Source organism: Aethalodelphis obliquidens, unplaced genomic scaffold (genome assembly GCF_003676395.1).
Source record: "Aethalodelphis obliquidens isolate GAN/ISIS:26980383/991018 unplaced genomic scaffold, ASM367639v1 scaffold52, whole genome shotgun sequence".
NCBI lineage: Eukaryota > Metazoa > Chordata > Mammalia > Artiodactyla > Delphinidae > Aethalodelphis > Aethalodelphis obliquidens.
The window spans coordinates 1,364,940-1,437,028 of record NW_020837996.1 but is presented as its reverse complement, the minus strand read 5'-3'; positions in this window follow the sequence as shown (position 1 = coordinate 1,437,028).

Below are 72,089 nucleotides of genomic sequence, written 5' to 3'. Positions count from 1 at the left end.
ACCCAAAAGTCCAGAATCAGCATTGCTTCAGACGTGGCTTTATCTAGGTGTCCAAATGACAACTCCACAATATTTCTTCACTTCGTGGTCCTGCTTCCTCAGTATGAGCTCAATTTTCCAACAGGTTCTCTCCATGTGGTGGTCAAATCACCATGAGCGATTCCAGGCTCACCTCTTCTCAGTTTCAACTCCAGCCAGAAAGAACCTACCTGTTTCTTTCCTGAGGAAATGTCCCAGAAATAATAGCTCTGATTGGCTCTGACTGGATCGTGTGCCCATCTCTGAACCAATCACTGTGGCCGAGGGGGAGAGCCATGCTCTGACTGGCCGGTCCTCTGCCGGGGTTAACTGCCACCCCTGGAGCTGAAGGAGAATCAGTTTCCTCTATCACACCTGAGACTGGGGGAAGGGGTGGTTCCCTGAGGAACCCTGGGAAAAACTGGGGTGCATTTAGTGGAAGGAAGGGAAAGGGACGCTGAGTAAAAACAACAGGCGTCCTCCCTCCGTAGATCATTCTTTACATTATTCCTGGAAGCACACCCAGGGGTCTTTCAGCTATCTCCTGATGGACAACAAACCACCCCAAAACTTAGTGGCTTAAAATACAGTGATCTATAACTTCTCATGAGTCTGTGGGGCCTTTGGGCAGTCCCAGACTGCTGGTCCCACAGTCCCAGAGTCTGGGAGTCTGGACTCTGGGACTGTGGGTCCCAGAGTCCCACAGTCTCTGCTGGTCTCACCCGGGGTTGCTCACGGGACTGTATTAGCTGTCTCCTCTTATCCTCAGCGTCATCCACCTGCCCTCTCCCCCCCACCCACGCACTCTCCCATCCTTCAGCAGCTACCTTCAGCCACTTCACCTCAGGTGATCTTCCCCCAGCAGGGAGGACAAGGCTGTCACTTGTACCACATGGATGGCATTGGTCCAAGTAGGTCACAAGGACAGTCCAGAGCGAGGAGGAGAGGAAACAGCTTCCACCTCTTGAAAAAAAGGAGCAGCAGAGAATCTATTTTTAATCCACAAAAATGAAAATGAGATTGGCCTGGGGAGGCGGTGTCTAGATTTGCCTTAACAGCTGAAAGTCTGTGGAGATTTCCTGTGCCACTTTCCGGGCCAGGTCCACAACCCTGCTCCTCAGTTTCAGTCTTTTTCTTTGGAGATTTGGGGTGTGGCTGTGACATCTTGAGGGGGCTGAGGCGCTGCGTCTGGCACAGGTGAACAAACCACAGAAGCAAAGCATTTGGCCCCCAGACTCTGAGCACTTGAAGGGGAGGACAGTGGTCACCTTTCACCCCAGTGCTGGGCCCAGGAAGCTGGGACATAGGCAAGCAGCAAAGCCTTTGGGACATGCAGACCCAAGTCCCCATTCTACCTTTCTCACTTGTACGGGTGAAAGCTCCCTGCTCACAGCTATTTCTCCAGCACCCAGTATAGCACCTGACACATAGTAGGTGTTCAATAAACGTTTGCTGGATCAATGAGTAAACCTCTCTGAGCCTTATTTTCTTCATCTGCAAAATTGTGGTAACAATAGTAACAGTAACAGCTAGTGCATTCAGGGTGGTAATGTCAAAACCCGACTCTTCTTCGCAGCCCATGAGGCTCTGCATGATCTGGACGTCATGTACTCTGCAGCCTCATTCCATACCAAGTCCCGTGGCTCTCTGCACTCCAGCCACCTAAGCCCTATTCCAAGTTCTCAGAGTCACCTGTCTCCTTACCTCAGGACCTTTGCATATACTATCCTCTGTGCCAGATGTACTTCTCTCTCCCTCCTAACTTAGTTAACTGCTAGCTATTTCTCAGATTCCAGCCCCCTTAGCACTTCCTGGGATACGCCTCTCCTGACCCTCTGGACCAGGCTGGATCCTCTGGCATGCTTTCGGAGCACTGTGTGCCTTTTCTTTTCAGCTCTTCTCAGAGGTGTTATTAATCAGGGTTCTCCAGAGAACAGAACTAGCAGAAACAGAATACACACACATACGTGCACACACACACACACACACACACACACACACACACACACACACCACGTTGGAAAATATTGCATTAAAACATTACTTATCTCAAGAGAGATTGAGAGAGAGATACATTATAAGGAATTGCCCCACACAGTTATGGAGGCTGAGAAGTCCTATAATCTGTCATCTGCAAGCTGGAGACACAGGAAAGCCAGTGCTATAATTCCAGTCTGAATCCTGAGTCCTGAGAACCAATGGTGTAAGTCCCAGTCAGAGGACAAGAGAAGATTGCTGTCCCCACTCAGCAGTCAGGCAGAGAGAGCAAATTCTCCTTCCTCTGACTTTGTGTTTTATTTAGACCCTCAACTGATTGGATGAGGCCCACCCTCAAGAGGGAGGGCAATCTGCTTTATTCAGTCTACTGATTCAAATGCTAATACCATCCAGAAGCAACCACACAGACACACCTAGAAATAATGGTTAACCAAATATCTGGGCTCCCTGTGGCCAGGTCAAGTGGGCACATAATATTAACCATCACAGAGGTGGGAGCTACAGTTTACTTATTACTCTTTGGTTACTGTCAGGCTCCCCAGACTGTCCTCAGTTTTGCAAGACTAGCGATGAGGCTGGTTTGTTCCATAGTGTAAATTCAGAGCTTAGCCCAGCACCTGGCATGTAGTAGGTATATGGTACGCATTGGGACTGGGTGAATCAAGGGGTGGGTCCATTGATGATTGCCCGGCGTGGTGCTATGCGCCAGGAGGGCATTCAAGGACTGTCAGTCCTCTCAGTCAGTATTAGTAACTGTTTATTTAAATGAATGAATGAATGAATGAGCTAGTGAATGGCTGGAACTAATCTATTACACTCATTTGTGGGAGAAGACAGAATCAGAAATGAAATTACAAAGCAATGAGCAAATGTCAAAACAACTTAAGCAAATCACTGCAACAGTTCCCCAGCTGTTCTTCTCATTGTTCTTAAAATAAAGGAATTTCTGCTGGTGAGGGTTGGGGATAAATTTAAAAAGCCACATAAATGAAGAGCAGTGACCCCAAGAGCTGGCCTCCCAGGAAGACAGGCCAGAACCATCAGTGATGGTTGTCCATCGGGGCTGTATGGGCTGTCCATGCCTCCAGTGCCACAAAAAGCAGACAGAGCTCCCCTCAAGCCATCCCTGTCCCACGGAGCCAAAAACGCACCAACGCCATGTCTATAGTTGACTTCGGTTCCCAGCACCTTCCTGTGCATTCTTGGGGATGCACTTTTGAAACTCAACCCAGATGCTGCAAAAGGACCAGAGGGTGGGTGCTCCCCCACATACCTTCCCCAATGTCACAGCTACAGACCAGCAGGCCTCTGCGGGGCCCGCACACACAGTCGAAGCCACCAATGGGCCAGGCTGGGACTTGAACCCTGCTCCAGTATGTCAGAGTTGGAAAGGAACCTACGATACGCCCCCTTTAAGCAGACTGGAAAACTGAGGCCCAAAGAGGGAAACTGGATGCCCAATTTAAGTCACCAATTTAAGTCAGCCGTGTCATGCCAAGTCACAGTGGAGTCTAAGGCAAAAGGAGACATCTGTAAAACCTATGCTGCTTGTATTGTAAAATTTAAAATTTGGTGTTTTGTTCATCATGATTTTTGCATTAACTTTGATATTGGAAAACATTGCGTCATAACATGACTTATCTTGATTACTGAGTTTTTTGGACATCCCTTTAAATTCCTCTCCAGAGGCAAGTGCGTCACCCCAGCGAGGGAGTCAGGGTAGAGAGTCAGGGTAGCATCTTGGACCCGTATTCCCTGTGGGGAAGCACACCACCCTGTCTCAGACGGGCAGCTCAGACTTCTGGGAGGAACTGGCTTTGTGGGTGGGTCCACCTGCACCCCAATCCCACCTCTAGCATCACCCCCAAACCCTACTTGGGTGACCATGGGCTGGCCACTGAACTTCTCTGAGCTTCAGTTTTCTCTTTCTAAAAGATTGGCAGTCCCTCATTTAGACCCAATTGATTTTTTTCAAGGGTCTACCATGTGCCTGGCTCTGTGCCCGGCCCTGGGCATGCGCAGAGGCCAGCTGAATATCAGAGACAAAACACATAAATTGCTTAGGGCAGAGCCTGAGGATGGGGGCCTGAGACAATATTATCATCTCCTCTTCCGAGTCGGTAGCTATTTAATGCTTAGTATCCCATAGGCCAGCCCTGAACGCTCTCAGCCTCTGTGGCCAGTGGCTCTAGTCCGGGTAGGCTGCTCCTGTTCTACTCAGGATGCTCCAGAAATCTGACCTCTGCCTCTTCCATCCTCCCCTCCCTTCTAACCACATTCCCCGGCTCCTGGGTGTGAGATAAGGCTGCCGTCTCCTGCCCCTTTCTCTTCTGTCTGGCCCAGCCAAGCTAGCATATATGATCTTCGTTTTCTATATTTCTAGCAATGGGGGTGGGGGACACGGCAGGGGGATGGGGGACTGGCCCAGAGCTTCTGGGCCTGTGGAAGACACTGGCCACAGGGGGTGTTTAGCTTTCTGCCCCACTGGTTGTAATTCTGGAAGCACCCGAGCTGCCTGGGATCAGGTCCCTCTGGCTGTGATGACAGGCCTTCAGCAGGCACTGTAATTGCAGTTAAAACCACCCATTTTCCTCCTGGCAAGCTCTAGTTAAAGAGGTGCTAGCAGGCAGCCTGCTTGTCTGCAGTGAGGCTGATCAAAGGGCTGAAGGCATCTGTTTTGTCTCTGTTTTCTTTCACCACCCCCTGTCCTTTGAAAAAAAAAATAGTTAAAAAGTAATTTATGAAAATGAATACCCGTCCTTCTCCGGAGGCTAAAAGGCAGCCACATATTAGAGATATTCAATGTGCGTTGCGTGTTTTTTACACTTCGGTCAGTTTTATAATGAGAAAATTGGAGCTAGAGAGCGCTCCTGATATGTCCGCTCCCATTAAAACCTCTCTGCAGTGTTTTTTATAATATCAGGCCTGACTTTTTACACCCTGAGGATTTCCTGAAGAAGATTAAACTCTCCCACCTCCAGCCTGTGATGGGCGATTGTGTCCTGACTGGTCTACAACCCCGCAGGCTTCCCCACCCAAGTCTCCCAGTCTTCCTGGAGCCCAGTGCAGAGGTTGTCCTGGGTGAGGCTGTCCGGGACTCCAGCCTCTGCCTGCTCTCAGGCCCCACAGCTTTGGAACTTTCTCTTCACCTGACGGCACAAAAAAAGGTTTTTCATTTAGAAATACATACACCCCACCCTTGCACATTGCTTTCCTCTCTGGTTTACAAAGACGATAAAGGCATACGTGAGAATGAAATATCCTGAGCAGATAGGGGACGAAAAACCTGCCTGGGACTCTCAGGAAATGGGACACATTTAAGGAAACCTTAAGAGAATAATTTACCAAAACAAAACAAAAACAACACATGTGATGTCTCAAAGCCACGTCGAAGTTGAGGGAAGTCTCAACAGCCACGCGCCACGCTACGTGAAGGTCTGTGGCTTTGGGGGGAAGCTGTAGCCCGATTTGTCATTCACGCGGTCATTTACACGTTAAAGCATCCCCACGTAGGTCCAGGAGCTGGGAACACAGAGAGGTCCTGGTCTGCCGGGCACCATGTTTGAAGGGCTCCCAAGGTACCTCAGAAGCTCCCTGTCTTGAATTTCTTTCCCATCCCCATGTGCCAAGACGCTTCCAAGCCTCCCAGAGGTGCCCGATAAGGACCAGTTATGCCCTGTTGGGTTTCTAGCCTGCCACCTTTAAGGATTCATTCCCCACCCTCCTTGCTACCCTCTTTCTTGGTTTCAGAGTCCCTCTGGAACTCAGAATAAAAGAATCTGCACATGTGTGCAGAGCATTCATAGTTTTCAGAGTATTGTCATAGCCCACGTTGCAACAGAATTCCCACCGTGATCCCTTGAAATAGGCATTACTGTTCCCATTTTACAGATGGGGATAATCAGGGCTCTGAGGGAGGAAGAGGCCTCCCCAGGACACAGGGCTAGTAAATTGCAGGGCTCACGTCTGAATAACTCAAAGTCTCCCCACCACAACCAGCTTCACAAGGTCGCCAATGAAACACCCCAGGCCTCGACACCCAGCAGACTCTGGCTGGACACCGAGTCTGACCTTGGACAAGTCACTTTCCTGCCCATCTCAGGGTTTGGAGGGGCCGCGGTAATCAGGAGCCTGGTAACGTGAAGGTACCCCTGCCCTCTCCTTGATGAGGTTTGGCTCAGGGGCAAAGCTTATCCGTTCTTGGGTCCTCCAGGCCCTGCCTGGGCCCTGTGATGTTCCCTTCCCTCCCCTGGGTCTGAATCCTGCCTTGGAAAATAGAACAAATTGTTCAGGCCTGTGGGCATAGAGATGCCCAGACTCTGATCCCATCCTGACTTCATGCTTGCTCCCTCCCAGCAGGCCTGGCGGCTCATTAGTATAATTCAGCGGCCTATTTGTACAGGCCATGTGAACATTCTTGCTGGTTCCCAAACACCCAGAGGAAAGGAAGACTGCAGTCCCCACCATTCAGTAATTCCGTTACACATGCCAGAAGGCCACTCCGTGGTACGGGCAAGCTGATGGAAGTATTTTCTTCAAATGGGCTTTCATTCTCTTCCAGAATGAACTCCCTGGTGTGTCAGCTTTCTATTTCACTAGGTTGTGGGCCTCTGCCTAGGAAAGTTCCGCTGGACTGAATGGAGACATCCTCCCTGCCTGACACGCAGCCCTGACCTGGGTGGATTCCGGGCCACGTTCCCCGCCCCTTCTCAGCATCTCGGCAAAGACTTGCAGGTTGGTGAGATGTTCAAGGACAATTCCTAGCCATGGGGCAGTCTTCTCTGTAATGGGAGGAAGAAACTGAACACCTACCATGTGTTGAGCACTGCACTAAGCCCTTTGCAGAGTGATGGTTACATAATGATAGGCAATGCCTATGGACCAGATCTTGAGGCAAATATTTTCCATGCATTATATCTCATTCAAGGTTCAGAATTACCTGAGATCTATACTATTGCTGCCCACAATGTTTTAGGTGAAGATACAGAGAGAATAAATTTCCTGGGATCCCAGTTAACAAGCAATGAGGCAGACATGCACACCCAGCTACGTATGACTCAAAATCCTAACCAACTTTTCAATATCAACTAATGTGATCTTCATAACAACCCGTGAGGATCAAGTTGCTAATTCCATTTGATAAATGAGAAGATTAGGCAAAAAATTGTATGTAACTTGGCATCTCTCCTGAGGTCATATGTCTGCTGAGTGGGAAGGATGGGATTTGAACTCAGGAAGCCTAACTTGAAAGTGATGTATTCAAGGACTAGGCTCTAAAGCCCCACCAGATCCTTGAACATCATTCCCTTGAGGCTAAATGCCCTTTGCCTGATCTAAGCAGCAAGCTTCTATTCATCCCTCAAGACCCAGTCCAAATGTCCCCTCCTCAAGAAAGACTTCCCAAATTATTCCAAGTATATTAGTGCTTCCTTCCCCGTGCACTTAGATAACAAAGTCTGTATCCCCAATTGTCACTTTTTGTTTGTATCTGTATCTCTCACTAAATAGTAGCTCCTTAATTATGGAGTCCAAATCTCATTTGTCTGCATATCCTTCAACTTGGCACAATGTAGACAGCTAAGTAGTAGTGGAGGGTAGACAGCAGCTCATTTATTTCAGCCATCTTGGGATCTTCAAATATATCACTGGGTGTTTTGTACCCATATAACATATTTAATAAATATAGATCAGTGTTTCCAAATTGAGTGTGAACATTAGAGTCACATGGGAAATTTTTAAAAATACAGATCCTCCCGCTCAACTTTTCCATTCACAGGAAGCCTACCAGATAACACACTGTCATGGCTAATATTGTGTCTGTCCAGGACCCAATCATCCACCCTCTTAGGGAGGAGTGTCACCTAAGCTGACGCAATCGAAGTTATTCCCTGGGAATTTTCTCCTGGAATCATGTGGAAGAAGAGTTTTCTTTGTTCTTCCAGTCATAGAGCTGGAAAATTGTGAATCTATGATGGGCAGCAACTGTGTTTCCCAGCACATGTGGAAGGCCCGTCTCCTGCAGGAGGGGGGATGGGGAGAGAAAGAGAAAAAGAAAGAGAGAGAAAGAGAAAAAGAGAGAGAGAGAGAGAACATCCAGCCATCCCAAGGTTCACTGAACCCATGCACTTTTTGAAGTTTGATGAAATGAGACAAATTCCCCTCTTACTCTTAGGCTACTTTTTGAGAGGTTCTGTCACTTGCAAATGCTAGTGATATGTACATATACATTATGGGATATGTATACATTTTAATGAATTAGAGTGTTAAACAGTACTTTTATATAAAAAGATAAATAAATAAATATGAAATGCTGCTCAAAACCTGACCCAGTGGCATAAGATCATATAGTACTTAGCTCACGCCTTCCCCTCCATGAATACGTTCTCTCACCTGACATGGTCTATGTATGTGCCCAAAACTAATGGAAAGAATGTGGGGTGACATCAGATTTTCTCAGCTGCCACGATCAAGTGGAATCCAGTTTTCTGAAGACAACGTTCTTGAGAGGTGATGGAATCCTACTTCTTCAAACAGAAAACTAAAGGGTAAAGTGAGGACCATGAACACAAAAGCAGATGGATGGAGAAAATCATCTATGAGGTTGGATATACAAAGACATTTTTTATTGTTATTTATGGGGATTTAAGGGATCTTTGAGGGCAGTGTTGACCTTCCCTGCTCTTAACTTACTTGCTGACTTCACACCCAATAAGATCAACCTCCGCACTAACTAATAAGTTGTTTCCTAATATTGTTTGGCCAGTAAAACTAGTCACTGGTGACCTTTCAGGAAATACTGTGAGCTACCTCTTGGCCCATATACTCTCCTTCAGCACAATCTCCTGCCCACGTTTCTCCATAAACTTGTGTTCACTTGTCTATTACAGTGAAAGCAGGTACATCGCTCGTTAAGCCATCAGCTAAGCACCTGCTACATGGCAGGCCTGTACTGGCTTCCATGGCCCCAACATAGATCAGAAGTGGCTCCTGACCTCCAGGAGCTCATAACCTCTAGTGAGACACAGACAAGGAAATATTACAGGGTATCATGTGCTTTGACAGAGAGATCTATAAAGGGTGATCCAAGCACAGCTGAAGGGTCCACTACCATTAGCAGCAGGTCAGGAGGGTTCCTAAAACACAACAACTTTGATCCAGGCTTTGACGTATATGTATGAGTTTACCAAGCAGAGAGAGAAGAAGAGCGTCCTAAGGTTGCATTCAAATATTTTCCAATTCAAGTTCAAGAATTATGTCCCCAAATGTGTACCTCACTGTAAAGGGTCTTTTTTTTTCCTTGCAAAACATTGTGGAAGAGGGAAGAGTTTATATCTCACTTGGACATTTGTCTGGGGCCTTTTCCTAACCTGCACAACTGCCTCCTGAGGGAAGGAGAATCTGGTAAAATATCTTATGTCTAAAAGCCACAAAAATATACAGAGCAGGAGCTAAGTTTGACATATAAATATATTAAATAAATGCATTCACAGCTCAATTTCCTCCCCCTCTGACTGCCAGTAATTTATTCAGACAGCTTCAGCTGAAACCATTTCTCACTTGATATAATAATCTGGAAAGGTGTGTTCAAATTTTCTTCATTCTGCAGGGGCTTTGTCCTTTTCTTGCCAAGAAAGTACTACATCCCTGGGCCTCTGGCCTCTCTGAGCTGAGGTAGGTGGGGAATGGACTCAATCCTCTCTGGCAGGAGAATCAAATGATTTTTGTGCTTTGAAATGTTTTCTTTCAATTCAGATTTGATAGATGTGTCCAGTGCTAAGTAACGCTTTCATCGTCATTTACAATGACCCAGGGAAATGGGCCGTGTGATCCACCCTCTTTTATAGGTGTGGAGTCTGAAGTCCAGAAAGTGAGGAAGAAAGAAGAGAAGGAAGAAGGGCAAAGAGAAAGGAAGACTTAATAAGCCCTTACTTTCGAAGGTACTTTTCAAATGCGAGATCTAATTTAAGTCCTCCCAACAATCATAAGAAGGAGGAATTATGGGCTCATTTCACAGCTGAGAAAATGAGACTCTGAGAGGTGAAATAACCCTTAGAAATCATCAAGGCCTCCATGTGACCCCAGGTCACCCCAAGGCCTTCTTACCTGAAATCGAATGCCAAGGCCTTTTGACACCATCACGCTGCCTCTGAAAGGCTGTGCTGGGGACCTACTAAGTGCCTGTCAGTTGGAGGGGTATGAACAAAGGGGAGATATGGATCCTACCCTCCTGGCTGAGAGGCTCGGCAAAATCCTGGAGAGGTGTCCTTCCCCGTGCACCCGAAGAGGCCACTCTCCAGCCTGTCAAAGGGTAGGAGATCTTATAAGCAAAAGAAGCCTCTGGCAGGAAGGCAAAGCCTGCTCAACTTTTCCATTCACAGGACAAAGTGTTCAGCTGGGGCCTCAGAAGCACTTAACCCCCGGGTCAAGTGAACTTGCTGAGTTTCAAAGGCAAATCAGGCTGAAAATGTGCCCACTTTGATAAAGAGGTTTAAGGCAAGGCGTTGGAATACCATCCTTCCCCTTCCCCTCTTGCGCTCCAAAAGGCCAGCTTCTAACAATCTCCATCCAGTGCGTAATCCACTTGTTACCTAATCCACCCCCAGAAAAGGCATCTTTTGGTTACAGAACCAATTAGGATTTGTCACTCAGGGTAACAGAGGCCCCATAAACCATAATGCAGGCCCCTGCTTCTTCATCTATTCAGCCAATGTGCCCTAAATCCTCCTATGTGTAGCCCTGGCCAAGCACTTTCTGGTCCAGGTACACCATTCATTCCTCACCATAACCAAGGAAATGAAGATTGGTTCCTTCATAAGGCAGACCAGGAACCAAGCTGAGAACGATGGTCAAGGTTTGCTGGTAACCTGGTAAAGGGCAGAGACAGAGTTAGACTTCATGCCTCTCTATTGCCAAAGCCCAAGCTTTTGCCTTTTTTCTTCAGCTTTACTGAGGTATGATTTATAGATAATCATTATATATATTTAAGATGTACAACATGATGTGGTTTTTTGTTGTTGTTTTTTGTTTTTGCGGTACCCGTGCCTCTCACTGCTGTGGCCTCTCCTGTTGCGGAGCACAGGCTCCGGATATGCAGGCTCAGCGGCCATGGCTCACGGGCCTAGCCGACCGGGGCGCGAACCTGAGTCCCCTGCATCGGCAGGCGGACTCTCAACCACTGCGCCACCAGGGAAGCCCAACATGATGTTTTGATATATGAATCCATTGTGAAATGATGCCCCCAGTCCAGCTAATTAACCTTTCCATCGCCTCACGTAGTTACATTTTTTTGGTGAGTGCTAAGAACATTTAAGATCTACTCTCTAAGCAAATTTCAAGTATACAATAGTTTATTATTATCTATTGTCACCATGCTGTACCTCAGATCTCCAGAACTTATTCAGTTTACAATGGAAAGTTTATACTCTTTGACCAACACCTCCACACCCCCGCCCCAGCTCCTGGCAATCACCATTCTGCTCTCTACATCTAGGAGTTCGACTTTTTTAGATTCGACATATAAGTGAGATGGTGCAATATTTGTCTTTCTCTGTCTCCATGCTTTTTCTACTGATCTCCCTCAGTTTCTTTAAAGCTTCAACGAAATTTTTAAAAATCATTAAAAATTTGAATTAAACTGTGAAAGTAAAGATCCCACCACCCTAACACAATCTCTTTTCATTTGTTCTGTCTCAGATATAGCACTAGTTGAATAATTGAATGGAAGGGTGATGGATGGATGGGGGATGGATGGATGGATGGATGGATGAATAGATGGGTAGATGGATGGATGGATGGATGGATGGGTGGACAGATGAATGGATGGATGAGTGACGTATGGATGGATCAATGGGTGATGGATGGATGGATGGATGTGCTAATTAATTAATTTTATTTCCTTTGCATCCAGGACTTCTTCTGATCTAATCCACCTCTCATTCAAGCCATAATTTACACACATGCAGCATGTCCCCCAGCACCCACCTCCATTCTCCCTCCAAGAGACTGGAGTAAATCAGGATTGAGGAGGCAATCTTGCCAGTGTTCTGGAACACAACGTGCCTGAGGTTAGAAAGGAGGGCTGAGGACAGCTTCGTCCTGAGTCAGAGTCCACTCAGAACTGCTTGGCTGCATAACTTCTTGTGTCATAGAATAAAATGGACAGCTAAAGCTGGATAAGGTAGACGGCTGTTCCAAGTGCTGTAGAGCTACTGCTCCTGGACCAGGGAAGAGGGAAGCCTCTTCCTATTCCCTCTGTTAGAGACCTGTGGATCCTATAGAGTCACAGGTTAGGAGGACCTGTGAATCCTATAGAGGCAGCCCGGGTATTAAGAGCCAGCCTTCCATCAGTTTAAGACTGGCTCCAAAAGTAGGATAGATGGGTGTAGAGGAAAGAACACTGGTTTAGGAGTCAGACAAGACTTGCATTGTGACCCAGCTTTACCTCTGATCCTGGGAAAAAAATCCTGGGAAAATTTCTTAGCCTTGCTGGGTCTCAGTTTCATCTATAAATAGAGGATAGTGATAGTACCTACAACAGGACTGTTGGGCTTGGGGGTCGGCTGTGGGCGATGATGAGGGCTGCACTGCGGGGAACGGGCAAGTTGCCTGGTGCAGTGCTGGGGAAATACTAGGTAGGTGCTCAATAGATGTTAGTATACCCATCTCTGCACCTCTGGTCTTTGTGTAACTGCATTCTGAGTTTCCTATTTTCTTACACACTGGAATGGGAATTCAGTGAGTTTGGTCTTGGTGTATATTTCACTTGCTAGATCCTGCTTGACTAAACCTGAAGTCTCTCAGTGGAGACAGTTGGAAAAGGCTTCAGAATGTTTAGAATATGATTCTGAATTCACTCCCATTTCCCACAATGATACAAAAGTCGGTTTTCTTTTCCTTACTCCACTGACTCGGCAAAGACATGATCCTCTAAAATAACAGCCCCAGCCCAGGAAAAGGGAGTATTCCATGCTCTCCATCTGCAGTGTGTCATGAAAGGAAAGGAAAAATAAAGAAAGCTTTAACAATTTGCCATATTGTATGCTTTGGAAGAGCCTGGTAAACTTTCTAGCAAATTGCTTCTAATTATAGGAAACCTTCCTTTGGCTTCAGGAAATACTCACCAGCGTCATTCCAGTTCTCAGTTCTTGGCAGAAGCAGACGTTTCTCCCATTATTATTTCAGTTGGCTTGAGCTATTGACAATGCATTTATCAAACAGGGCAGGGAGCTGCCTCCATGGAATAATGCTCTAGAGAAGGCAGAGCTTGGGAGTCCAGTGAGATGGGCCAACAGTTGACATGGTCCTGTTGAAGATTCCAGAACCCGTGTCAGCCCATCAGCAATGATGATCTGTCCCATAATCAATTTCTATTTAAGAAGTTACAGAATGCATAGTGCTTATTTTCTTAAAATCTACAGAAATAAGTACAGAAAAATATCAAATTTCTACATCCTCCTTTCCGCAAGGCCATACCCCTTCCCAGGATGGTTTACCATTCCATTGGTTTCTTCTAACCCTGTTCATGTCTTTCAAGAGTCTCAGCTCAGTTGTTCCATTTGGGTACAACATTTGGTCCCATCCTCCAGGGACCTTTTCAGATACTTCTCCTTATATTTCTCTTTGCAATGTATACGTAGTTTAAAAAATATTTTTATAAATTGGATTATGCATTTAGCGATACAACTTGCTTTCTTCACTTAACAGTACATTTATATTAGAGATCATCCTTGACAGTACCTATAGATGGACTTCACTCATTTAATGGTTACATAATAGTCTATAGCAGAACAATGCAATAGAAATATAATACTGGTGACATTTATAATTTTTAATTTTCTTGTAGCCACAAAGTAAAAAGAAACAGGTTAAATTAATTTTAATATCCCACACATCATCAACCTTTGTCTACAAAGTTCCTAGTTACTGTGATATTATGGTGTCATGGGAATCTTGGAAGTGGTTGGCTGTTATTTCTGGGAGTTCCCAGTGACTGTCACTGACACTCATGTGGTGTCAGTGACAGTCACTAAATAACAGGCCCTCCCTTCTTCCTCTCTTTTCTCTGTTCCCACCAGTTCCTATCCACCACCTAAAACTACCTGGTAGAGTCTCCCCATGGCTCTTGTACATCAGGAGAACATGAATGTTCACTCCAAGGAGGTCATCTATGGAAACTCCCAGAGTTTCCAGTCCATGGGGTGCTGGAGTGCTGGTGGTTTCTGTGCAGAGGTGTGGGGCACCCTTCGTCAACACCCCAACACATTTGGTCAGCTGGACTCCAAAGCAGTTCTGCTTGAACCCAGAGTTGCACAGAATACTTCTGGAATACATCTTTCAGTTTCTTTTATGACCTTCCTCCCAAAGGTCTCTAAGCCAGTACAGAGAACCCCGGGGGAAAGCAAACACTGCTTTACCCTTATCCACCTTATTCTCCTGGCCCATCTCCTAACAAATATGTTCATTTCTTAGTGTCCCCAAAGCTCCCCCCCACACATGAATAAGTGTAAATAGTTACTTGGGAAAAGGTCAGGAGCAGAGCAGCTGTGGAAAGAAAAATTAATTAGTTAGTCTGAACCCCAGCTAAGACAGCCCAAAATTCTATTGCTCATTCATTTATTCACTCATTCATTCATTCCACAAGGGTTCAGCATCTGTTCTGCCCCAGGCCTTTTTCTGGATTCAAGGAATGTCTGATTCCTGCTTTCAGAGACTAAACAGTCTTATGGATAAGACAGACAGGGAGATCAGCCAACACAACATATGTGGTAAGTGTTGGGCTAATGTTAAACACAAAAAATTGGGCAACCAAGGTTTTTTTCTGGAAAGAGAGTGAAGCCAACCTTGACTGGGGGAGTGGATAGTGGTTAGTTAAGGAACTCCATCATGTGGAGTGTGCAAGATTAGTAGGAGTTTGCCAGGTGGACAAAGGTGAGAAGAGCCCTCCAGGAAGAGAGAACAATGAGTGAAAGCACAGAGGTGGCAGGGAGATTGGACAGTTTCTGAAACCACAGGGGTGTGATAGTGTGGAGTATGGTGTGAAGTGGAGGCACTTTTGCTGGAAAATCAGAAAAGCCAGCCCAGCTAATTCCTTCCTAGCCACCAAACCAGATTCAAAACATGTCCAAAATGAAACTTACCATCTTCTCTCCGAAGCTTGCTCGTGTCAAGTGTTGTCATAATGGTTCAGTACGCTCTCCACCATGCCAGTGAGAAACTTTGATCATCCTGATTCTTCCCTCTCCCTCAAAGCCGCATTTAAAAGCATCCTCGATGACTCTCCAATCCAATATCTTATTGACATTCCAATTGCAGCCCTCTTAGTTTACACTCCCTCACCTTTCGTGGGGGTGTTGTAGCAAGCTCCCGACTTGTCGTCTTGTCTTTATCATGCTTCGTTTTATCCATTCCCCACACTTCAATTGCTGGTCATTCAGAAATGAAAATCTGACTCTACCACTTGTTGTAGAGTTGTTCACTGGTTCCCATTTTCCTCAAGTTTAAGCATTTAACAAATCGTTTAAAAGATTTGTTAATAAATTAACTTTATAGAATAATCTCCACTTTCCTTTACTTTCCCAATCACCCAGTTTTGGCAAGCCATCCCAATTCCTAAACACATCAGAGCTTTCATATTTTCCATCCTGTTCTTTCTGCCCGGAATTTTTTTTCACCTGTGTAACCAGGTTAATTTCCTCTTACTTTTTTAGGACTTAGCTCAAGGAGCTTCTGCTTTCTCTACCCCAACACATCCCTCCCATCCAGGTAGGATAAAATAATTGGTTCTCCATCGGTGTTTTCAAATGCCATTGTTCTGTCTCCAATCCTCAACATACTAAACTGTGATTCCATGATGGCTTGTACAACTCAAGAAAACCTCTCTCGGGGGATACACTGGTCCAATTTCCACATAGGTTCAGGTCCTCAAAAGGCAGAGTCTTGCAATCTGCAAGTGATGAAAAGTATTAAAAGTCTTTGTTGAGCTCCCCTATGGAAATGGCAAAGAGGAGGATGGATTCTTACTAGCACACACCTTAGAAATTCTCTCCCAGTTGTTGGCTCTCTCAATATCCTCCTGTCAACAGTTGTTTTAAAACTAACTCACTCATTCTTTCTCCCTCTCAAATTATAACTCCCTGAAGCCAACCCCGACCTCTAACTTATATGTTTATTTCTGCCTCTTCGTCAAGGCCCCCAAGTTGCACACATCAAGGGCACCATTCCTGCTCTAGTCTTCAGAGTAGTGTGTCTAAGGATGCTACTTTCATAGAATATGATGTGAATGATGCTCCGGGCAGTTTTGTAGTAAGTAAATATGCTCCTTATCTTTCTCTCAGCTCTATTTTATATAGATCAACTTAGTATCTCTGGCTTATTTTATTTTCTCTACACTCTCCCTTAGCCAGTCTCTGCATGCTGACTCAACAAGCAAAGACCTTTCCCATGACAGTCATGGGAACAAGTGAAACCTCATGAATACTCATGCAATAATTATTGTTCTTCCTGTTACATCTGTTTCCAAGTCAGTCTTCCTCAGCAAATGGTGAGCTCCTCTAGGTCATGGGCTGTATTTTATTTAGCTCGTATCCTACCACAGGTTCCAGAACATGTAGACTCTCAATTATTGAATCAAAGACTTTTAAAGAGAAACACATATGTAAATGCTTAAACGGCCAGTCACTTTCCAAAATAACAATATCATTGGACTCATTGCCTTGATATCACTAATACATCTACCTTATTCTCTTTCAAGGGTCAGCTTCTTTTAGTTATGGGTTTTCAAAATATAGTTTGTGTCAAACAAAAGTTTCAAGGAGAGAAGTTACCCTTATTTCATTCAATACATTCTAATTTATTGTTTCTTTCTTTCATTACTATTTTTCCTTTAATTTAAAGCTTGTCATGAGCCACGGAACTGATTTCACTACCTTATCCGTTTTGTTCTATGGTTTGAAAACCAGTGTCCTAATTGATCTTGGGAAGGATCCTTTTTCTATCTGCTCTCCAGCACGCCATCTGTGTGTTTCCCCGACACTTCTCATTTACCTCTGATGACCTGTTGCCACCCCTGAATATTGTCTCCTCTTTAGGAAAATCTCCCCTCTCCATGGCTTCCAAAGATAAGTAAATGCAGGGCTTCTTAGGAAGAGCAGGTCTCTGATCCTCAATGTGGCAAGGCATGGGTCAAGTTGGGCCTGAGGTCACCATTCAAAGCCCTTCTGGTCTTCCTCCCCATGGGTTTCAGGCCTCCCTTCTACTTGCCCATTGTTCAGAGGGTAACTTGTCTTCTTTTTATTGTTGTTAATTGATTTATTTTTTTATTGAAGTATAGTTGATTTACAATGTTGTGTTACTTTCAGGTGTACAGCAAAGTGATTCAGTTATACATACATATATATGTATTTTTTCAGATTCTTTTCCCTTGTAGGGTATTACAAAATATTGAGTATATTTCCCTGTGTTATACAGTAGGTCCTTGTTGTTTATGTATTATATTTTATATATAGTAGTGTGTATATATTAATCCCAAACTCCCAATTTATCCTTCCCCCCTCCTTTCCCCTTTGGTAACCATGAGTTTGTTTTCCACGCCTGTGGGTTTGTTTCTGTTTTGTATATAAGTTCATTTGCATCTTTTTTTTTTAGATTCCACATATAAGCAATATCATATGATATTTGTCTTTGTCTGTCTGCCTTACCTCACTTAGTAGACAACATGGATGGACCTAAGTTGTCTTGAGCATGAGCTACTAGTATATGTGTGTACATATACGCACGCAAATGCACCCATCCACATGCATACACGTGAACCCCGTGAGCAAACATGGATCCTCAGAGAAAATGGAGTCTCAAGTCATAAAGAGGGAGAGAAAATGTCTCCTAATCACCAAATAATTTGTACAATGCCTCTTTCTCCATGAAGTCGGTACTTTCTGTTATTCTTTTGAGTAGCGATTTATTACCTGATTGCATGCATCTACCCTCATCCCACTTTCAAATTGTGCCCCTCGAGGTCTGCAAGGAATAGGAAAAGAGCCTGTTTTATACCCTCTGACTGACTCTTCCCATGTGCTAAATTTGATTCAAGCTGGCCATTCCGGGAAACACCGGATTCTATTCCTGGCCTTGGTTTCTGTCTGTAGGGACAGATGGGATGACCCTCTTCTTCCAGACACACTGGGGAGATAAGAGAGCTTTGCTGACAATTGAAACTGAACCCAAGACAGAGAGGGAAGCAGTGACGAACCTGTGGAGTCCTGGACCTGTGGGCCTGGATTCCCCCAGATCCCCTGGACGTGATGATGTGTGTGAATTCAGTGGACAGCACCCAGGATCTACTTAGGAGGGAATGTTCTCTGACAAACAGCTCTTCTGGATCCATTACAAATAAGAAGGGGAAAAAACCCAACAACAATAGTAACAGCAGACCCGGCCCAAGCCATTGACTTAGGCAAAGAAAGCACCCTGTGAGAACCTCAATCTCTTGCTCCCTAAAATAAAGACCACACACTGCCCTGCCAACATCACACAGCTGCAGGGAGGTGTGCATGAGACCCACGTGGGATGAAAATGTATTCTGAATATAGTTCAGTACCCTGTCAGTGCTGAGTTTAAAAAGAATTACAGATCGACTTAAACGTGAGGCCCACAAGATACAATTGCGTTCCACGAATGAGAGGAAAAACCTTACATTTACATGCAGGCATTCAGCTGGGTCATTTCACAGACCATATCGCATTTCATTCTCCGAATGACAGTAGGATGAGGCAATGTTATTTTCTCTTTGTCACAGAGGAAGAAAGAGAGGTGCAGGGAGAGGAGCTAACCTGCCCAATGACACGGCACAAGAAGACACTCAGAGTCTGAGCTGAGAGGTAAACTGCTGGCCCAGCTCCAGGGGCCCTTCCACATCTACTCAATATCCAGTTACCCAAAACTAATCAGAGACACCCAGGGTGGATTCCACTGCACAGGGCAGAAAACCCCGCAATTTCAGGCATAAAAAACCTGGCAAGGAGGCTCTCCATAGAAGATTCCAGGATGGGCAAGCCCTGAGCAGCCTGAATTCACCTCCAGTAGAATACAACTGTTTTCTGACCTCCCTTCCAGATCTGATATTCATGGATTCTGAGGCTGACAGAAAATGAATCATTTCTGAGTTGATCAGGGAACACTGCTTCTTGAAGCCACCAGGCTCCCTATCCTTTGGTGGAACTCCCTGAAGGTGATCACACAACCCCTATCCATTCTGTGGACTTAGAAGCCGATCTCCAAACACGTAACCTTGGCCTTCAGATTCTAAATTGAAGTAGGAGCTACTCGAGGTGGCTTGGATCCCGAGGACTGGGCTCTTGGAGTGTGGAGACAGCTCTCTTTTCTCGGAGAAGGCTTTATTTTTAAATGTTCCCTGATAGCAGTTACTAGGATACTGCCAGCTTCCTGGCCCCGTTCTGCCAAGGGAGATGAGCCACCTTGGAGAGGCTGTCTGAAGCTTGATGGGGTCGTCGCCCTCTGAAGTTGTTACATCCCCTCAGTCTGTTTTTAGAAGGCTCTTGAAGAGAAGAGATAAACTGCTTGGTGCCCCGGTTCATGATAACAGGATGGGAAGTTGCCTAGCTGCCTGGATCAGGTGACAGGGGGAGCGGGGATCTTGGAGGCACTGCTGGTTCTACATCAGCACCCGTCTCCTGACCACCGGTCCAGTCCCCTGGATGCCGGGCCACTCCAGGAGCAACTCTCTGAGAAGTTAATCTCACCACATCATGCCCCAGCTCCTTCCTACCTCTCCATCCTCCTTGCCCTCTCCTCCTCTGAATCCTCTCCAGGCCTGCAAGTCTGACATAGCATTTTATGCCTCCACACCCTTGCTTAAGGTGTACCCTCCACCCGGAATGCCTTTCCCCACCTCCTTGGCCTTGCCATCTTCCCTTTGCCCGCAAGATCCAGTTTAAGTCTTACCCCTTCCCAGACCTAGCACCTCTGTATGGCTCCAGCCGGATGTGAGTCACTGCAGCCCTTACCTGTGCCCTCACAGCCATCTTTGCTTATCCTATCAGAGCACTCATCACACAACATGGTAATTATCCATCCTCGTGTCTCTCTCCCCACAAGGCCGTGACTGTTTTAAGGCAGGGACCACGTCCTATTCATCATAACAGCCTCAGGCTACGACATGATCCAGTTCCTTGCACACAGTAGACATTTAGTAAATATGAAAAAACAAGTCAGTAAGGAAGAGAGAGTGAAGGCAGAAGGTGGATCCTCCCAAAGAAATAGAGAAAGGGTGTAGTTCTTTATTGCCAACCTCCAGAGTGCTGTGAAGGGCACACTCTGAGGCCAGACCACCTGGGGCTGAACTCTGCCCTGTCCCAGCTGTGAGAACCTGGGCATGTCACTTAACCTCCCTGTGCTTCAACTTCCTCATCTGTAACGTGAGGATGAAAAGGCTCGTAAGGATGGATAAATCCGTACACGTAAGTCACTCACAGGCACGACAGGCTTTTAGGTGGAGTGAATAGTGTCAGCTACCGTAACGATTCAACCTGGACTCAGCCGCTCACAATCACCTCCTCCACAGAGTCTCTCAGGGACCCAGGCTCCTTCCATCCTGGTGCATCTTCCTCTGGGTCCTCAGATTTCTATCCCTTGGACTGGCAGATGGGAAAGAGAGCAAGGATTATCCAGAAAGGGGGCACATCATACCACAGACGAGAAGCCTGGCTCCAAGACAGGGCTCAGATGTGGGCACTGAGAAGGGGAGAACAAGGTCATTGGTGGGCACTGGAGTTCAATGCCTCAAACAATTCCTTCTAGTTTTAAAAGGCCATTCTGTGAAACGAGGTCAGTGAAGAGTCTTTATGAAAAGAAAGGATTGATGGTGATTATATTGCCATTGGAGAAAAAATACTAGTGGACCTGTATGCAATTTCAACAGCCCCATCTCTATAAAGAGAGTTGTGCTGATTTCTACAGAGATCCGGCCACGGATGTTTGTGTCTCTGTCCAGGATTAACAGTCTGTGCAGATCAGATTTGACCAGAGCAAACATATTTTGTTAAGTATTTTCCCCTAGATACACTTGTTCTTAAAAAAAAATAGTAAATGCAATTAAGAAATAGCTAATATTTAGTTAATTAGCACAAACATACTCAATTGTCAACTGAAATGACTCAGCTCCATGAAAGAAGCAGGCTTGGATGAATTCCGTGGGATTTCAGTTTTATAAGGACATGCACGGCTTTCTTTGAAGTAGTTTGTCGCAAGAAGCTTGTGTTTGTCCAACACCCTAGACTATTGATCTGATCTAGGGGAGCGTCTTGATGTCATGAAAGTTTAATTTGTTTAAAGAATGCTCGGATTCAGTTTTTCACTCTTTTGTAAGATTGTTAAATATAGTGTGACATACAGAGGTAGTTTTGGCAAATCATAGGCAGGAGGTGTGCAAATAGTAGCTGGCTTGTTTTCAGCCAACTGTTTTGGGGCACAAAGATTTAGAAAAATACAGATATCAAAGCAGGCCAGAGTATTTCCAAAATTGTGTTGTAAAAAATGAGCAACCAGAAACTGTTCCCTAGCAAAATGCCCCATTTTATCTAATGTCTTTCCTGGGGCTCCAGCTTCCAAATGGCCTGAAAATGACTAGTTCACAGGACCTTGGGGCTGGGCCAGAGGTGACTCGGAGGCTGAGGTTATGCAGTTACCCATGTTATTTGTTCTTCATTAACAGCTTATAGAGTTTAAAATGTTTATGGAGTGCGGAAATGAAGAGAGAATAGAACAAAGGGAATTAATAACCATCATGTACCTAATTTTTTTTTAAATTAAGGGTACTTTAATTAATTAATTAATTTTTGGCTGTGTTGGGTTTTCGTTTCTGTGCGAGGGCTTTCTCTAGTTGCGGCGAGTGGGGGCCGCTCTTCATCGCGGTGCACAGGCATCTCACTGTCGTGCCCTCTCTTGTTGCGGAGCACAGGCTCCAGACGTGCAGGCTCAGTAGTTGTGGCTCACAGGCCTAGTTGCTCCGCGGCATGTGGGATCTTCCCAGACCAGGGCTCGAACCCGTGTCCCCTGCATTAGCAGGCAGATTCTCAACCACTGCGCCACCAGGGAAGCCCCATGTGCCTAATTTTTAACTCAATCAGGGATCTGGACCAATATGACCATCTAGCTAAAGGGATCCACTCCTCTCTCATCCCCAGGCACACTCTGTTCTGTCTGGTCCCCACACTCTGCTCAGCTGTTCTTTATATTTTTTCTTCCTTCTTTCTTTCAATACTATTGAGAGCTACTCTGTCCCAGGCCTGGGACTCAGCAGAAAAGAAAACACAGTCCTTTCCTCGAGGAACTCCAGTCTATCGGGAGAGACAGGCAAGTGGACAGGTAAGTACAACAGGGGTGGTGCAGGGGGTTGTGAGGTCATGAGGAGAGCCCTAGCTCTGTCTTGGAGACCAGACAGGGTTGCTTGGAGGAGGGATTTTGACACTGAGTTCCCAAAGGATGAGTAGGAGGTGAAAGCAGGAAGGGGAAAATGTGCCTAAAAGCAAAGGGAAAAAAAATGAAAAGATAGAAATGACATCAAAAGCACAAGCAACAGAAGAAAAAATAGATAAACTGATATGGTCAAAATTTTAAAAATTGTGCTTCAAAGGACACCATCAAGAAAGTGAAAAGACAACCCATGGAATGGGAGAAAATTTTTGCAAATCATGTATCTGATAAGGGATTATTATCTAGACTATAAAGAACTATTATAACTCAATGATAAAAAGAAAAATAACAAATAACTTAAAATGGACAAATGATCTGAATAGACATTTCTCAAAGAAGATGCACAAATGGTCAATAGCACATGAAAAGATGGTCAACATCATTAATCATCAAAAATACCACTCTTAGGGAAGGCCTCCCAGGTACCAGGTCCCATGCTAGGTACCCAGGAGACCACAAGATACCACTGTCTATCTACTAGTACAGCTATAATCAAAAGATAGATAATAACAAAATGTTGGTGAGGTTGTGCAGAAACTGGAACCTTTATATACTGCTGGTGAGATTGAAAAATGGTGCAGCCACTTTGGAAACACCGTCTGGTAATTTCTAAAAAGAAAGTTAAATATAGAGTTAACACATGACCTGGCAATTCTGCTCCTAGGTATCTACCCAATAGAAATGAAAACATATGTCCCAATGAAAACTTGTACAGGAATGTTCATAGCAGCTTTATTCATAAGGGACAAAAAGTGAAAACAACCCCAATGTCTACCAACAAACAAATGAATCAACACAATGTGGTATGGCCATATAGTGAAATATTATTCAGCCTAAAAAGGAGTGAAATACTGATACAGGCAACAACACGGATGCACCTTGAAAGCATTACGCTACGTGAAAGCAACCAACAAAGGATCACATATTGCACGATTCCATTTATGGGAAAGGCCACAACAGAAAAATCCATGCAGACAAAGAGTAAAGTAGTGATTATCAGGGGCAGCGAGTGATGAGGAGATTGGGAGAGTGATACCTACGAAGCGCAAAGTTTCTGTCTTGGGGAAATGAAAGTGTTGTCAAATTGGCTGTGCTGGTGGACGCACTAAAAGCATGGTGAATATACCAAAAGCCATCGAATTGCACACTACAGTTTAAAGGGGGTATGTCGACGGAGCTGCTACAAAATAAAAGAATTACTTTTAACTTGCACTCCATCCAGTAGGCTGTGGCCAATAATGGTTAAGAGTGCCTATTCTAAAAGCAGCCTGCTGGGATTTGAATTCCTGTGACCCTGGATCAGTCACATGACCTCTTTTGTTTTTAACATCTTTATTGGAGTATAATTGCTTTACAATGGTGTGTTAGTTTCTGCTGTATAACAAAGTGAATCAGCTATACATATACATATATCCCCATATCCCCTCCTTTTTGCATCTCCCTCCCACCCTCCCTATCCCACCCTTCTAGGTGGTCACAAAGCACTGTGCTGATCTCCCTGTGCTATGTGGCTGCTTCCCACTAGCTATCTATTTTAGGTTTGGTAGTGTCTTTATGTCCATGCCACTCTCTCACTTCGTCCCAGCTTACCCTTCCCCCTCCCCGTGTCCTCAAGTCCATTCTCTACATCTGTGTCTTTCACATAACCCCTTGCAGCTTCAATTTCCTTGTCTGTAAAAGAGGGGGCGGGGGAGGAGAGAATGAATAAAAAGGGTTGAGTACCATGCCTGGCTTCTAGTACCCGCTCAGTAAGTGTGAGCTATTATCACAGCCAATTGACAGATTAGAAGAGTGACACCCCTCTAAGAAGAGTTCCAGATGGATCATAAAGAAAGAAAAGACAGATCAGAAAAATTATTTTTAGGTTGGCCATCATAAGAGTTATAAAAAGTGAATGAATTAGGAAACAATAAATGTGGACAATAAAATTTAATTTACAATGAGAGTTTTCCGTAGAGATATTCTTCAAAGCTCATGTGAAGTCCCACACTCATTCATCGGGAGTGCAAGCTGGGAGGAGGCAAGATGGTATCAAAACCCATGAAAATGATGCTTAACTGACCTTGTTAGCAGGCAAGAAAAGGCAGCTGCCCCAAGTATAAAGACCACAAAAGGAGGGGCCTTGGAGTCCTGGCAACTGCTGTGGTCCCAGTGCCTAGCATTGGGCCTGGTACCCTGGAGGCCCTCCCTAAGAGTTTGCAGGAAGAATCTATTGTCTCCTCTGTGCCTGACCTTTTGATGATTTCTTTACACACATGATCTCATTCTAGCCCCTCTCGGGCTCAGATTTAGTGATTCCCATCCCCATTTTACAGGGGAGAGAACCAAGCTCTTGGGGGTTAAGGAGCAATCTAGGATCACCCAGCCAGGTAGAAGAGGGACTGGGCCTAAGTGATGCCAAAGTCAGAGTCTCTCTAGGGAATGATCAGGAACCCAGCATCCCATCAGAGAGCCTTTGAAGCGAGAGTGTGCATCCTTTGCCGGAGAAGCCATCACCCGGGTTGCTATCTCCCAGAATTCTCCTAGTGCTGATGGAATCTGGGCTGTTGCTAAGGTGACAATGGCCAGGGATTGCGGGAAAACATTCAGAGGTAGAAAATAAAAAATAGGCACACCCTGTAGCCTAGTAATTCCTCTTTTAAGCACCTACCATAGAGAAGCACCAGTCTGCATGCTTAAGGAAACAGGTACAAGGATGTTCTCTGGGGCATTGCTGGCAAGAGCAAAGAGAACTCCCCAAGTTTGTCTCTGTTTTTCAGACAGGCTGGTAATGGTCCCCGCATGAGCAAGGGCTCCTGCCATTCTGTGCTGTACCACCTAGGGAACCCGGTGGTGGGCCTGGTAAACCTTTCTCCTGCTCACATCCCTAGGAGCCTGACTCTGTGCTGCTTGAAAACAAGAGAGGAACAAGAACAGAGTTTCTATGCGTGCCTTTGACAGGGTGTGTGGCCCCAGGGAAAGGTAATGTGCTGGTTTGGGAAAGTGAGGCTTTGGGCCCAGTCTTCCTCATCTCCAGCCATTCTGGGTGGGTTTTTTTTTTTTTTTTTTTTTTTTTTGGTATAATCCATCATTTAGAGACTAAGGCCCATGGGGAAAAGAGATGGATTACAGGGAGAGGAGGGAAGGGAATGGAGGGTGGTGGAGCTTGAAGCTTCACCTATCTATGTTATTTTTGTCTATACCAAGAGCCTGCCACATTCCTAGGTGAGAAGGGGTCATCCTTCAGTCTGACTTCCGTCACTTGTCCCCAACCAGAACACCTAATTCCTTAGCAAGTCCACTTGGCTCTACGTCCAAAACATCCTGAATGTGTCCAGTTTTCTGTCTCCACTGCCACCTTCCTAGCCACCATCATCTCTCACCTGAAAAACTGGAATAGTTCTGACTTGTCTCCCTGATTCCACCGTCACCTCATCTTCTATTATCTACACAGTGACAAGGGTATCCTTCCTGAATCATGCATCAGATGGGTCACCATCTGGTGGTGATGGAGATGGTGGTGATGATGATGATGGTGATGATAATGATGGTGGTGGTGATGGAGATGGTGGTGATGATGATGATGGTGGTGGTGATGGAGATGGTGGTGATGATGATGATGGTGGTGATAATGACGGTAGTGATGGTGCTAGTGATGATGATGGTAGTGGTGATGTTAATGGTGGTGATGATGGTGGTGGTGATGGAGATGCTGGTGATGATGATGACGGTAGTGGTGATAATAATGATGACAGTGATGGAGATGGTGGTGATGACAGTGGTGGTGATGGGGATGATAGTGGTGATGATACCTAACTTTTACTGAGTACTCTCTATGTCCTAGGCATTATTATAAACACTCTACATGCATTGACTCTTTTAATCCTCAGAACAACGTTATGAAGCTGGTACTACTATTCTCCCCATTCTACAGAACATAGCACTCACTATTTAAACTTCTCCAAAGGGTTGTTTTTTGCACTTAGAATAAAATCCAAACTCATTACCTTACCCCGGCCTCCAGTGACCTCTTTGCTTTGCCCACTGCCCAGTGTTCTGACCACGCCTCTTTCCCTGCTGCCTACCATGTCCCAGCCACACCGACCTTCCATCTATTCTTTCAACTCACTGAGCCCATTTGTACCTTAGACCTTGTGTACCACCTGCTCCTTTTACTGAGAACACACCTTCTCTAGTCCAATAGTTCTCAAATTGTGGTCCCTGGACCATCAACGTCAGCATCACTTGGGACCTTGTTAGAAATACACATTTTCAGGTCCTACTCCAGAGCTTCTGACTCTGAAACTCTGAAGGTGGGACCCAGAGTCTCTGTTTCAACCAGCCCTCAGGTGAGTGTGATGGTCACCAAAGTTTGAGAATCACTGCTGTAGGTTTTCACTAGCTGGTTCCTTCTCATCATTCAGGTCCCAGTTTACATGTCACATCCTTAGAGAAGCCCTCCCTAAGCTCCCTTTCTAAAGGCACACATCCCTCTCCATGTTTTTCTAGCATGTCACCCTGCTTTATTTTCATCACAACCCTTATCATTACCCAATGTTTTCTTGTTTGTTGAGGCATATGTGTGTCTGTGTGTTAACTGTCTGGCTTTCCCTCCTGTATATAAACTCCATGAAATCCCAGATCTGCTGTTCACAGCTGCGTCCTAAGTACCACACACAGAAGTCAGCACGTAGGAGGGTTCAATAAACACCTCATCAGCTTGATTAATTGATTAATTAATTAGATGTCTAAATGAGAAAGACAAGAGTAATTGGCTGAGATATAAAGTAGGGGCAGGCAACTCAAAAGACTTTGAGAGCCAAGTCCTGTAACATAATGGAAAGACAATGCAAAACATGAGGGTGTGGTGGTGATGGGGCAGACTGGAGCGTGCATGGCTAAAGGATTCAAATCTAACTTCAAAGGGTAATCTTGTCCAAACAAAACCAATTTCTGAGCCAGATTCAGCCAAAGGGCCACTAGTTTGCAATCTTTGTTATGAGGGCTTGACCAGACAATTCATTGAGGGCATGTCTTTCCTTCTTAGATAAAATTTTGTTATAAGAGCTTTAAAAAAATCTGATTTTCATTTTAAGAGCTGGAAAAGTGGAATAGACCTTTGAAAAACCCCACTTTTGAATTAGAAAACCAACCCATGTGGAAGATCCATGTCTTGCCAGTCCCAGAGAGAGCTGGTAGAATTACTGGACTCTTGAATGCCCACATGAAAACATAGATATACAAAAAGCATTTATTGCAACCCTTTCTATAAACACACAAAAAAAGCCCTGAAAATCCAAAAATACGATTGTATTTTTGTAAATAAATTGTGGTAAAGGAACTAGATACAACTATACTAAGCGACAAATTAAAAAATTGTGTTTTAGAAGAATTTTTGATAACAGGTAGAAATGTGCATATGAAATACGATTCCAATTTCATAAAAAGCCCCTGTGTCCCAGCTGAGCCCGAACCCCTAGACATGTCTCTGTGTGCTCAACGAACTCATTAAACAAGTGTCTAATGGCATGAGTTTATCTCAGTGGAGGAAAGGAAACATCAAAGGGGAGATTTGGGAAAGAAATGGGGGGAGGGGCATGGGGAAGGCAGCAAGGTACCTGCAGCCCCCTGGCCAGCCCCATGGGCTCTCGTGAGACAGGGGGCCTCAGGCAGAAGCTGATAAAGCCGTGCTCAAGGACTCTGTGTGACCTTCGGCAGGTCAGTGGCAGCCCCAGATGGCAAGTTGGGACAAAGAGTGGAGGAGAGAACATTTCCCACTTCTTTGCTCAGTACCCTGGCCCAGGTCTAGAGAAGGACCTGGAAACTCAGGATCCCTTTGGTTTTCTCAAGGGCATCAGGAGGTGGGCTTTTGGCCCAGATGTCACCATTGTCTCAGTGGACATTGATATGGAGAGCAGTGACAAAGGTGGGCACTACCTTAGAGATGTTTTTCAATAGGGCACAGAGTGGTGGGCACAGGATAACAGAACATGAGGGCTCTAATCTTTTTTTTTTTTTTTTGCGGTACACAGGTCTCTCACTGTTGTGGCCTCTCCCATCGCAGAGCACAGGCTCCGGACGCGCAGGCTTAGCGGCCATGGCTCACGAGCCCAGCCGCTCAGCGGCATGTGGGATCTTCCCAGACCAGGGCACGAACCTGCGTCCCCTGCATCGGCAGGCGGACTCTCAACCACTGCGCCACCAGGGAAGCCCGAGGGCTCTAATCTTGAGGGCTCCCTGGGATAACTGAGGGAGACTGGCAGATGGAGGAACTGACAGTTAATTTAGTGACTGTGACCTCATTTGGACACAGAGCCTAGCAGGGAAACTTGGAGGATGTATTTGCCTTGATATCACCCGTTATAAATATATCAAAATATGAACAGTTTCTTTGGGTGGTAGAACGGTAGAAGACTTTCAATTTCTGCTGGATAATTTTTATCTTTTGTCATTTTTGTTTCTAAAAGGAACAGATTTTACATTCATAATAAGAAAATCTAAGTTATATTATTTTAAAAATACATGATTGATGAGGTCAGACATTTTCAGGAGTGACCTGGGGAACTGACTTCCAAAAGTGTGACCGAGGAGTCTGGAGGGTGTTCAGATCCAGGAGAGCTGACCAGGTGATGTCCCAGGACATCACTGAAGAGTCATAAATGTTTTGATGTGAGTTGGATGTTCCCAATCCTGACTGATGAACATACACCACTTTACGGTTGTCATTACTGTATTTAATCCTCACAGCAGCTGTACAGGGTATTATTAGCCATAATTAAAAAAATGAGGAAACAACCTCAGAGACCCTGGGGGAACAGGTGGGTGCAGAGGTGTTTTATGATTGGGGTAATGCACCTCGTCAGCAGTGGGATGACAATTCAAACCTTGTTTTCCTGTGATTTTCCCCTTGATTTTCTGAGACAAATATTGTTCTCCAAACCCTGGCTTCTAGAGTTTGGCCTCTTCACCTGGCTTTGGGAAAGCCTGTAAGCCTTTTGGAATTAGATCCAGAGCTTGACATGCATGTGCTTTTTCTAAAAGGATGATTCCCAGTCCTACCACCCCCTCCAAAATAGAAGAACTGCTACTTTGTGTTGTCTGGAAAGCATCTGCATCAGATACAGCATTGAAGATAGAAAATGTTCCTTGAATGGCACTACTCTGATGATCTAATGGCAAACAAATCTGTAACACATGGATTGAATTTCCTTTAAATTATGCATGAACCAAATAATTCGAATGGTTTGGCAAAACTGGCTTGGGGTTTTCTCAAACCTGAACTGTTCTTGAAAACAGTATTTTTGATGAACCCCAAACCGGGCCTGTTTGGGGGATTATAGGTTGGGTGGGCGTGCTTGAGGTGTGAGTTTAGAATGTGTTTTTTGACTTGGGGGCACTGGTTCATTTGCGGTGGGATGTTGTGGAGTTTGTGGTGTGGTGGGTGTGTAGTGGTGGTGGTGGTGGAGATTAGGGTGAAGGAATACTGCACATTGCCCTCTTCCATGGTTTATTCCAGGTTGTTTGTTACCAAGAAGGGTTTGACCACTGAAACCGTCAGGGCCCAACAGAGATGAGCAGTGGGTGGAACACAGCTTCTCTGGCACGTAAGCCAGGGCATAAAACCACGTCTTCCGGGGGGAGAAGCAGTACTTGGACGTGGGAATGGAGATCGTTAATAGGTCTTCGGCTGAAACTCAGTAGGGAATAAACAGACAATGGTTTTAATAGCTTTGGGGCTCTAAAGGGCGATATCAGTTGCTAATATTCCCAAAACACAATCCATGTAGATTAAGATTCACTGACCTTAACTGATACCTACCCTGTGCCAAGAGCTCTCCTCGGGTGGTGTACAAGGAGAGGTGCCACCCAGATCCCCCTTCAAGGCAGGACTTGCTGCCTGGTTGTGGGGATGGTGGTCAGCAGATCCCCTGCTGTCGGCTTGTTCAGGGTCTGACCCGAGGTCACACCCTTCCCCTCTGTGTCCATGGTGACTGACCAGGGCAGGGGAGTGAAGACCTAGGCATGCTGACTCAGAACACTGGACCGTCCTCCTCTCAGGCCCCTGCTATGTTAACCAACGCTCTGCCGGACCTGAATCACAATGTGTCTTCTCCCTGTACCCTAGACTGCTGCATCCTCTTCCTTTCAAAGGCATTGATCTTTAGAGCACAAATGCCTTGTGCTCTAAGACTCCTCCATCTCTGTCTGTTTCAGGAGAACCAGGTCTATACCATCCTGTACCATTTTATGGGGTAAGAATTACTATCCCCATTTAACAGATGAGGAGACTGACACCTCAGAGGAGCAAAACTCCTTAAGTGAGAGGATAAGCATCTTGAAGGGAGGATGTTGTGGAATTGGGATTTGAATTCAGCTCCTCCCACCCCAAGTTTACTGCATATTCCACTGTCCCCAGCAGCCTTCCACATTCCGCAGTAATTTGGCTTCTAAATTTTCCAACAGCTTTGGCATGCACTGATAAATTCTTGTATGGTTAGGTGTGTTGGTGAAGGGAGTGGACAGTAAATTGTATCAGAAGATAACATTCACCATTAATAATAAGGAGAGAATTCTATGATTTATTGGGCACTTACTAAGTACCACAGAATCTACATATCTAATCCCATTAAATAGTCTAAATGGTAACAGTAGCTGACACGTAGTGACATTGACTAGCAGTGGGGCACAGACTCATCAAAATCTCAAAATAACCAATGAAGGTGCTGCTGTTAACATTCCCACTGAGGAAACCAACTCAGGGCTAGGAGTCACTTGCCTGAGGTCGAGGAAGGACCATCTACTCCAGCCCCTGCATGCTTCCCCACTTTGCTACCAAGCCTACAGGTGATCGTTCATATCCCCATTCTACAAGGAGAAGACCCAAGGCTCAGAGTGGTAAATACACCTATTCAAAGACTTAGCTGGTGGAGGTGGAGCCAGGTCCCATCCCACATCTGCTCACCTCCAACATCTATGTCCTTTTCTCCACCTGACGTTGCCTTTCTGGGGAGAAACAAGAGACATAAAAACTCATCTGTTGTCTCAAGGGAACTGGAATCAGATTTTACCTTTAGAAGTCCAGTGCTGGCCAATGCCAGAGGGAAGGCATGGCCTTGTAGGGAGAGGAGGGGATGCTGGGAACAGGCAGACACCCTCATGACCAGAAATCTGCAGGAAGAATTCAGAGCAGATTTGATTTCATATACACGTACTGGGTGCTGACCACTGTGTGCTGATGACTCCTGCACTCATAACTCCAGGGTTTTCTCCTGATGTCGGGAGTAGGTCCACGTATCCACCATCCTCCCTTCTGGAAGCTCCACCCTCAGCCATCAGTTCATTCAGCAGATATTTATGGTGTGCTTACCAGTGCAGGTATTGTCATGTGCTCTGGATTCAACGGTGAAACGGACATGCTTCTTGACCGGCAAAGAGTTCAGTGAGGGAGCCAGCCATGGGAACAGGCAGTTACAGCCACCCTCTCCTTTCCATGCCCAAGGAAAGCAGCAAGTCTGTACCCTCAGGATGGTCCTCTCTCTCTCTAGGCCATGAAAACATGGCCCAGATCAAGGGAGAAGAAACACAAATCAGATCTCTCCTTAATCGCACTTGGCTTTGTAGTTTCTCGTTCATCACCATGCCGTAAGGATGTGGTCATTTCAAGCACAGGTGCTGGGTCCCCACCGGTGCCCCATCGTATGACTGTCACAGGCCCCTGAATGTCAGCTCCATGGCACACAATATCATCCCGCTGCTGTAAACAGGCCTCACCTGTCATCCAGGTGTCCACACCCAGGTTCATCATCCGCTTTCCCCAAACCCACTCCTCCTCCAGGTTCCAAAGGTGGCATTGCCAACTCCACACACATCCTGGACCCCTCTCAGTCATTATCGAGGAATGTCAACTCTAGCTCTTCAAATTCATTATCTCTTCATCCATCTCTGTTCCCACCATTCAAGCCCCTGGACCCCTCCTGGACCAGACTCCTGTCTGGTCTCCCTGACTCCAGTCTCTCCCCCTCCATCCACCCTTGGCATCAATCACCCTGAAACATTAATCTCACCGTGTCACTTCCACACTCACAGTGCTCTTCCGTCTCATCTTCAGGCTGGCGTCGCAGCTTTCCGTGTTGGGGGGCCCTGTTTTTCTCCACCCCTCTCCATCCTCCCTACCAAACGCACCAGGAGCTCATGTCACGGTGTCTTGAAAGTAATGTTTCCTCCAAACTTACCCCAGACCTCACCTCTGCTGGGACACCTTGCTTCCACGCCTCACATACACCCAAGACATCTCTTGTGTACCCAGCCTCAAATGCTCCCCTCCAGTGCAATACTTGTCCCACTGTTACAGGGGCCCGTGAACACATTGACCACCCCCTCCTGGAAGGTGTGGGCCCCTGAGCTTGAGGACGGTATCTTCTGCAATATTGTATTCTGTGTCTGGCACATAGCTGGTACAAATAAGCCTTCCTGAATGAATGAACGAGTATAGAGTCTGACACTCCACTTGGCTCTACCATGAGGAAAGGCTCCTAAATATTTTGTCCCTGCTCCTGCGCCAATCCCAACCACGAGATCTTATCTAGACATCGGCCTCTGTTGCTGTGTCAATCTTTCAGTGAGACATGAACCTTGGGGACCCCCCGGTAAATCATTTGCAGCAGCCAGAAGTGCTTTAGAGAACCAGTCATTTGGTCATCCCCTGCACGGGCTGGTGACCCACAGAGAGTTTGTCTGCAGACACCTTTGTGGGCAGCCATTCGATTTCCTGAGCCCGAGGAGGTCTTTATTTCAGATTCCAAACTTTATTGCAACTTCTGAGCGACTGCCTTGACCCCACTGGTAACCTCACAGCCCTAACAATGATTCATCTCTTCAGGAAACCGTGTCTCCCCTGGGTTTGCCCAGTGATATGGGGCCAGATATGCCAGCTGGGAGTGGGATTGGAGAGAGGGGGAAAGCCCTTCGCCGTTTGCAGCCTCCTGAGTGGTCTGTGAGAACAAGATTGCTTTTGCTGGACTCAGCAGTTATGGCAAGGAGCTGGACCCTGGACACAGCCCAGCAGGCAGTCAAAGGGAATAGCCAAGTTCACTGCAGCCCCACCCATGGCTCCCTTCCAGGAAGCCGTTCACTGAGTCACCCAGTGATTCCAAACCATTTTGATTTCAATCTTTCTGCCTATTGAACCCCAAACATCACTTCCTCAATTCCTCTCGATTAACGACAGGGTGGTGTCCTTGAAGATAACGAATTCTGAAGTCGAGCACACGGTAATTTTTCAACTGTTTTTGGAAGAATAACACACGTACATAGAAGTCCACAAATCATAGGTGTGCGGTTCACTGAGCTGTCTCGAAGGCACATCTGACGTTGAATTCCCACCCTCGCTGCCCAAACTTGCCAAGTCACATACCCCCTCCAAGCTTCAGTTTCATTAATTCTCAAATGCAGTTAAAAACCAGTCTCTCAGAGAGTCAGGCTTTCATTACAAACAAATCTGAAATCCTATGCCCTCCCCTCCTCCCCCATCCTGTGGTCATGCTGTCCCCTTGCCCTGGGATTTATTGTTCTTCAAAGAACATATCAGCATCTGACATGTTATTTGTTCAGATTTGCTAATGTTCTCTCTCTCAGTGAGAATGTCAGCTTCCCAAGCAAAGGGAATTTGTTTTGTTCACTACTTTATCCCAACTACAATGGTGTCCATGCGTTGGAAGTTCTAAAGGAATACTTGTGGGTGAATTTAGACAGTGGTTTTGAGGACTGCTAAAGTAATGCTTTAACATTTGGGAGATGCAATGAGGATGGCTCTTCTAAAACCAAAAAACGAAAATAACAAATGTTTGTGAGCTCGTGGGGAAATTGGAACCCTTGTGCATTGCTGGTGGGGATGTAAAATGGTGTAGCTGCTGTGGAAAACAGTATAATGGTTCCTCAAAAAATTATATGTAGACTTGCCATACGATCCAGTAATTCCACTCTTGGGTGTACTCCCAAAAGAACTGAAAGCATGTTCTCAGAAAGATACTTGTACACCCATGTTCATGACAGCATCATGCACAAAAGCCAAAACTGGAAGCAACCCAAATGTCCATTGATGGATAAATGGATAAACAAAACGTGGTATATACATACAATGGAATATGATTCAGTTTTTAAAAAGGACAGACGTTCTGCCACGTGCTACAATATGGATAAACTTCGAGGACATCATTCGAAGTGAAATAAGCTAATCATAAAAAGACAAATATTGTATGATTTCACTTACATGAGGTCCCTAGAGTAGTGAAATTCATAGAGACAGACAGTGGCATGGTGGTTACCAGGGGCTGGGGGAGAGGGGGATGGGGAGTTATTGTTGAATGAGGACAGAGTTTCCATTTGAGAAGATGAAAAAGTTCTGGAGGTGGAGGGTGGTGATGGTTGCACAACAATGTGAATGTACTTAATGCCACTGAACTATACCAAGGGCTAAAATGGTAAACTTTCTGTATAATTTGCCATAATAAAAAAAATATTGGGGCTTCCCTGGTGGCGCAGTGGTTGAGAGTCCTCCTGCCGATGCAGGGGACACGGGTGCGTGCCCCGGTCCGGGAAGATCCCACATGCCGCGGAGCGGCTGGGCCCGTGAGCCATGGCCGCTGAGCCTGTGCGTCTGGAGCCTGTGCTCCGCGACGGGAGAGGCCACAACAGTGAGGAGCCCGCTAACCAAAAAAAAAAAAAAAAAAAAAAAAAAATTAAATATGAGAAATGACGTGGGGTAGTAATACAATAGACACCAGTAATGCGTTTGCCTCCTACAGGTTCAACCAACCCCAGAAAACCTTCCCTAAACCTCTTCGTGACTAGACTATATGATCTCCAGCTTTATGCTATCTTGTGTTCATGTCACATGCGTGAGTCTGGGCTTTCCAATGAGAACTTAGGGCAAAAAGGATGTCGTGTGTCAGGCATGGGGCTGGTGGCTTGAATCCATCCCCTCATTTCATCCTCACTACAGTTCTCATTTTACAGAAGAATCTGGGGCCCAGAGAGAGGTTAAGTAGCCTGCTCAGGACCACATTGTTTTTTTTTTTTTTGCGGTACGCGAGCCTCTCACTGTTGTGGCCTCTCCCATTGGGGAGCACAGGCTCCGGACGCACAGGCTCAGCGGCCATGGCTCACGGGCCCAGCCGCTCTGCGGCATGTGGGATCCTCCCGGACCAGGGCACGAACCCGTGTCCCCTGTATCGGCAGGCGGACTCTCAACCACTGCGCCACCAGGGAAGCCCAGGACATCATTTTATTCATTCATTCAACAATGATTTATTGAGCATCACCATGAACTTGGCACTTTACTTGGTGCTGAGGCTCTGATAATGAATGAGACCAGTCCCTTGGCCTTAAGGAGCTCCTTGTCTGGTGGAGAAAGCAGGCAATGAAGTAAGTCACCGTAGGAACATGTGATAAGAGGTGGGATGGGGAGAACAGGCAACGTAAGCAGGTCACACAGACGTGGAAGTTGAAAGAGGGTCTGCACTGTGAGCTCGGGAGGGTGGTATTCAGAGAGGAGGTTGGGGAGTCAGGGTGGGCAGATTATGGAGGGCCTTATGGGCCAGGCTAAGGAATTTGCACTTGATCCTAAAGGTAGTAGGGTCACTGATGGGTTTTAAACTGGGGGATGAGTTTAAAAAATTTCTCTGGATGCCCAGGAGAATGAAATGAAAATGGGGAGAATGTGGGCAGGGATTAAATTAGGAGCTGCTATGGACTGACTTGTGCACCCCACCCCCAATTCATACACCAAAGCCCTAACTCCCAAGATGATGGTGTTTGCGACTGAGGACTGTAGGGGGTTAATTAAGCCATGAAGGTGGGGTTCTTATGATGGGATTAGTGCCCTTAGAAGAAGAGACTGAAGAATGTGTTCTCTCTCTTGCCATCAAGTGATGACACAGCAAGAAGACAGCTGTCTGCAAGCCCGGAAGAGAGCTCTCACCAGGAATGAAATCAGCCAGCATCTTGATCTTAGACTTCCAGCCTCCAGAACTGTGAGAAATAAATTCTGCTGTTTCAGCCACCCAGTCTATGGTATTTTGTTAATAGCAGCCGGAGCTGAGACAGGAGCCAAGATGGAACTCACATTCGCCTCTAACATCCCTCATCTATTTTTCACCATAGTATGCCACTTTCTAGATTTGGGGGAGTTAGGCTTATTTCCCCACCTCTTCATACTGGCACTACTCATTAGTGCCAAGCATTTAACAGGTGCCTCATGAATCCCATGGCCCAGTCGTAGGAGATTCCAGGAGGACTTAAAGAAACAGAGTGCAGCACGGGCTCTGTCAGCGTGTAGGATGCATGGCACTGTGTGTGCCGCAAGAGGTAGGAGAGAAGGACCATCATCATCTATCTTTCGGAAAGGCTCCCTGTTGCTAAGCTCTCCGGTAAGTTTGGTGGCAGTTACCACTGAATTATCGTGTCACAGTCATAGTTAGGGAGCCCGGCAGATGAGAGCCAGAAAGGGAGTGTTGGAAGCTGTCGCAACTTGATTTGGGAGCTTAGACACTGACAGTCTGATTTGCATTTTACAAAATTCTAACAGATCCTCACATGCCCACTCCACCCCCTGTTCAGGTACATCACATCCATTTCCCCTGGAGCATTCTATAAAGAATTTGGGTCTAGAAGGCTCCATTTAGAATCTAGTTGTTATCAGCAATAAGATCTGCATTTCAGGAGAATATGAACTGCTCTCTGTTTTGTAGCTGTGAGAGAGGGCTCTGGTGTTGGATTTTCTGAGAGCCACACCATGGTTACGTGCATCCACACAGCTACAGATCAGTCAAGTCACTAGAGCAAAGTCACTTGGAACTGAAGAGTCCTTATAGAGGTCACCACCTTGCTGCAAGTTGGGAAACTGAGGCCCAGGGAGGAGTTGGGTAAGCCCAAGTTACTAGGTGAGCCAACTGTTGACTGGGTAAATGCTTACTAACTCTTATTATGTGCTAGGGCACCTGGGCTACAAATGACAAGTAAAAGACCACTTTCTTATAGGCTAGGAATCCTGTATGCTCCTACGTCTTGTTAAACAAAACTTGATTTGGAATTACGTTTGTATCTCTTCATATCTTACGGTAAGAATCCATTCATTGACCACTTATTCGGTATCAGAGACCATCCTGGACATCTTGCAACCATTAGCTTGTTCAAGTCTTACCAAACCAAGAGATAAATATCGTCATCCCATTCTACAGATGAGAAAATTGAGGCTCTGAAAGGCATATTATGTAGAGCAAGGTGGCGTATATGGTAAAGTACAGAGTAGGGATTAGATCCTTCATCTGCCTGTCTTCAAAGCCTTCGCTATTCATTCCAACCCTTTGTCTCTGGCCAGCTGATCTTTACATCCTTGGGTAACAGCCTCTACAGTGGATATTACTTGGCATTCAGTTGGTGGGAGCTCAGAAACTTCATTGAATGATCCAAAGGGTTCGTAGGTTCCATGAAAATTCTACAGGAGAAGGAGTGGGGATCCTCTTTTCCTCCACTTTCCTTCCACATGCGCCCCTTAAAGAGCCCAGGAAGTATTGAACTGGTATCTAGACAGAGACAGTTGGCTGGATAACTCAGCCTGGACCCACCATTTACAATTATGTGCTGGGCACTATGCTAAGGGGGTTACAAGCACAAACTCTTAAATCTTTACACCATCACCATGAGATTGCTTCTATGATTCTCCCTGTATTACAACTCAGAAACGGAGGCACAGAGAGGTGAATTACTTTTCCAAGGTGTCAGGCCAGCAGAGACAGGATTGGAGGAGCCTGGTTCTGTCTGAGTCTGGAATCCAAGCCCCTTATCATGATTTTATATGCTCAAGAAGTGCTTATAGACTGAAGAGTTGAAATTACTTTTTAAAATTAATCTTTGAAAAAAATAAGTAAATAAATAAAAATAAAATTCATCCTTGTGTCCATTCTCCCACTTGAGCAGACTGTGAGCTAGCTGGGGGCCACCAGCATCAGACCAGTTGCCTGACAGATATATTGAATGAGCAAGGAAGCCAGTCGGTGGGCTCCAAGGGAAGAGGAGGTTTGCCCCCGAGGCCGACAGCCAGGCTCTAAGGATGCTAGTGATTCAGGGAGAATGACGCCTGTGGTTAATTCCAGACACTGTCCAGTTTTCCTCTCCTGCTTTGGTTCTTTGATTCATAACGGTTTGCCTCATTCCTCTGTTCCCTTCCCTTAGGGTTAAGTCACCCAGGTGAACACATCCTCTTTTCAAGGACCCTGAAGAAACTGGATTACGTTTTGGGTCCTGTAAATTAGAGGCCTGGAGAGGAGGCCTCTTATTTGGGGATAATCACCATTTGTTCACTGTTGGACGACTTGTTTCAAGATAATTAGAGCTTCACTTTCTTTACTTGAAAGAGCCTTTGCTGTTTTCTCTTGTCCTCTCCAGCCCTGGACTCTCACGGATGCTGCAGTGAGACACGTGACATAGGGGAATGCATGCCAGTTCATTCCTTTACCAAGAGCTGTCAAAACAACTGCCACATACACAGCCTTGAAAATTGGGTACAAGTGGTCCAGGTACGATGCATGTTTAAACCTTCAACCATTCAGATCTTTGACACGTGTTCAGCACTCACAGCTCTAGATGTTGGGGATCCAGTAATAGAAAATGAAGACCAACACCTGCCTCATAGAGCTTATATTGTAGTCTTGGAGTAGAGAAAAGACATGAGGGGCTTGACTCACCTAGAACTGAAAGTAATTTTAGCCATAAAGTATGTTCAGTAAATGAAATCCTAAGAATTGATCATTATTATTGTTGGGTACAACAGTAGGAGTAATAATAATAAAATCACCGTAGTGATAATATTGAGTCTGGTTTTACTTAAGTAAGCATTAAATGACTTTGCCAAATCTATTCATTATTAGACTGGAGTTTGTTATATAGAATCTTGCTAAAAGTAAGTGAGCAATATCTGGGACCTAGCATTATTTTTGTTAAACAAATTTGTTCTTCACTGTTGTATGGTACATTCATGGGAAACAAGAGCACCTGGGCAATGCGGTTTTTCATTAACTGAATTTTCCTGTTGTTTTGTGTAAAAATCACTATCAATAACACAATGATTATCCATCATCTTTTTTGGCCTCTAGATCATTGTTCCAAATATTAATGATTATGTAATTTCAGTCAATGAGAGTTTACTTCTGTGAGATTGGGGCTGGGGTGAGAAGCGGGTGAAGAAGTTGATCTCTGAATAAGGAGATTTAGAGGACTGAAATGATGTGTACTCATCCCAGAAGATTTGGAAAGTGAGGTTTCCCCACCATAACAAATCTCAATCTTTTTCTGGGCTTCTGTTTAACATAATGCTTAACCATGTGTCCGTCAGTAATGATTTTTAACAGAGTCAAATTTAAATAAATGAATATGCATTTGCTCAACCAAGGGAAAAAAAGTAAACCTTAGAGATTTAGTTGGAAATTGGCAAGCTTATGATCATAATGGAGATTTTAATATACCTGTTAGAAATGGAAAGACCAAAAAAGAAAAAAAAATTAAGAACATATGGAAGATTTGACCAGTAAAGACACATGCAAGCTTGAGTTGATGAACGTATATAGAACCTTGCATCCAACAAACAGAATATGTATGTATTTCATACTCACATGGACTATTTGCAAACATTTAGCAGATATTAAGCCCAAAAGAAGCCACAGCAAATACTAAAGAATCAATATTACAGAGATAATCCTCTAACCACAATACAATAAAATTTCAAACCAATAAAATACACATTTAGAAACTAAAAAAGAGCCCTTGTAAATAATTTGTCAAAGAGGAAATGATAATGAACATTACTAAATACTTATAATGAATATGAAGATATTATTACTGAAAGATACAGATTGTAGCTAAAGTGACACTTAGAGGAAAATCTATAGCCTTAAACATAGATGTTAGAAAACAGATAGGAAAGTTAATGAAATAATCTTTGGATTCAAAAGTTAGAAAATTAATGCCTGTTGATTTAAGCATGGAACACACATGGAACATATATTATTTCACACAGACTCACTGGTAGGCAGTCCCACATTCAACAGACTTATGCAAAGAAAAGAGGGATGGGTCCGATGGAAAATTAGAACAGCTCTAAAGGAAATTAGACCATGCTAATGTTAAAAAATACCTCTCATTACAGAGAGTATATTAGTTAACTATTGCCGTATAACAAATTACCTCAGAATTTAACAGCATAAAACAACCAACATTTATTATCTCACAGTGTTTGAGAGTCAGGAATCCAGGAGCATCTTAGCAAAGTGGTTCTGATTCAGGATTTCTCATGAGTTGTAATGAAGCTGTTAGCTGGGGCTGCAGTCATCTGAAGACTCAACTGGGGCTGTAGGCTCTGAACTTGGAAGCTTCCAAGTTCAGTGACATGATTTATTGCAGGTAGTCATGTTCTTCACTGGGTGCTCCTCACTGGCTGTTGGATTCCTTGCCACATGGGCCTCTCCATAGGCATGCCTACAACATGACCTTTTGCTTCCCGCAGAGTAAGTAGTCAAAGACAGACAGCCAGTCCCCAAGATGGAAGGCACTGTCATTTATGACCTAATCTGTCCTCACCATCTACTCTTGGTCACACAGACTAACCTTGGTACAATGGGAGGGGCCACTGCACAAGAGTGTGAACCAGAAGACGGGGACCATTGGGGACTACCTTGGACGCTGCTTACTACAGAGAGAGTCTCAAAAAATGGGATTCTTGCTTGGCTGCTAATCCTCACACAGTGAAGAGTAGGTGAGAAAAATCAGTTCCAACTGAGCAAAATCATTAGAGTTACCTTTGGGATTCAGATGATGATATTGAAATTCAAGGAAAGGTAGTGGTCTCAGGATTGGATTTCTTGGCATTTGGATCGGGGCTTAGGTGAACTCTCTTATGTTTTGCTTTCACCATGAACCTTTCAAAATATCTATTTTTCCCCCAAATAATTTTAGCCCACCAAGTCCCTTAACACATTTTGCCAATCCACTTTTCCCATCATTTTCAAGTTGATGTCTCCTTAAAAGGAAATTTGATTTAAATGTTTTCGATTCCTTTACATAAAAGTATTGAAACTCAAGTTAGCAGAAACGATTAGATGGCCAAGAAATCCTCCAATTTCATGTGAAAGTCGCGAGGCCCATTTTTCTCAAAAGCATGCTTTGCCAAAGAGTCAATAAAATACCGACTCCACCAGGGTTAAGTTTAACCACCCGCAAATCCAAACGTCTTGCTAACTTTATGCCAAACAATTTTTTGTAGTTGGTTTAAATATTGAATTGACCATTCCCACCCACTGCTCAATTTAACTGAATTGTAAAATCATTTTCTGTCTTATGGACACGTAAGCATGGAAAAAGTAAAGTGCTGAATTAAGATAATTCAATTCCTTTAAATACCTCTTTCTACTTTAATTCACACTACCCAGATACGAGTGTTATCTGAATAAGACAAAGAACCAATCTTATTTATCCCCTTCTTTGTTATTTTAAATTCTCACTACTTTCTCATTATCTTCAGGTAGATTCTACCATGGCATTCATGACTCTGTATTTCAGAGTCTCAACCTCTTTTCCTGACCTCTTTCCCTCCTGTCTCAACTGGGCAGATTTAATTCTAGTCCTTCAGGAAAGCTTGCCATTTCCTGAACATGCCATGCACTTTCAGACCCAAAGTCTGTTCATAGGCTGTTCCCTCTGCTTACGGTGCCCTTCCCTCACTCCCTCCTTGTAACTATACAATTCCCTCTTCAAGATACACTTCAAATGTCATCTTTTCTTTTGAGGAGTCTTCTCTGACACAACCCTTCCACCAACACCCAACAACTCATTCAATTTGATGGAAAATTGTTCAAATCTTTCCGTCTCGAAAGGAGGTATTCCACTCATTATTCTACAAAGTCTTGCACAGACCCACATTACAACAGTCTCCTAACTGCATTGCAACTGTCTGGAGTATTAACTAGGGTAGTGCTAACTGCTTCAACAGATGTATCCCCAATCTCAGTGGCTTAACACAGTAGAAATATATTCCTCACTCTTGTAAAATCTAATCATCAGCCAGGGCTAGGAGGGTGATTTGCTCCATGCTGTCAGCCATTCAAGGACCCAACTTACAAAAGTCCTGCCTCTGCAACTGATGGCTTCCAGGACCTTCCTGGGTGTAGACACCCAATCAGCAGTCAGTGAAAGAGGTGGGATAGAGAAGCATGTAGGAAATTTCATGGAGTGAGATCTGAAGTGGTACAAATCTCTTTTATTCACATTGCATTGGCAGAACCTGGTCATGTGGCCTCACCCAGCTGCAAGGCAGAATGGGAAACAGAGTTCAGCTGTGCACCCAAGAGAAAAATAAAACAGGTCGAGTGAACAGATAACCAGCCTCTTCCATAATTATCTGCAATAAATTGTGAAAATTTGAAGAAAGGGTCTATGCCTTTTCTACTGTTCCATCTTCAGCATCAATCACTGACCGTCCTTAGCATATATTGGACACTTAGTAAATATTTGTCAAATACATACACTAATGGATAAAACTTATTGTTGCTGAAATTACTTGAAAATTCCCTCAATCCACCACTTTATCCTTGTGGGTATAGAAAGAGACCATCTGTGAATTTCAAACAAAATGGAGAATTGAGTCAAGTATCTAGATCATTGAGTCCAAAAGTCCTTCTGCCTGTAATAACTGGTTAAAGGGATTTGCCCACCTTCCCTGAATTAATGATAATTCAACTCATTGCTTCAACGTCTAGTCTCTTTTCATTTGTTTGGGCAGAGTCTTAATAGCAAACATGCTTTTTCCCTAATGAGCAAAGTCATTTTTCAGCATTTGTCTTCAGCAAAGCAACAGAATCCACACACCATTCCCAATCCACAAGCAACATGGCAACCAAAGTTCCATGCCTAAGCTTCCTTGGATCTTCATATGGCAATTGCTTCTACAGCTTGGTTTCCTTATGTATAAGTGGGGGTAGAAGGTAGAAATGGGTAGGAGACAGAGGGATGGGCACTCACCTGTCTTCACATAGGTGGTCTTGCTGTGTCACTTCATTAGGGTTGAAAGAGCCTGGAAGCTGCTGATGGAGGTGAGGAACATGCTTGACTTTCTGGGGTTAATGACCTTGGCTTTTGACATCAAACAGACCTGGTTATGAACCTTGGTTCTGCCATTTCCTATATGTGTAACCTTGGGGGCACTTACTCAGTTGGTACTTCTAGAAAGATGTGTGCAGAACTGTATCTTTTTCCTCTGATTCCCCCCAATAAAGCACTTGCTGCCTACTGTTTTGTCATCTGTTTACTTACCTGCTTCTCCCGCTAGACTGTCAGTTCCTCAAGGGCAAGGATTTCTAATAAATGCTTATTGAAAAGCAAACAAAATAAGAATGCCCTGGAAATACGGGCAGCTTCAGGTCTAGAGCTTTGGGATTGAAAGTTTTTTAAAAGTGTGTCTAAAAGAAGAGTATATGATAAATTGTATTTTCAAAAGAACCCATCCCATAGGCTGTTCTTCCAATGTGCCATTGTCACTACTACCACTGAGTAGTGGGCTCTGTGTTTCCTCCCTTTGAACCTATGTGACCATCTTAACCAATGGAATATGGTGGACAAGACACTGTGGCTTTCAAGGCAAGGTATTAAAATGCAATGCTCTTCCTCCTTGTCCTCCTGTGATACTTGCTCTAGGAATCTAGTCACCGTCATGCAAGGAAGTTAGGCAGCCACACACACAGGCCAGCACCAACCACACGACGGGAGAGTAAGTGAGCCAGTGAGTCTTCAGATGACCCCAGCCCCTAGTCTCCAAATTACTCCAGCCTTTGAGCTGCCCCAGCTGACATCAGGAGGAGCAGAATAGAGCTGACCCCACTGAGCCCTGCCCAAATTTCAGACTGTGAGCAAAATAAATGACTGTTTGTATCATTTTTCATTAAGTTTTGGTGGTTTTTTACCCAACAATAGATAAGTGGAAGAGGAGGGTCAAAGGGCAGAGCTGTAAGAAAAGCAGGAATGCAGGGAGATTCAGTGGATGGATGGCAGGTCTCGGAAAAAAAAAATCACCAGACCCAGGAAGGTCTGACTGCATCTTTCCATATAGCCTGGGTTGTATAATTCCTGCTTTCACTCTAACCTTTGTATTTCTCTTGTATGCCTCTAAAGTCTTGGTTCATTTGCTTTGTAAAAATGTGTTTTCAGGGCTTCCCTGGTGGCGCAGTGGTTGAGAGTCCGCCTGCTGATGCAGGGGACACGGGTTCGTGCCCCGGTCCGGGAAGATCTCACATGCCGCGGAGCAGCTAAGCCCGTGAGCCAGGGCCGCTAAGCCTGTGCGTCCGGAGCCTGTGCTCCGCAACGGGAGAGGCCACAACAGTGAGAGGCCCGCGTACCACAAAAAAAAAAAGAAAAATCTCATTTTAATTTAAAGGTCCATTAATTTTAAATCAATATATAGGTGATGGCTTCTTCTTTTACCAGAATAACTAGATCTTTCCTTGAGGCTCAACAAATAGGTAGTTAGATACATACATGTATCTAACATACATGTATACATACATACATATATACATACATACATATAGAGAAGTAGGTAGATAGATCCATGCCTCTAAGGATGTTTCACAATATTTTTAGGAATATAGTTTTAGGGTTGAGGATAGCCTTATTGAACACTTGTAATTTTTCTATATGGCAAACACTGCAGTAAAGTCTTTATACGCAACTCATTTATACCCTGTCTCACTCAAATCCTTGTGAGCTTTATGCAATTCGAGTTCCTTTTACAGATAAGGAAACTGAGGTCAATATTGCCCAGGTCATGTATCCCAGTGGTTAAGCTGGGTGACTCCAGGCAATGTGATTCCAAAACCCACCCTTTGAACCCCTGTCCTCACTACCTCCACCTGCAAGGCTCTTCTTCCCATGTGCCAATGTCACTCCCGTCACTGAGTGGTGGGGTTGATGTTTCCTCCCCTTGAGCCTAGGTGGGCCTTTGTGACCTTCTGAACATTGCTTGGGGCAGAAGAGATGTTCAACCAATGTCCCCATCCCTTTCTTTCTAAATAATGGGAAATAGGTTCCTGCACACTAAGCCACAGCTGGTCTGCGTGTGTTTATCTTAGTTTTCCATTCACGGCGGAGTTTACACACAGTAGGTATGCAGTATGTGTGTGTCAATTATTAACTCTTCTAGGAGGATGACCTTTTGCATCTGAGGACTCCAAGGGTGTGCAGTGGCGTGGAGGCCAGTGGGTAGAGAGAGCACAAAGCTTCAGAGAAGGGCTTTCTTCATTGATGTGTTTTAGGAGACAGCACATCTTGGACACATTATGAAGGAGCATGAAAACAAATGGTACCTTCACTCAGTCTTCGTGGGGAGGAGGGGATATCCAAAAAGACCTTCCCTTTTAAATAAAAAGAGAAATTGCTGAATAAAATTGCACAGTCAGCCCCTGAGAGGAGTGCCCCTCAAAGCAGGCTGAAAGGCATTTTCACCAAGCTCTGGGACAGAGGAGGGCCCAGCGCTAATGTACAGTCCTCTCCCGACCCCAGCCCGCCCCCACCCCCCATAAAGGTGATATGAAACAGAGGCCTTCAGAGGACCAGGCTGAAGCGGGCTGCATGTTCCGGCAGCTGTTATAAAGCAGGCCAAAGCCACGTCAGGTCCAATTACAGTCAATGAGGAACATCTGTATTTCGGCACCCACGTTGCTTAATACAAACATTTCGTAATTACAGCCTCTCGCACACGCGGTGTGTTATGAGATGTGGTGTCCCAGTGTGAATCACGGTCACATTTTTCAGAGTCGTCAGCAGTCTTGGTCTGGCTGGGATGCCATTTGCTCACTGCCCATAAGAGCATTTCTCTAAAATATTGAATTAAGCAAAGTCCGGCTTTTTCCTCTTATCTATGAAATCTTGCGGTTGGGGCTTGACTGTTTTTATAAAATGAAATATAGAAAATGTATAATATGCAAATAAAGTTGAGGTTAGAGTGGTGTGTTTCTTCTTTTTCTCTCTCTCTCTCCTTTTTTTTTTTTTCTTCTGGAGAAGGATATCTGGTTTTTTTCCCCCCTTTTCCCTTCGGTGTTTTCAGCTGAAACGTAAATGTTCAATTGTCAAGCACAGTCTGAAAGGCTCCATTTCCAAATGGTTTTCACCTCATCAGAAGCAAGTCTGGTTACAAGGACTCAGCTGGTTTGGGGATATATTCTCATGCACAGTTTTTCCTGGGCAAAGCGATTGATATTGGCTTTGCAGTCAAAGGAAATCCAATAGCCCTGGGTTCAAAGTTGAAGATATTTGAAAAATTCTTATGATGCATTCAGTGTGGCCTCACAGCAATTGAAGCTGTGGATTGGGGCACTGAGGATAATATGAATCTGTCAATAAACTTGCAGATTTATAGTCTGGACAGATGTTCTACCCATAAATCGCCATGCTCAAGAAATTTTAACTCTGCATTGCCACTTTATGGTGACACCTTGGCCTATTTTGGGTCCTCGTCTCCTGATCCTGCGCCCTAGAACAGCCCTAATTTAGTCAGCAGACAGGGCCCCAATGACTGCTCTCCTAGATTGATCTTCCCTCCTTTGAGAAAGTCCCTGATTCAGCCTGATTGTGGGGAATCCACCCCCAGCACAGCAAAGGGCTCATTCTCCACCTCAACATTATTTTCTGCAGGGAGCAACAGTTAACAACAGGAGAAGGTGACCAGCTGCTGGAATAGCTGAGCCTTTGAGCCACCCAGCAACTTCTTTTTAATTGATCCTCCCAGGCTCTATAATTGATTGGAAGAGACAGAAACCCAAGTGAAACTAACTAAACAAAAAAGTGGGGGGTACTTTACAGGCTACCAGCATCTAAGTAGTGATTGGAGGACCAAGTTTCAGTAAAGGCAGGGGCAGCTGGGCTGGGGACACAGATGCTCCCAGGAAAGAACTCACTTCCTCACTAGTGCTCATCCCTGTTTCCCTCTGTGGGTCAGCTTCATTCCCCCTCCCTACAAATTGCCTTTCCAGTGTTTCTTAACTTTCAGTCCAGCCGACAGTATAGACATATTTTCCCCTGCTCTTTCCTGCTAAGTATAACTATAAACCTTGAAAATGGCCCAAGAGACAACTGTGATGGTTGATTTTACGTGTCACCTTGGCTGGGTCATGGTGTCCAAATATTTGGTCAACCATTATTCTAGATGTTTCAGTGAAGTTGTTTTTTGAATGTTTTTTGAATTTGCATACAAATTGGTGGACTTTGAGTAAAACAGATTGTCTTCCACTATGTATAGGCCTCATACAATCAGTTGAAGGCCTTAGTAGAACAAAGGTGGACTTCCCCTGATCAAGAAGGAATACTTCTAGCAGGCAGCCTTTGGATTTGAATGGCAATTTTTCCCTGAGTCTCCAGCCTGCCAGCCTACCCCGTAGATTTTGGACTTTTCAAGCCTCCACAATCATCTGAGTCAATTTCTCAAGATCTCTTTCTCTCTCTCTCCATACACACAGGGCTAGAGATATCTGTACTTTTATCTTTATCTCTGTACCTATCTATCTATCCACATATATACATCTCTCTCTCTACAAAAATAAATAAATATATCTATCTATATATATAGAGAGAGGATATCTTTAGGATGTCTATCTATCTATCTATCTATTCATCCATCCATCCATCCATCCTGTTCTGTTTCTCTCAAGAACCCTGACTAGACTACTATTATAGCCACCAAAGGAGAACTCTGAAAGGTGATAAAAAAGAAGATGAGCTGGTTTGGGATCCCAGGAGTGGAGGAACAGCACAGGGGTAGGGCATCTTGTGTCTCCACCACCCAACAGAGGAAGGTCACCTGGACCTGGCATTTCCCAACCTCCAACATAGCAACAGAAGGCATCCAGGCTAGGTTCATTCCATCCTGGATCAAAAGGGGAGTCCCTCTAACAACATCAAGTGAGCCTGACACCACCAGTACAGAGACTGATTGGGACCCTTGCCAGACGCAAGAGGATAAGGGAGAACTCTCCTTCCCTGCCAGGCCTGGGACACCCTTTTCCACTGAAAGATCCAGAGGAAGGTGGGAGGAGCTGGCAAGAAAGACCCAGCTACAGCAGGCAGCCTGGCCCAGGAAACGTCTTTGTCCTTGTAAGTACAGGAATCTCCTCCTTTGCCAAGAGGCACTGGGCAGCCAGGAGACAGTAGTAGGGGGAATCCCATCGCAGTTTCCCCATCATGAGGCATGCTACTGGCCAGGTCTTGGGATATCCTTTCTGTTCCTTCAGACAGCCCCAGCAGGGACTAGCGTAAGCCCCAGTGGTACCAGATAAATCAAGAAGACTAAAATGATACTAAAATGCTCTGAAAATTAAACTGCCGTTGGAACCACAGCACACAAAAGTAGGATAAACACATGTGCTGAACCTAAACACAGTGACTTCCTGCTAAAATAAAAGAATTATGTAGGATCCGGAGTCTCCAAGGAAAATAGACAAAAGTGTGCAGAATTCAATTTTTAAAAACCCCACCTGTTATACAAAGAACCACAAAAATCACAAATTGAATGAGAAAAGACAATCAATAGACACCCATAACTGACATGAGTCAGATGTTGGCATTCTCTGTCAAGGATTTTAAAGTAGCTAGCGGTCATAAAAATATTTAAACAATCAGCCACAAACTCTCTTGAAACACATGGAAAAAAAACCCAGAAAATTTCAGCAAAAAAATAGAAGTTATGAAAAAGAACCAAATGGAAATTAAGGAAAAGAAAAATACAATCACAGAATTAAAAACTTGCTGGGTGAGCTCAATAGAAGAGTGGAGATAACAAAGGATAGAATCAGTAAATGTGAGAAAAGAAAAATAAAATTCACCCAATCTAAAGAACAAAGAGGAAATAGACTAAAAAAATAATCAGAGACTTAGGAACTTATGGGACAATAACAAAAAATCAACATTAGCATCAATAGAATCCCAAAACAGAGAAAATGGGATTGAAAAAATATTCAGAGAAAGAATAGCTGAAATTTCCCAAATTGGGGGAAAGACACAAATCTACAGATCCAAGAAGCCAAGAAAATCCCCCCAAAAATAAATCCAAGTAAATCCACACTATGATATGTAATAACTAAACTTTTGAAAATGAAAGAAAGAAAGAAAGAAAGAAAGAAAGAAAGAAAGAAAACATAGAAAGAAAAGAAGGCTCTTGAAAGCAATCAGAGAAAAACAACACCTTTATAGGAACACATCAAATTGAATGACAGCAGATTACTCCTCTGGATGCCAGAAGGAAGTGGTGCAATGTTTTTCAAGTGCTGAAAGAAAAGAACTGTCAACTGCAAACTCTATATCTGGTAAAACTATCTTTCAGGAATGAAGAAAAATAACATTCTGACATGAAGTAAAACTAAAAAAAAAATTTATTAGCTTAAAGATTAGCTAAAGGAAATTCTTTAAACAGAAAGGAGCTGATAACAGGAGGAATCGGAACATCAGGAAGGAAGAAGAAACAATGGAAAGAGTAGAAATGGGTATATATGATAGACTATCTTTATAAATTTTATAAATCATGTTTGATGATTGAAACAATAGGCATCAACTACAATATGGATCTCACTCCTCTCTCTATGGGCATTAGCCAGCTCCCCACCCAACAAATCAAAATAAAGCAAAACTAAATAGATAGCTGTTTCTCCCAGAAGAGGGAAGAGGTGAATGACCTATTTTTACCAGTTGGCTCTCAGTGGTCAGCAGTTCATCCTTTCTTAACCTTTAATATTCTCTTTAGGCATTTCCAGGTCAAGCAGGAGAAATGGAATATATCACTCATAAGTCATGGTTTTTGAATTTTGGTGTTCAGTGATAAATGGGGTTAAAACTCCATCTCTCATGAATCCTACTCATTCAACCCATGAGTAGGATTTAGAGCTCACGTCTTCAGACCAAGCATACCACATTTTGGGTTCTCCTTATTTTCAACCAAAGATTATAGAAGAGATTTACTAACTTCTGTGAATTAAAATCAATCATAAAACTCAACCCTTCTCTCTCAACAGTTAACAGAACTTCCACTGAAGTTGAAGCTGTTGGTTAGTTAAATCCAGAGTTGTGTGTTTTTGGTGGAGAAGGCTGAGATTATTAGGTCAGTTTCAACAAGTGCATTCATTCAAAAAACATTCCTTAACATCTTTTTATGCCAGGCACTCCACTACGTTGTGGGTGCAGGGAATATATGGTCAAGGGGCTCATGGTTGAGCAGAGTGGACAGGTGCATTGACACATAAAACGAAATGAAAATATATTCCAGGGCTCCTCAGCCAGAGCCAAGAGGCAAGCACATCTGGTCAGGAGTTCAGCAATGACCCTCTCCATCATGCATCTGTTTGTATCTTTTCTCCTCTTCTGGGAATGAAACCTGAACCACGGCCACAATGGGTTCAGACCCACATGGATGTTGCTGATGAAGGTGGTATCCCAGGGAGCTGTGGAAGCCAGATTTCAGGGAGGGATGTTGGGTCCCAAGAGAAGATTCTTGTAAGGGAGGAGGAAGCCTTGGGGAGAAAGCAGATTTTACTACAGGGCTTGAAGAACAGACAATCTTCATTGTTCTGGCTGGTGAGAGGCAGCCGGTAGCTGAACTGGTCCCAATCCAAGGAATAGTGTAGGAATACAGAGAATCATCTTTCTAAACACCACAGCATGGATGGCTCCAGGAAGCCTCTGAACAGAGGGCTGCTGCACCCTTATGGCGCTGTGAGGGCTGAGAGCATGAGTGGGTGGAGGAGGTAATGGGAATTGTCATCCCAACAGGACAGAAGTTGGTGCACATCGAGGGACACCAGCGAAGCAGCCTTTCTCATAGAGGCAGTAGTCGACGGAATATAGAAGCAGCATTAGTTTGCTGTGCAGGTAAGACTACTCCCCCACTCCCACTCCTTGGAGACTTGTATCAGGTACTTGCTAAGATGAAGGAGGCTCCCTTTATAGGCTTTGCCTACTTTTGGTTCTTATGATATAAGCGCTGACAACAGAAGTTTCAAAACAAAGAGAGACTCAGAGATAGTCAACGAATAACTCCATTGCCCTTTATTTTATACTCGATGAGACATTACCTAGCACACAACTGTTTCCCCCACAGGTTTAGGTGGGGTGACCAAATAATTTATCATCCAAGCCTATAATTTAGAGAACAGTAGGGGACAATCTTAGTAGTTACACTGGGAAAGCAGGTGTAAAATGAGTCTGTCCCGGGCCAATGGGACATGTGGTCACTCTAATTCTATTCCTCTGCTTTTGAGATTTCTTCTTTTTCATATTGCTGAACTTGTCTGAGCCCCTTCCACTTTGGCCCGGGGCAGGGCGGAGGGGGGAGACGGGGGGGAGTCTGAACCTGGTCTTTTTTCCCACAACCAGGAGTCTTCTTCAAAACAGGGAGGTGTTCTGCACCTTCTTGTACCCTCTCCTGGGACAGGCATGGTTGGAAAGAAAGACATCTAATTTGGGGACCATTCCTACATTTCAGGCACACTTAATCAGCAGCTGTCTCTCTATACTTTAGTAGCAATTTAGGAGCTGAATGATTTTTTAAACTGAGCTATACTTCACATACCATAAAATTCACCCTTGTACAATATACAATTTAGTGGTATTTCATATAGTCACAGGGTTGTGCAAACAGCCCCACTACCTAATTTGAGAACATTTTCATCACTGCAAACGGAAATACTGTACCTATTAGATGGTCACTCCCCATTCCCCCTCCCCACCAGACCCTGGCAACCGTGAATCTGCTTTCTGTCTTCATGGAGGAATCATACAATGTATGGCCTTTTGTGACTGGCTTCTTTCACACAGCATCATGTATTCAAGGTCCATCCATGTTGCAGCATGAGTCTGTACTACATTCCTTTTTATGGCTGAATAATAGTCCATGGTAGGGGTAGACCTGCTTTTGCTTATCTATTTATTAATGGAGGGGCATTTGGGTTAACTGCATGCTTTTAAATAACATTTCTCATGAGGACTTTGCAAGCATCAGACATTATGCTTATTGCACACATGTGAATTTATTTTTCTGGAAAATGTGTACCTGTATCTCACTGTGGCTTACTTGAGAATAATTATCAATCGTCTTACAAGTGTTTGCTGCCATCTTTTTCTCAAATAAGGAGGGACAAGTTGTATGAATATTGTTCAGGGGAGCTTTGAAACTGTAAAGAAGAGTTTGACCAAGAGTCTAGTAGAATAGAATATGCCCAAATATTCCATGATCCCCTGCAGGCATTCAAATGCCTGAATGAGCAGATGGGGCTGGAACCAGTGAAATTCCAGGATAAAGATGAACACAGTGTCTTTCTTACCGCAGCCTGTAATTCAGATGACAAAAAAGAAAGGCCTAATGTGTTATGGGGGTAAAAAGAAGGGAGGGGAGAGCAAGGAATGCTGCTCAGAGGAGACAACTTTGATAATGAGTAGAAGGCTCCCAGGAAAACAAAGGAAGAGGATAAGCATTTTAGGCAGAAGGATAAGCGTCTGCGGGGGCTCAGAGGTGTGAGTGAGCAGAGCCCATTCAGAGGGATCTCAAGTGGGTCATTCATTCAGACATCCTGACGCTGGAGTCAGCCAAATCAGAGTATTGACCTAGAATGATTTTTGTGACATTTTATCTTAAAAGAATTCCATTTCATTAGTGCACAGCGCGTGGTGCTGGAGTGACCCAGCAGGCTGGGGGTCACAGGTCATCATTGCCACAGCAGCCACCTCAGCGTGACGCAGATCAGGTGGTGTGGAATGTAAATGATAGTCATGGTAATGTCACAGCTGTCCTGCTGGAAAAGCCCCTAAATGGGCTTTGCTTTGTTTTTTTGTCAAATCCAATCCAAGAGCCTTGGGCTTTATTCCTAGGCCAGCATTCTCAAACTGTAGTGTTTGAGTCATCTAGGGAGCTTACCAAATACCTATTCCCAGGAACCTCCAACAGAGGGTCTGGTCAGTGGGCCCGGGAAGTCACTGAGCACTTTTAAGCAAGAAAGTGTCATGACCTTCCAAGATACATTTTAGATCTACTATGCTTTAAGTTATTCGCAGGGACTGACTGTATATCTTCCCAACCTGTAAAACTCAAGACACACAATGTGTCCTCAGTAAAAGTTTGTTGAGTGACTGAATGATCATTCTGGTCACCAGTCTGGGTTTTGGACTGGAGACGGTAAGACCAGAGACAAGATGGGTAAGGACGTAGTCTGGTGAGTGAGGATGCGATCTAAACTAGGACTGCGACAGATGGGACAAGGACATAGGAGTCTGTTGCCCTGTTCCCAAGAGGATTTGAGAAAAAAGAGAGAGAATCCATGACCAGGGTTGAGTAAGGTCAATGGCGTTACCAATAACCCATGGGTTTCACACAAAGCTTCCCAGTGCCCAAGAGGCAGAGAATCCTGACAGCCTGCCCCAGAGGATCTGGAAACAGCCCAGATGTATTGAGACTCTTTGATCTTAAGCCAGAGGCACACTGGTCACTGTGGGGCTGAACTGGGGCCAGCCCTGCCAGGCAAATGATAGGGATATTGAAGGAAAGGCAGCACCTGTTTCTGGGAGGCAGGGAGTTACGGCGGGGGGTGGGGATGAAGAAGGAAGAGGAGGAGAGTTTACCATGGGAAACATGCTCAAGAAAGCAGTCCTTCTTGAAGGTCTGTGGCTGTAGTGAAAAGAATGTGCATTTTAGAATTAAACGCAGTCTGGAAACCCACCTACCAGCCGTGTTGGCCTTGGCAAGTCACAGAATGCCTCAAAACCTCAGTTTCTTCATCTGTAAAATAGGGATAGAAATAACTTCCACACAAGTTATTTTAATTAAAGGTGAGTGATACATATAACATAATCTGATACATATAGCAGGTGATGAATCAAAGTTTCTTTTTATTTATTTTGAAGAATTTAAAGCATGCATTATGGTGTAGGCAATAATATAATAAACATTTATTAGCCACCATCTAGCACTGTCAAATCCAACAGTGCTTTGTTATTTAATTTGCTTCAGGTATTCTTTTAGAGAAATAAACCACTTCAGACATGATTGGCTCTCCCTGTGTACCCGGCCCTGATTGGACGAATTCCCACCTTCTCAAGGTGGCCATGCTATCTATCATCCCCAGGCTTGTGTACCATAGACAGCTAGGTCCCTAAAACTATACAGCTTTGAGTTTTTCTGTTTTTAAACTTTATATAAATGACACCATAGTATTTACATCTTGATGCTGTTTGCTTTTCACATTGAGCATGGTTTTTGGTAGCTCTAGTTAATTCATTGTCATGGATGGTGGTAAGCCACTGCATACACATTACAGTTGAATTATCAATTCTCCTACTGACCAGGTTTCAGGCTGTTTCTAAGTTATCATTATTATGAGAATGGCTAAGATAACCATTTTTCCCCCTATCACTAGGTAGCATGTGCTGTAAATGAGAAGTTTTATTGTTTCACACAAACAATGGATTTCGCTAGGCTTTTAAACTTGTGCCAGTCTCCAACGGGTGCTGTTTATTGTCCTAAAAAAAAAAAAGTAACAGGATCTGCACCTCTGGAATTACCAGGGCTGTTCTAATCCAAATAGAATGTCCTATTGTCTCCATGAGTAATAATTACACTGGTTAGAGGAAGTAGTGAATATTTAGATGAGGAGCCATGGCCACTGTAAAGGAAGAGCCTGGCCAACCAGGAGTGTGGGGTGGCCTGGGCAGAAGATGGCATTGGGGGAAGGGCATCATCTTTTCGACCTTGACCCTGTTTTATCATGTGTTCTTAAGAATCATTTTCATGCTCATGCAATTCTTGTGTGTTTTGGTCTTTCCTGAGACTGATCACTGGGGGAGAGATGAATTTTTTAAAATTTGAAGACTTCAGTCAGTTCACAAACAGAGGCTTATCATCTCTGTCTTGGAGGCACTCAGGGCCTGGAAGAGGGGATGCAGACAGGGGGAGGAATACAGGGTGCAGTGGGAGGGCAGAAGACGGGAGACTGAAGGTCCATCGAATGAACCTCCCCAGGGCGGGAACAGGGTCTGTGCAGAGCTGTATCTTAGGACTGGGCACCGAGTGGGTCAGGGGACCACACGTGTCAGGAAGAAGGGAAGCTACCTACTATGTAGGTGGAGCGTGGTACCCAGACCCCATTGAAAGGGGACTGTAACTGATCAGGGTCTTAAAAGGGTACAGGCTCAGGGTGCCATCGCTTTAAGAGGAGTTCTCAGGAGGAGCCAGAATCCACTTTTGGTGGTGCTAGTGGTGTTGCCTGGGGCGGCACATCGCTTGAAGGTTTAAACCTCCCCAGTTTTAGGACGTTAACTAATTCCATCTTTTAAAGTAAACACCGTGTGGTCCCAACAAAACCTATCCAGGCGCTGCATCTGGTCCATACGTCATCAGTTTAAGGTCCTTAAACTGCTCGAACGTCCTTTTCAATACTCTCTGATAGCTGCTTACTCTGGCCCAACGTGCTGTTACCCTCTTCCCACAGCATCTCATTAACCTGCGAACCTGCCTCTGAGGAACGTCCCCCAGTGGGCTCTGTTTCCAGACAAGGGAGATGGTCCCGGTCACAAGCTGCTGAACAGGAGAGAAGAGTAAGGCCGGATCTGTTTGTCTCTACAGTCTGGGCAACTTGATTTTTCTCCTAATTGTGTGAATGAGAGATGAAGAGAAGATTTCCCGTAAATGTGACATACGAACCGGGTCTCATTGGGTTAGGAGTTTGCCAGGCATAGGGAACAGCGAGTACAGTCGTCCCTCGGTATCCAAGGGGGATTGGTTCCAAGACTGCTTCCCCCAAGCCCCGTGGATACCCAAATCCTTGGATGCTCAAGTGCCTTGTATTAAATGGCATTGTACCGTCGGCTCTCTGTATCCGCGGGTTCTGCATTGGCAAATTCGACCAACTGCGGCTGGAAAATCCATTGGTTGATAGGGCCAGGATATTCTTTATATCCCAGGGCGTTACCACACAGGGTAGAGAGGGCACTGTCACAGCTGTTCACGTGAAGCTACTGCTGAGTCAGCGTTTGATAAATGACGTGAATGCCTGCAGTGGACACTGTCTTTGAGATGGCCCCTAGACAGGGCACAGTGCCGTGGGCACGGAAAAGCACCACGTGAGGGCCCTATGGAGAGCCTGCGTGAGACCCTCCATGGGGGACCCCAGAGATAACCCAGCAAAGCCTTGCAGGGGGGAGACTGGCAGGTGGTGGCAAAAGGCGGCTATATTTGAGTTAATGTGGCTTCGTTTGTACACACAAGCCAATGAAGAAACTTGGGGATATGTTTGTATTTACGTCAATGAACATAAATATATCAAAATCCTCACAGAGTTTCTTTTGGTGACAGAATGACCTTTTTTTTTTTTTTTTTTTTCCCGGTACGCGGGCCTCTCACTGCTGTGGCCTCTCCCGTTGCGGAGCACAGGCTCCAGACGTGCAGGCTCAGCGGCCATGGCTCACGGGCCCAGCCGATCCGCGGCATGTGGGATCTTCCCGGACCGGGGCACGAACCCATGTCCCCTGCATCAGCAGGCAGACTCTCAACCACTGCGCCACCTCGGAAGCCCCCAGAATGACATTTTGTTCCATGTTATTTGTTTGTTGGGATCATCGTATTCATCACAAGTCCTCTATTTATTGGCTATGTTTTCTAATGCACCAAATGAGCTGTTTACTTCTGCTGGAGTTTTAGAAATTTGACTCTTCCTATTTAATGTCTCAAAACAGGCATTTTCAGTCTCAGAATGTTCCCTTTTCAACTACATGAAAATCTATATTGATTTCCAAATACCTACGTACGTATGCATGTCTACATATATTTTTTCCTGCTTCTTCCTTAGATGGATATTTATTCTTGACTCCTCAGATTGGAGTCTTCTAAACACTGAATCTTCTGGGTGAACAAGGATGTTTTTCCTAGTTGCTCCCTATTATGGGATATTTGTCCAATACTGACAATTCAGATAAATTCTAGGAGAGGTGGGATGAGTCTTGGCTTACCCTGTTCAGACACGTAGAGGGTACAGAACTATCTAGAATGAAATTGTTTACTTCACCAGGTAACAGCCTGTGTCTGAAGCAGAAGCAGATATACTGTGAAGGATTCTTAGATGGGCTATAGATAGCAATAAACATATAAGAAAATTTGATAAATTAGACTTCATCAGAATTAACTTCTACTCCTCAGAAGACGTCATTAAAAAGAACAAAGATGTCATTATACATTTGTCCAAATCCATAGAATGTACAACATTGAGAGGGGACCCTAATGTGAACTATGGAGGTTGGGTGGTAATGATGTGTCAATGTAGGTTCGTCCTTGAAACAAAGGTATCCTTTGACGCAAGATGTTGATAATGGTAGAGGATGTGCATATGATGAGGCAGAGGATATATGGGAAATCTCTGTACCTTCTGCTCAATTTTGTTATGGATCTAAAACTGCTATAAAAATAAAGTGTCTTTCACAGACCTACTAGAGAATGGACTTGAGGATATGGGGAGGGGGAAGGGTAAGCTGTGACAAAGTGAGAGAGAGGCATGGACATATATACACTACCAAACGTAAGGTAGATAGCTAGTGGGAAGCAGCTGCATAGCACAGGGAGATCAGCTCGGTGCTTTGTGACCACCTAGAGGAGTGGGATAGGGAGGGTGGGAGGGAGATGCAAGAAAGAAGAGTTATGGGGACATATGTATATGTATAACTGATTCACTTTGTTATAAAGCAGAAACTAACACACCACTGTAAAGCAATTATACTCCAATAAAGATGTAAAATAATAATAATAAAGTGTCTTCAAAATAATTTTTAAGCGTACATATTTCTAAAATGAAAAGGCGAGATACAGACAGGGGGAAATATTTGCAAAACATATACCTGACATGGAACTTCTGTCCAAAATACATGAAGAACTCCTAAACCTTGCTAATAATGAGACACAATAGCCAAGTTTAAAACGTAGGCAAAATACACTTCAAAAAAGAAGATATCTGGGCTTCCCTGGTGGTGCAGTGGTTGAGAGTCCGCCTGCCGATGCAGGGGACGTGGGTTCGTGTCCTCGTCTGGGAGGATCCCACATGCCGTGGAGCGGCTGGGCCCGTGAGCCATGGCCGCTGAGCCTGCGTGTCCGGAGCCTGTGCTCCGCAATGGGAGGGGCCACAGCAGTGAGAGGCCCGCGTACCGCAAAAAATAAATAAATACATAAATAAAAATAAAAAAGAAGATATCTCAATGGCCAATAAGCATACAAAAATAATCAACGTCATTGTTTATTAAGAAAGTGTGAAATAAAATCACATTGAGATACTACCACATACTTACTAGAATGGCTGAAATTTTAAAAGAGTGAGAATACCAAGTGTTCGTGAGGACATGGACTTACCAAGACCCATTCCTGGTGGGAGGGTAAAAAGTACGACCACTGCAGAACAAAATTTAACAGTATCTCATAAAGTTAAACTTACATCAGTCATGTAAACCAGCATTTACCCAAGAGAAATGAACACATATATCCATGAAATGATTTGGACACGATAGTTTATAGCAGCTTTATTCATAATAGTCCCAAACTGGAAGCAATCCAACTGTCCATCACTAGGGGAATGAATAAATCAACTGCAGCATATTTACATAAAGGAATAAGACTCAGCAATTAAAAGGAACAAATACGAATATGAACAACTACATGGATGAATCTTACAGATGTGTTGAGAACAAAAACTCAGAGACAAAAGAGCACATGCTGCATGATTCCATTTATATGAGGTTCAAGAAGAGGTAAATCTAATGCATGTTGGAAAAATTCAGAATATTCCTCTCCCCCCAGCTCTGGGGGGAGAGGAACTGATTGGGAATGTCTAGGAGGGAACTTTCTGGGGTGAATGGCAAGATTCTATGTTGTATGGAGATGTGAGTCACACGATTGTGTCATTTTGTCAAAATCCTACATTTAATAGTCATGTATTTCAATGTATCTAAATTTTACCTTAAAAAAAACTACGCAAGCAATAATTGAGTAGGGATTTGGGGGACTGGGGAAGCAAAGGTGCAAAAAGAATGACAGAATGTTGATTCTTGTTGAAGGTGGATGATGGGCATATATGGGTTCATTGTATTATTCAGTTTACTCTGTATGTGTTTGAAAAATCCCATCATAAAAAGTGTTTTTACAGTCTCATAGGATTTCAGAGCAGGAAATGCTGCTGTTTCAACACCTTAAGCTCATTCCCATCTCAGGGCCTTTGCGCAGCTATTCCCTCTGCCGGAAACGCTCTATTCCCTGATCTTGGAATGTTCAGGACTCAGCTTACATGTCACCTCCTAAGGCCTCCTCTGACCAACTTAGCTAAAGTAGCCTCCAGGCATTCTCTATTTCATCTGGACATTTCAATTCTCAGCATAGCACTTATTTTTATATCTTGTTTTCCTGTTTATGTAATATTTGGTGATTGTCTGTCTTCATCAAAAATGTAAGGTCCGTAATAGTGGGGATGTGTCTGTCTCATTCACTTGTTTCTCCCACCACCTGGCCACTGTCTGATGCTGCATAGGTTTTATTCAGTATCAACTGCTGTAGAATGAATGAATTCAGCAGAAAAGTGTCAGAGCTGTTGTTAGGGCTGAATTCATATGCTGAAGTCCTAACCCTCAGAATGTGACTTATTTGGAGACAGGGTCTTTCAAGAGGAAATTAAGTTAAAATGAGTATGAGTTGGCCCTAGTCCAATAAAACTGGTGTCCTTATAAGAAGAGGATATTAAGACAGTGACAGGTATAGAGGGAAGACCATGTGAGGATACAGGGAGAAGGTGGCTGTCTACAAGCCAAGGAGAGAGGCCTCAGAAGAAACCAGCCCTGCCAACACCTTGATCTCAAACTTCTAGTCTCCAGAATTGTGAGAAAATAGATTTCTGGTGTTTAAGTCACCCGTTCTGTGGTATTTGTTACAGTAGCCCTAGTAAACTAATAGAGCTGTTATCTGAATTCAGTTTGAAGCCTCTAGACTTATTTGCCTTCCAAACAAGAAAGCCAACTGAATTTAGAGTTGGCAGATTGAGCAAATAGAAATGCAGGACACCCAGTTAAATTTGAAAAATAATTCTGTTGGATTTTTATAACGTATTGAAAAAAAGCTAAATATAGAAAAATGTTTTATATGTATGAGACACAAAGAAACCCTGACAGAGGGGATTCTAGAATCCCAGTCTCCTGGCTCCCATTCTAATGAGGCACAATTTGAAGACAAGAAGGTGGTTAATTGAAGAAAACACCCCCAAGCATTCATTCCTTTCCACTAAGTTTCCCCGGACCAATCTGGTTTGGAATGGCAAGGTGGGAGCTATACCAGTAGGTGAGGGAGGCTCCTTCAGAAGCTTACCAGGTGAGACACCATGATGGATACATAAATCTGGGCAGGAGAATGTTTTCCTAGGATGCTTTTCACTTTCACAAGAATCTAATGTAACAGGGAAAGCCTGAGTTTTACTGGAGGGCAATTTTGAAGCATTAATAAAGTTTAAAATCCAACACCCACCAATTCCAATTCTCCGTATCCACCCTAGAGAAGCATCCCCACATGTGGTCCAGGAGGCATAAACAAGAATGTTTGTACAGTGGAAAATTGGGAAAAATGGAAATAGGGATATAAAAATAATGGTATGACTGTTAAATGGAATATTACGCAGCTGTTAAAAAGGATGAGGGCCATCCATAGGACCCGTAGCACCATATGGAACCCCAAGACATATTATTAGATGGAAGACCAAGTTGTAGAAAGAACAGAATGGCAGGATACCATATAATATACACACACATAAAAATTTGTTTGTTTTGGGTAGATAGCTATGTGCACAAACGAATGAGAGATGTTCTGGTGGGCAGCCTCTTAAACTGGTAACCAGTGGAGCAAATACATCTCTGGAGATGCGAAGGAGCCAAGATTGCATTGGGGGAAAGGTTGTCAAAAGAGGCACTAGCTTTACCTGTAACGTTTTGAGTTTTAAAAGAAAAATGTTTTGATGTCTTATGTAATTAAAAGATTTTTTTAAGAGAAAGATTATGGGTTTTGCAATCAGACACACCAGTGTGTGAGTCCCAGCTCTGTCATTCACTGACTATGTGGCTCTGGGCACTGTGGTAGCTGAATAATGGTCCCCAAGATGTCCATGTCCTATTCCCTGGAACCTGTGAATGGTAACTTACATGGCAAAGGGGACTTTGGAGTTGTGGTTAAGTACAAGATCTTGGGATGGGGAGATTACCTAGATTATCAGATGGGCCTAAATGTAATCACAAGGGTCCTTGTAAGAGGGAGACAGAAGGAATCTAGACTACAGGAGAGGAAGAAGGGGACAAGGGAAGCAGAGGCAGAAAAGAGGATGTGACAGGGGAGGCGTGAGCTAAGGAATGAGGACAGCCTCCAGGGGCAAGAAAGGGCAAATAAATGGATTATTCTTTAGAGCCTCCAGAGGGATGATGGCCTGGCCATCATTGGCCTTGATTTGCATCAAGTGAAATGCTTTTCAGACTTCTGGCCTGTAAAACTGTGGGAGAATACATGCACATTGTGTTTGCACCACTAAGTGTGTCATAGTTTGTTATGGCGGCGGTAGGGAACTGATTCAGCAAGTTACTTCACTTCCCTGAGCCCCTGTTTGCTCATCTGTAAAATGGGATGGTTCCAGGACTTCACATGCTGTTGTGGGGACCAGAGCTCACGTTTGTGCCGCCAGTAGTAGAGACATTATTGCAGCTAACATTGAGTGGACTCTTCTTCTCAGCCAACTGCCATCCCTTGCAAGGCTCTGAGGAAGGAGATGTCTGCTACCAACTCAAGGCATGCAGTCCAGACCTATGCTCTGAACGCTGGAGCTATCCTGCCTCTCAGGACAGAGCCCGTTCTGTGGCTGGTTCTCAGGAAACTCTCCTTGTAAGAAGAACATGACCACTTACTCGATACAGGCTGGGAGTTCCTGAAATGAATAACCCTGTTTAGAAGCAGTTCTCCCCTGGGTCTTGTTTCACTTCCTGGTGCTTCCCTCTTGCGTTTCAAGGATGACTGGTGCTGTCATAGAAAGTTTGGAATCGGTTTAATCATGGCTTCCAATGTCAAGGTTGACTAATTTTTACCATACTTGAAGATCATCCTTGCCTAGTAATAAACTCAGTCTCTGTGCTCGGGGAATTACATCCCTCTTGGGAGCAAATATCGGCAGTGAACTCCAAAAAGGCAATGCGTGTCACTCCCACAGCCTCTAGGCCCCTGATGGGAGGTACTGCTCCTATAAATGGAGAAGCAAGGCCCCTCCTGAGTCTGGAGATCCAAGAATCATCAAGAGGTAGAGAGGGTCCCAGGAGGCCCCCTGCAATGTCCACAGTTTATTACTTATGTCATGGAGAAGGCAAAGTCCGAGCCACTTCCTTCCAGTCCTGTCACAAGCTCCCAGCCTCAGGAGGGCTGGGCTCCAGGGGAACAATAGCTTGGAGACCTCCCAGCTATGAGCTCGGACAGGAAACCATGATCTCATGTCAGAATCAGCTGAAAATGAGCCCAAGGTTTTTGACATTGCAGCACCTGTGCTTTAGCAGCCAAACCCTTCACTGTAGGCACCGAACACTCCACACTCCAGGCTCAGGGATGTTGTGAAACTGTGATCGATTTTTGCTCTGCTCAGAGGCCATTAACTTCAATATTAGTCCTTTCTTTTCTGCAAGTTTTCTTCAGCCCAGTCTTTATGTAGATTTCGAACGATCCAGGTTGGTAGTAAATGATTTTTGTTAAAGAAAACTACGTCTGGTGTGGGAGAAGAGAGATGGTAATTAAAAAAAGAAGGACAAAGAATCAGCACTTCCACTTCTGAGTATTTACCCAAAAGAATTAAAAGCAGGGACATGAAAGTATCCTTGCATTATTCAAAAGAGCCAAAAGGTGGAGACAACCCAAGCGTCCATCGACAGATGAATGGATACACAAGCGTGCTAGATACCTACAAGGGAATATTATTTGGTTGTAAAAAGGAAGGAAATGCTGACACATGCCACGACATGGATGAACCTCAAAGACAGCATGCTAAGCCAGACACAAAATGACAAAGACTACATGATTCTACTTATTTAAGGTACCTAGAATAGTCAAATTCATAGAGGCAGAGTGGAAGAGAGGCAGAGCGGAATAGAGGCAGAGCGGAATAGAGGCAGAGTGGAATAGAGGCTATCAGGGGCTGAGGGAAGTGGGAAAGGAGGAGTTAGTGTTTAATGGATACAGAGTTTCAGTTTGAGAAGATGAGAAAGTTCTGGAGATGGATGGTGGTGTTTGTTGCATGACAATGTGAACGTACAGGATGCCACTGAACTGTACGCTTAACAATGGTTAACATGGTAAATTTTATGTTATGTATATTTTACCACAATAAAAAAGGGAGGGGTGGCTGAGGAGTGTAGGGGGACCAGAACCACTTGCACTGGAGCAGGATTCCCACCTAGCTTCTCACTGCAATCACCCAGAGCGTTTGAAAAACCTTGATGCTCAGGCTGCTCCTGAGATGAAGTACATCAGTATCTGTGTTTCTTTTTAGCTTCTGGGTGATTCCAAAGGGCAGCCAAGGTGGAGAACCTCTGGGAAAAACAGGTGCTGTGAATGAGAATAGACAGAAGCTGAGGGTGGTGGTCAGGGAATATTCAGGGGAGGTGACATCTTGCACAGGTCCCCAAAGGAGCAGAAACAGCCAGCTAGGCAACCTCTCGTTACTGACAGCTCGTGTTGCCTTCACAATAGAACTGATTTTCTAGTGCTAAGTCCATTTCTCATAAAAATGTGGCTCACGTTTCATAGGCTCCCCTAGAACCACTGCTCTAGAGTCTTGCTACCAAAGTACAGCCAGCAGAGATGCACTGGGAAGAAAACTACCACTGACTGAGCCCCTACTCCAAGCCCAGCTCCCTAGCTCATTCCAAACACCCAACAGGCTTGGTAGTATTGCAAGGGTATATCCTAGGTCCCCCGGCCCAGGACAGTCCCTATTTATACTTGTCCCAGTAGCATTATTAATGGAGCCCCCTTTCACTCTCACAGATGTCCCAATTTAGAAATTTAGGTGATGGGGCTTCCCTGGTGGCACAGTGGTTGAGAGTCCACCTGCCGATGCAGGGGACACGGGTTCGTGCCCCGGTCCGGGAAGATCCCACATGCCGTGGAGTGGCTGGGCCCGTGAGCCATGGCCGCTGAGCACGTCCGGAACCTGTGCTCCGCAACGGGAGAGGCCACAACAGTGAGAGGCCCGCGTACCGAAAAAAAAAAAAAAAAAAGAAAGAAATTTAGGTGATGAATGATACGAGCCCATGCCTGTGAGTTGGATAGTATCATTCTCCATTCTAAGTCTGAGGAAGCCAAACCCAAGAGAAATATGGAAACTTATCCAAGGTCACACAGAAGTAAAACTGGGATGTGACCTGAGTTTCTCAATTTCCAAAGCCTGTCCTCTCTGCCCTGTGAACATCTGCCTACCCAGGAGCCAGGTCCAAAAAAATCCATCTTCAAGGGCATTTGGAATGATTACATTTTTTAAAAAGAATTTAAAAATGGAATTTCTCTATTGTTTCTTTTAAGAAGAGGGGAATGGGAGAGAGTGGGAATAAAATGCCCATTTACTGAGCACCTACTAAGTGTCAGTTGCTTTTCTAAACACTGGTGATATGGCAGTGAGAAAATCATCCTTATGTCCATGGAGTATGAAACCAATAGAGAACAGAATCATCTATCCACCGTGATCAGGGCTGTGGGAAAAACAGGGTGCTCTGAATGAGAAGAATAGACAGAGGTGAGGGTGGTGGTCAGTGAATATTCTCTGGGGAGGTGACATTTCGCACAGGTTCTGAAGGCGCAGAAAAAGCCAGCTAGTCAACCTCTCTTTATCAACGGCTTGTGTTGCCTTCACAGTAGAACCAATTTCCTAGTGCTGAGCCCATTTCTCATAAAATGTGGCTCACGTTTCAGAGGTTCCCCTAGTAAAGCCCAACTCTGAATTTATGTGGAGGTTCAATTGGAGGCACCGGAAACTGAGAGCTGAGATGCAAATATACCTGCTGGGGTCTGGAGCACCACTGCCAACGGCTATCAGTACCTACTTCTGCTGCCTGTAGAAGGAGATCTCTGTATCCAGTGGAAGGCGTTATTATTTTTAATATTTTATATTGAAGTATAAACTACTGGCAAAAAAGTTTCTCAATGAATTTTCACGAAGTGAATACCCTCATGTACCAGATCAAGAAAGAGAATATTATTAGCACCCTAGATACCCCACACCCGTCCCTGCTGCTAATAGCTCCTTTCCCCCCAAGATAACCACTTTTGACACCATAAATTTGTCTTGCAATTGGCATAGTTTTAAAGCTTTGCATCCCAGGCCCAACTTGCATCTAGTAAAGCTCAACTTGTTTATGTTCTCGCTGATGGTGCGTGAAATGCCTCTTTCCCCAAACACCACAAACCAAGTCGTCATCATCCTTTTTAATTTTGATCAATCTGATTGATGACGATATGCTCTCATGATTCTGATTCTTTTGGTTGGCTTTTGTCTAATGATGAATGAGATGAAATAATGTGTAATATGTTTAATGGCCATTTGGCTTTCTTGTGACAATTGCTTGTTCATGTTCTTTGTCCAATTTTCCTTGGGAATATCCTACTCAATTAAACTATCCTGTTACAGCAAGCATATACTCCTTTGCTTGCTATTTTCCCCAGTGTGTCATGTGCTTTGTAAGTAGCTTTCTATGGTGCTTTGGCTGTTTCTCTTCTCTTCATTTACCCTCACTCTCTTGGTTATCTCATCCAGTCTCATGGCTTTCAATACCGTTCGCATGCTGCTGTGGACTAAATTGTGCCCTCCCAAAACTTATACGTTGAGAATCTAACCCCCTATGGGACTGTATTTGGAGATAGGAGCTTTAGGAAGTAATTAGGGTTACATGAGGACATAAGGGTGGGGCCCTAATCCAATAGAATTGTGGCCTTACCTTAATATTAATTCTTTTTTAAATTTTATTGGAATATAGTTGCTTTACAATGTTGTGTTAGTTTCTACTGCACAGCAAAATGAATCAGCAGGAAATCCAAAAAAGTGTAGAGATATATGTGTGTGTATATATATATATATATATATATAGCCTTAAAAGAAGAGGAAGATCTCTCTCTCTCTCTCTCTCTCTCTCTCTCTCTCCCCCCCCCCCACATGAAGATAAAGTGAGAAGGTGACCACCTACAAGCCAAAAAGAGAGCTCTCATCAGAAGCCAATCACACTGGCACCCTGATCTCAGACTTCCAGCCTCTAGGACAAATAATTTTATTTTCTTTAAGCGGCCCAGCCTATGATATTTTGTTAGGGCACCCCAAACTGACTAAAACATACTCTGAGCCTGCCCCCAAATCTAGCTCCAGCCCAGACCTTTCTCCTGAACTTCATACTCCTCCATCTAAATGTCTCCTGACCCCTTGATGTCTAAGGCACATTTCCAACTCAACCTGTCCAAAATGGGATCCTGACCTTCTCTCTTCACAACTGCTCCACTCTCGGCCTTGCTCATTTTTCCAGGGGCTCCAGCTGTGCAAGAAAACACATCCTGAAGGCATCCTTGACCTGGCTTTTCCCCAATCACTCCCCAGCCACCCCATAGGGAATCCTCTTGACCCTGCTGCCTTCAAACTGTATCTAGGCTCCAACTCTGTTCACTGGGTCCACCTGACACAAGCTGTCCTCATGGTTGCCTGGAGGCTGCAGCAGTCTCCTAACTGCTCTCCCTGCCTCGGCTCTTGACCTCCTACAGTCTATTCTCAGCCTAGCAGCAGAGTGAGCCAGTTCAGACAAAGCAGATCGTGTCCTTCCTCTGCTCAAACCCATGATTCCCACCTCTTTTGGAGTAAAGCCAATGACCTTGCCATGATCTTTCTTGCTCCATGACCTCTCTGGCCTCACCTCCCAGGGCTCTGTCCTTGGCTAGCTCATCTCCAGTCATAGGGTCCCGTATGCTAGTCCTTGAATGGTCCAGGTGTGTTCCTGCCTTAGGGGCTTTGCACATCTGCTCCTTCTGCCCAGAACATCCTTCCCTGGGATAGCCACATGGCCGCTCCCTCACCTCTTTCAAGATTGTCACCACTGTCACCTACTCAATGAAATCTATACTGACCAGATTATTGACAATAGCAATCCCCCTTCTGCACTCCCAACCCCCTTAACAAATAAAGAAAAATGCTTTATGCATATTTATCTTTTCAATCTTCTACAAACTATACAGTTTATCACTGTCTAAAAACCTGTAGCATTTACTTATGTATTAATCTATTATGCTTATTACCTATTGCCCCCAATCGAGGGTGGTCATCTCTGTTGGGTTTTGTTCACTGTGGCTCCCTGAGCGCCTTTAACAGTACTTGGACATTGGAGATATTATTTATTTACTAGATAAATAATCAAATACATTTAAACCTATAGCCAAATCCATCAGTCTTTTACTTTAACTTTCTGCTTTTGTGGTCATGCCCAGAAAGCCCTTCTCAACTCACATATTGAGAACAGTAGAAGGAAATAGCCTTTCCTGACCACACATATATCCTTCCAGATTATGGCTGTATTTTGTACATTTAGAATTTTCATCTATTTTGGAATTTATTTATTGTATGGTGTGAGGTAGGGAAATAGTTTTCTTTTTTTTAACCATGGTTTGTCTGTTATCCAATATCTGTTATTTCTTTGCTGATTTAAGATGCTCCCTTAATTTTTTTATCCTTAACTTTTGTAATACTTAGCTCTATTTCTGGACCTTCTATTACATTCCATTGATCTGATTATTTACTGCTCCACCAGTTAATAAACTATTTTAATTTTTTTAAGTGCACATATTCCTTTTAAAAAATAATTAGAATTTCCAAAACTTTGTCTCTTTATCTGGTCTTTCAAAGAATTGGTTCTCAGATTTACCAGTTCTACTGGGTATTTGTTTCCTTTATATCTAATTGATTAATTTATACTTTTGTTTTTAGCAATGGCTTCTTTTTTAAGACTTTATTTTTTTTTAAGTATTTTTTTTTTTTTTGGCAGGGTATTCAGCTCATTTACTTGCATTCATTCAAGAAGCCAAGGCTGTCTTTTCTTTAAGTTAAAGTTTGACTACATCTCTTAAGATTTGATAGGTTTTCATTACTATCGTCTAAATGGTCCATAATTACACTTTTAATTTTCTCCATTTTTAAGAGTTGTTTAGATTGTTTTTCATTTCTCATAAATATACTTATATTGTGATTTTAGGATAATTATTTTGTTTCCAATCTCTATTATTGGGGTCAAAGGATATTTCTGTAAACTTTTTAACTTTGAAAGAGGGTTTCTTTTGGAGATTTTTCTTTATGACTTAGATTGGTCATTTTCTGCAACTGTCGTTGCAAAACTTGAGAAGAATGCATATTCTTTGTAGGTACTGAGTATAATACATACCCACTAAGTTGAGCTACATGATTCTTTTTCTTTTTTTCCATTTTTTTTTTTTTGATGCTTGTTTAACTCTCAAAGAGAGAAAGCTTGGTTAATGCTCTCCTTTCTCTTGGGGTTCCTGTTAGTTTCTTCCTGCCTTTCTTTATGTGTTTTGAGTCTATGAGTTTGGGAATGTCATTGATGATACATTAGTCCATATAAGTAATTTTTTGTTGGAGAGCTCCTAGTCATGTCTTTTCCCAGTTTCTCTGTTGGGGTGTTTTACCTTCTTATTGACCTGAAAGAGCTTTTTCTATATTAAATATACTAACTCCCTGCCATCTGTGTTGCAAATATTTTCCCAAATTCTTGGTTTAAAAAATTCTGTTAATATTTAATATACAGACACTTTAAATCTTTCTATAGTCAAATATTATGCTTTGTTTGTATTCTCAAAATAGTGTGGTGAGAAGATGTTAGGTGAGGGGCAAAAGTCTTGGTCTCCTCTCCTTGATCAACCTTGAACTTCTCTGCCTGTTGGATTAAGTTTCTCAGCCCCTATTTACAAGCAATGGTCCCATGTCACCTCCCTCCTCTGATCCTTCAGGATGTTCCAGGGGCAACTCAAGGAAAGAGGGAACTCCTTTTATCTTGTGGAGTCACAGACCTAAAAGTATAATTAAGAACTGGGCTTCCTTGGTGGCACAGTGGTTGAGAGTCCGCCTGCCGATGCAGGGGACACGGATTCGTGCCCCGGTCCGGGAAGATCCCACATGCCGCGGAGCGGCTGGGCCCGTGAGCCATGGCCGCTGAGCCTGCGCGTCCGGAGCCTGTGCTCCGCAACGGGAGAGGCCACAACAGTGAGAGGCCCACGTACCGCAAAAAAAAAAAACTATACTTTGACACCATTGATCAGTGTATAGGTAAAACGGTATATACTTTTTCTGCATCTTCTGTTCTGAAAACGTTTGTCCCAGGTCTTAAAATATATTCCCTTCTATACACACAACACCTCTGTGTATATATTGGATTGGCCATTGGCCAAAATGTTTGTTCGGGTTTTTCCATAAGATGCTACGGAAAAACCCGAACAAACTTTTTGGCCAACCCAATAGAAGATTTCAATATAGAAACAGCGATTCCAGTTAAGCACCTACCATATCCTAAAGATGAATACTCTACACCTCTGTTCTTAAAAATTCTACCTCCACTGCTGATTATCCCTTCCCCTCTCCCCACCCGCCTGTTGCTCCCAAATTCCTTACACCAAATGAAAAGAAGTCAGGATTTGTGTGTGTGTGTGTACACCTTGTCTTTTACTTTTAACTAAGTGTATTTTTTCTTAAGAAAAGCATGTTATTTCTTTAAGAGTATTTCTGATGTCAACTGTTAATATTTTTTTTATCCCATAAAAAATATGAGTAATACCATAAGTGTACCTATGATTATGTAAAAAAAAAAATTTGAAAAACTATTCCCTGTAATAAAAGGTTGAAGAAAATGCAATGCTGACAATAAATACATTGGAGTGATGCGGCCTTGGGCACGTCATTTGATCTCTTTGGACCTCTGTCTTTTAACCTGACAGGTCCAACCCAGTGTCATTGGATTGGGACTGAATCTAAGAAAGTACAAGTCATGAGACCTTAGCAATTACTGAATCAGTTACCTACCTCACCAGTTAGTCTAATCAGTGGTTGACTTGAAAACATACTCTCTTAACCAGCGCCACTCTGGCATTACCTGAAACAGAGACAAAATTGCCTCCAACTTTTATGTCAGAAATTTGTCTACATTGAGCACTAAAGTTTTACTGACTATTCCTTCACTCCCTTAAATATTCCCTTTGGCAGACACTCTATAAACGTTTTGCATGTCTAAGGCTGTCTCCCCAGTGTCCAGTTCCCTTTCCTTTCTTCCTAGAGCCCAGATTATGCCCAAGTATCTGTGCAACCCCATGCAGCCTTGTTCATCAGGGAGAGCTGATTTCACTCCAGTTGTTGGGGACAGAGCTGATAGATACAAGAATGATTCCACTTCCCTTACTGGTGATTGGATAAGGAAAGGTCTTCAGACCTAGTTCGAGTTCATGAGATGTGAGTAAATGTCAGTTAAGGCAGTACTCGGAAAAATTCTTTATTCATAAGAGAGAGTCGTGGAAGAAAGCAGTCTTCTGTCTTCCTGTGAATACTGTTACATCCTATGAGGCTTAGAAATGCCGTAGCCATCTTACTATTGGTCTTAGGATGGAAGAACAGAAAGAACCTGGGAACTCGATGACATCATTAAGTCACTGAATCAACCAGCCCTGAAGCCTGTCCTCTGACAGGCAGGACTTTTGTTTCTGAAAAACAGTAATTATCCTCATTGCTTATGGCAGTGTGGGTTCAAGATCATTGTTACTTGCAGCTGACGGCATTCTAACTGAAAGACCTGGACAACTTTATTGAATTATGTCACAGCCCTTTCTTCCAGGAGCTCGGAGTCTAGTTTGTAGGTACTAGGTTTGATAGTTCCATTAAATTGAGCTAAATAATCATTGAATCTATTTTCTTGCATCCATTTCTTATGAGAGAAGTAGAAGTTCAACAGAAGGTCATTTAAAAAAAGAGTGCTATCCATGGACAAGGGATACATGAGCAAAGAGCTGTGAGAACACAGAGAGGGAGCAGTTCCTTCTCCTAGGGGATGATCACGGGCTATGGAGCCATGCTGGGCTGAGGTCTGAAGGCTGAATAAGAATTTATCAGGGGAAAAAGTGAGAAAGGCATTCCTAACAGAAAAGTGAGCATGTACAAAAGCACGAAGTGCTTTAATCTGACAATCACCCACACACTTGCTGTTTTTCATGGAGTAGCAAGATTTCACTGGGAGAACAGAGGGGGGCATTCATTCATTCACTGGACACCTATTTTGAGCATCCGTCATGTGCCAGGTACCGTTTTAGGTGCTGGAGTTAGAGCACTGAGAAAAACAGACAGTGACCTACGCTCATGGAGCTTACAAAGAAACAGCACTTACCTCTTCCCCCCACCCCACTCCCTCCCATCTCGCATGCTCATCTATAACTAGGTATT